Source organism: Wolffia australiana, chromosome 2 (assembly GCF_029677425.1).
Source record: "Wolffia australiana isolate 7733 chromosome 2, ASM2967742v1".
Lineage (NCBI taxonomy): Eukaryota > Viridiplantae > Streptophyta > Magnoliopsida > Alismatales > Araceae > Wolffia > Wolffia australiana.
In genome coordinates, this window is record NC_135836.1 from 21,049,091 (window position 1) to 21,121,179 (window position 72,089).

The following is a 72,089-nucleotide window of genomic DNA, read 5'->3' on the forward strand; positions in this document are numbered from 1 at the left end:
TATCCTCCACATTGTGCCAATATCCGAACCGATATCCGATATCCGACACAGTGGGGGTATCCATACATCTGGAATCCGGCCCGACTTCCTGATATCATTACCAGCTATTCCTGAACCAAAGTTGAAAACCTAAGGTACCTTTTCATGATCAATAAGGAAGATGAATCATTATTGGTCATCCGTCATCCCATGAGGAATTGAATCATCTTTAAGATAGGGGACTCTATAGATGCTCTAGTTGTATCTACTGCCTGGTCTCGGCATCCACTATCCTCCACATTGTGCCAATATCCCAACCGATATCTGATATCCGGCACAGTGGGGGTATCCAGGCCTCTCAAATCTACCCAGACTTTTCCTGATATCATTACCAACTAATCCTGAATCAAAGTTGAAAACCTAAGGTACCATTTCATGATCAATAAGGAAGACGAATCATCATCCGTCATCCGTCATCCGTTTTCCAACGAGGAATCGAATAATCTATAAGATAGGGGAATCTATAGATGCCCTAGTTGCTTCTTCCTTCACTGTATGTCTTCCATAGCAGTAGGCGGCCAAGCTCTCTTTGCCACCCTTCCCAGCGGCGAGATGGCAGCGGTGACTGCCGCCCCCTCTGCTCCGACGAAGCTCTTCAACCCCTCGTGTTCTTGCCCTTGCCTGTCTTCTGGGTCGTCGTCCTTCCTCGTCGTCTACTCTCGCTGCCGCCGCTTCCGATGCCGTTCTTCCATCGACGCTTCTCCTCTCGTGCATGCCGACGCGAAGAACGGATCGCCGATTTTCCAAGAACGGACCGCCATTCGACTTGGGCTTCCGAGTAAGGGACGGATGGCCGAGGAGACTCTCGGTCTCCTGAAGGTGATCCCCTCCGTTGATGGCATTTTTCGACATTTCTGCTATTGTCTCATCTGATTGAAGTTTTTTTCGCGCAGAACTGCCAATTATCAGTCCGGCAACTGAATCCCCGCCAGTACGTGGCAGATATCCCGCAGGTGCTGTTCTGTCGAATGGAATTTTACATTTTTAACTGGTCCCCTGGCTTTTATTCAACGTGGAGTCATCGTCGTTGTAGTCACTTGGGTTGATCAGATCCTTTTTTTGGTGAGAGTAAAGTGGCTAATTTACGACTTTAGGAAGGAAATGATCAATCTATCGTGATAATCCGGAAAATAAGTTGTTCTTCTAACATCATTATCGTGATCCTTTTATCATTTCTGGTTCGTAGCTTGTGTTGTTTTCTTTGTTTAATAAATTGCGCGGGTTAAAGATGTTTAATGTGGTTTAAATTTTATGAGAACCTTTGTTTGAGGCTTTACATACTATTCCAGGTTTTGTGGGAAATACAAAGGGAAGTAGGATACCTTGTAATGAAGTTAAAATTATGACACTGTAGTAAAATCAAATTTTGATTTGATAGCCAATGTGTGATTTCTTGTTTTTATGCCCTTGCGATGATTCTTTTCCTCCCTTTTAAGCGCTACTGAACTGTGATATTAACGATTTTTCTCTTGTTACACAGCTTTCAAACCTAGAAGTTTGGTTTCAGAGGCCAAAGGATATTGTCCGTAAAATTGTTTCAGGAGATTTGGACCTTGGCATTGTTGGTCTGGATACTGTCAGCGAGTACGGCCAGGTTAGCATGTAAAAACACCATGTTTTCAAACTGATTTTCTGATAATTTTTGTACATGACTTAGATTTGACGGAAAATTCAGTTATTTATAATGTTATGGCGAATAATGAAGTGATCATATTGTAAAATTCAGTTACTTTTTCTTATCATTTATTTGATTAACGTATGATAAATAATTGCACATTATTAAATATACGATCTAATTCTGGCAGGGAAATGAAGACTTGGTACTAGTGCATGATGAACTACAGTATGGAGATTGCCGTTTATCTATTGCTGTAAGGTTTCTGCGTCCTGATCAGCGGGTCATGGATCACGTTTTATTCCTTCAAAATTACAAGTGTTTCCTTGAAGCTGGTTTTTGAAAGAGAAAATATTTCTTACAGATTCCAAAATACGGAATATTTGAAAACATAAACTCGCTGGAGGAGCTTGGAAAAATGCCACAGTGGACAAAAGATAGGCCTCTACGGATCGCCACTGGGTTTACCTACGTAACATCCTAAGAAAACCTACACGTACTTATTTTTTATTTGCTCTAACGCCCTCTTTTTACTTCTAGCTTGGCCCAAAATTTGTAAAAGAGAATGGTCTGGAGCACGTTAGCTTCTCAACTGCTGACGGTGCTCTTGAGGCAGCTCCTGCCGTAAGAATCCCAGCATCAACAAGTTTTTATTCAAGTTATTAATTTTCTTTACCGTTTTCTTTTTATTTCCTTCATCATTCCTTAGATGGGCATTTCCGATGCCATTCTCGACCTCGTAAGCAGCGGGGTTACCCTTCGTGAGAACAACCTGAAAGAAATTGAAGGGGGCACCGTCTTGCAGAGTCAGGCAAATATTGTCGCCTCATTCTTGTTGGAAACTCTTATTTCAAAGGTCATCTTTGAAGTCTATCATATCTGATTCTCTCCCTTATTGTTCTTAGGCTGTTCTTGTTGCCAGTAAGAAGGCACTGATCCAGCGCAGTGGCGTTCTAGAGGCGACCCATGAAATTCTTGAACGGTTTGAGGCTCATCTTAGGGCCACCTCCCAGTTCACGGTATCAAGCTGAGCAGTACTCTCTCTCTCTCTCATGACGCCAATCATTCTCTTTCTCTCTCTCTTTAAGATGCAATTCTCTATTCTTTCATTCGATTAAGCGCAGGTAACCGCGAACATGAGAGGAAACAGTGCGCAGGAAGTGGCAGAAAGAATTCACAGTCAGTCATCCTTATCTGGATTGCAGGTGAACTCCAATTTTTGAGTCGATGGAGAAATGACCATCTGAGAAAAGCAAAGGCCTGATCTATGGGAATAACTTTAGTGCAATAATACTCGATTTTTTTTCACTTTTATCTAGGGCCCGACAGTGAGCCCCGTCTATTGCAAGAGAGATGGAAAAGTGACGGTGGATTACTACGCCATTGTCATTTGCGTCAAACGGAAGGATCTCTACAAATCCGTTCAACAGATTAGAGCTGTAAATCTCTCTCTTTCTCGGGACCTCTTTTTCTCTGACCCTATCTGACTATACCTTCTCTCTCTCATCTGACTCTTCGTCTTTTCTCTCTCTGTGTTTCTCTTAGACTCTCTCGATCTGTGTTTCTCTCTAACTCTCTCTCTCTCTCTCTCTCTCTCTTTGTTTCTCTCCAACTCTCTCTCTCTCTCTCTCTCTTTGTTTCTCTCCAACTCTTTCTCTCTCTCTCTGTTTCTCTCCGATAGACGTGGTCGTTCTGTTCTTTTTATGCAAATTTTGTCCGAATTGTTTGTTCTGTTTGGTTTTCCGAACAGAAAAAAAACAAATTCGAACAGAACATCACACAGATCTATGTGCAGTTCTTTTGTTCGCTTTGTGCGAATTTTGGTCTAATTTTGTGCGAATGTGCAAATTTGTGCGAATGTGCGAATTTTGTTCGTTTTTGAAAAAAAAAGAACCGAACAAAGAACAAGGCCCTGTGCGGTTCTTTTGTGTGAATTTTTTGTACCTTTCAAACGAACAGAACAGACCAACCATGTCTACTCTCCAACTCTCTCTCTCTGTGTTTCTCTTTGACTCGCTCTCTGTGTTTCTCTCTAACTCTCTCTCTCTGTGTTTCTCTCCAACTCTCTCTCTCTCTCTCGCTGTGTTTCTCTCCAACTCACTCTCTCTTTCTTTGTTTCTCTCCAACTCTCTCTCTCTCTTTGTTTCTCTCCATCTCTCTCTCTCTCTCTCTGTTTCTCTCCAACTCTCTCTCTCTCTCTCTGTTTCTCTCCAATTCCATCTCTCTCTCTTTCTGTTTCTCTCCAATTCTATCTCTCTCTCTCTCTCTCTGTGTTTCTCTCCAACTCTCTCTCTCTCTCTCTCTGTGTTTCTCTCCAACTCTCTCTCTCTCTCTTTGTTTCTGTCCAGCTCTCTCTCTCTCTCTCTCTGTGTTTCTCTCCAGCTCTCTCTCTCTCTCTCTGTGTTTCTCTCCTCTCTCTCTCTGTGTTTTTCTCGTACTCTCTCTCTCTCTCCCTGTCTTTCTCTCTAACTCTCTCTCTCGCTGTGTTTCTCTCCAACTCTCTCTTTCTCTCTTTTCCTCTCCAACTCTTTCTCTCTCTCTGTGTTTCTCTCTAACTCTCTCTCGCTCTGTTCCTCTCCAATTGTGGTTTTGTTGACACAGGTGGGTGGCAGTGGTGTACTGGTCTCGAACCTCACATACATCTTCGAGGAGGAGACGCCCAGATGGTGCGCTCTCCTCTCCAAGCTCGGCCTCTGATCAGGTCATTTTCACCTAGTCTCCACCCTGCAACCTGTGGGTTTTCCGCATTCTCTGATTGGCTTTTGATTAGCCTGAATAGCCCACCGGATTATTTTCCAGTCCAGTGTTATTGTCCGCACTTTTTAGGGGTTTTTAACCCTCTAGTGAGGTTTTTGTCATCGGGTTTTTAACCCCCAACTTCTTATTGTTCGTAGTTTTTGTTATACCGTGATTTGTGGTTAGGGAAGTTTGGTCAGTCCAGACCGAACCAAGACCATTGCCCTGCCATTTTACAGCAGTCTGAACGCCTGGTCTGGCCAAGGCTAGAGAGTCAGACCAGGCCAAAGACTGAACATATGAACAATATTGTTTATACCGTTTATACCGAAAAATAATGAAATGCTGTTTTTACCAAAAAACAAATGGACACTTTCATAAGGAAGTCATCGAAGGCTACCCTTCTTGCTGCCCAGAACCCAAAGGCATCAGACTAGGGATCGTGGTTCAGTTCAAATTGAATTGATTGATTTTTGATTGAATGTATTGATCGATCAGAATTAGATTTAATCTTAACAGATCAAATCTTTCTATTTAATGAGGTTTTTGGTTCAATCTAGGTTTTTTATCCATTTGATTTGAAAAATAGAAATTTATTTGAACTGCTGTCACGAAATTGAACAGTTAAAAAAATACAAGTTCCTCTCTCATACTCCCTCTTTCTCTCCCACTCTGGCTCTCTCGCGTGTAATCTCTCTCTCTCTTGCTCTATCTCATTCTGTCACACACACACACACGCTCTCTCTTTCTCTATCTCTTGTTCTCCCTCTATCTCTCATGTGCTCTCTCTCTCTCTCTGTCGTTTTCTCTCATTCCAATTTATTATAACTATTTATTTTGTTTATTTGTGATTTATTCTAACAATTTGATCCCATCTGATCCAAACTAATGATTTGAAATGAAATCGGATCATGTCACTCAATCCCACCAATGGGTCAGATAAAAAAATAAGATTTGAAATACTGTTTGTACCAAAAAACAAATGGATACTTTTATAAGGAAGTCATCGACGGCTACCCTTCTTGCTTCCCAGAACCCAAAAGCATCAGACTAGAGATCGGGGGGTTCAGTTCGAATTGAATCGATTGATTTTTGATTGAATGTTCTGATCGATCAGAATAAGATTTGATCTGAACAGATCAAATCTTTCTATTTAATGAGGTTTTTGGTTCAATCTAGATTTTCAATCAATTTCATTTGAAAAATTGAAATTTATTGGAAGTGCTGTCACGAAATTGAACAGTTAAAAAAATACAAGTTCCTCTCTCATACTCTCTCTCTCTCCCCCCCTCTGGCTCTCTCTCTCTCTCTCTCATGTGCAATCTCTCTCTCTCCCCCTCTCCCTCTGGCTCTCTCTATCTTGTAATCTTTCTCTCCCTCTCCCTCTGGCTCTCTCTCTCGCGCGTAACCTTTCTCTCCCTCTCCCTCTGGCTCTCTCTCACGCGTAATCTTTCTCTCTCCCTCTATCTCTGGCTCTATCTCTCATGCGTAATCTCTCTCTCTCTCTCTCTCTCTCTCTCTCTCTCTCTCTCTCTCCCTCTAGCTCTCTTTCTCTCTCTTGCGTGTAATCCCTCTCTTCGTCTCAGGCTCTCTCATCCTCTATCTCTCTCTTTCTCTGGCTCTCTCTCTCTCTTGTGTAATCTCTCTCTCCCTCCCTGGCTCTCTTGTCCTCTATCTCTCTTCCTCTGGCTCTCTCTCTCTCTCTCTCTCTCTCTCTTTCTCTCCCCTCTGTCTCTCTCCCGTATTCTCTTTCGTACCCTCTCTCTCACGGTCTCTGATGTGCTCTCTCTATCTCTCTTTCTCTCTTTGTCTCTCCCCCTCTCACTCTCTTGAATAAATAAAGACCCAGATGGAATAAATCCAAACCCCAAGATGCTACGGTAGAAATGCGGAATCAACCCGAACAAGATAAATGTGTTGATGTATAGAAACAGATCACAAGAAACTCGTTATGTTACCGGCGTGACGTCAACGTGCAAGACTCTCCTTAAAGGGCACTGGCTTCTCGTGTGGTGCAGTAGAGCAACTCCTTCAACTCCCAAGCCAAGGGAGTAACCACCAAGGAGTGATGAAGGCAAACCAAGGGAGAGAGGAGAAGAGAGGAAGAGACAGGAAGAATAAACACAAGAAGCACTTGACTGCTGCAAATTCAGATTAGGGTTCAAGGGGGATGAACACCCCTTTAAATAAGAGAAAGATGGGCCCCAAATGGGCCATTTTCTCACAAAGGACAAGAGGGGAGGGGGCACACCTCGATTCCCATGAACCCCTCCCTTATTGGGGCTTTGACCAGTCAAGGCCCCCCTCTCCTGCATTTCCCCGGCGAGGGGGCTGACAAACCCCAACATGCTCTCTCTCTCTCTCTCTCTCGTGTGCTCTCTCTTTCTTTTGTCCTCTCCTCTCCCTCTCTATCTCTCTTTCGCTCTCCCCCCCCTCTTGTGGATCTCATTCTCTTGTTCTGTCTCCCCTTCTGGCTCTCTCATTCTCTCTCTCTCCCCTTTTCTCTTTCCCCTTCGTGCTCTCTCCCTCCCTCTTTCTCTCTCTCATTCTTGCACATAGACACGCACACATACACTCTCTCTTTCTCTATCTCTTGTTCTCCCTCTATCTCTCGTATGCTCTCTCTCTCTCTGTCGTTTTCTCTCATTCCAATTTATTATAACTATTTATTTTGTTTATTTGTGATTTAATTCTAAGAATTTGATCCCATCCGATCCAAACTGATGGTTTGAAATGAAATCGGATCATGTTACTCAATCCCACCAATGGGTCAGATAAAAAAATAAGATCTGAACCTGATGTGAAAATCAAGTACGAATCAAATATATCCTGGGTTTGTTGAAGGTTAGGATTCGATCTTTCAAATGCTCGATCCAATCGAGCATTAGAATGATCAGATCAAATCCCCAATCCCTACGTCAGAACTTGCACCGACACCATACCAGACAGACCAGATGGATATTTAGGTATAAGTTTAGGTCTTTGCTAAAAACCGAGACCTAGACTTTCCATCCTGACTTGTGGTTTAGTGGAATATAATTGTAGTCAACTCTTCAAAGAAAAGATCCTTCTATAACGGAGGTCGATCGCGATCCGATCCGAGCATGGACGGCCCAGATGATAACGATCTTGGCTGCCCGATCGGTCGGAATTTCCGATCATATCCGATCCCCGAACTGGGAACTTAACGTGATCCGACGGAGCATCAGAAGCGTACTGGGATTCAAATAACATAACCTCCCACGACACGGCCCATAACGGATCAGTTCACCGGGCGGTGAGCTTACCTTCTGCGATAAGCTTCTCTACGCCTTCCACGTCTCACCGCCCCTTACCAGTCACCGCCCCTTTCCAAGAGGAAAGAACAGTATATAAGGAAAGACGATTCCCAATTTTAAGGAGTTTCAGTTCGTCTTGTTGCGGAGAGGAGTTTCGCGATGGGAATTCCCTCAATCTACGGCTTGTTCTTCCTCTTCTCGTGCATGATCCTTCAATCCTACGCGATTCCTCTTCGTCTTCCTCTTGATTCCAGGCTCCCTAGAACTCAGGCGGAGCGGCTTATTCGTGATCTCAATCTCTTCCCCCGGGATGCTTCCGTGCAATCATCGGATGGATTTCTGGAGGACGGGGGGAAGAGGATTGTAGAACGGCGGTTTCGGTTTCCCGGGATTGAGGGAGTGCGAAATGAGGGTGTCAGGGATGCTCTCGTTGACGACCTTGGTCATCATGCTGGCTACTATCGGCTTGCTCACTCTTATGATGCTAGGTGAAATTTGCATTTTTTTTTATTTAGTTTGAGGCGTTTTCTTCTCCGCTTTCCTGATGATTTCTTCGATTTAAAAGTACGCAGTCCTTTACCCGTCGTTTTCGTAATGGCTCTTCCATGGACGGTCTTGTTTTGAAGCCGCGTGTCGTTGTATTGTGATTGTGTCTTTTCATTGCCAAACTCGACATAATTGTGAGATCATATATATTTTGGTCTTCTATCTTGTTTGATCTTCGCGAGAACGACGCACTCTATATTCCAATAATACGGTTATCCGGAGTAACTTGCATAAAGAGCAATTATACTTTTTTTATATTTCGGTTTTAGTTATTTATTTTCAGAAAGATGGTGGATCCAGTCACGATGTCTGTTCTTAATGGTATGTCGTCACTTTTTACGTGTACGACGAACGTTTACTTTTGCCATGTTTATCGGAATTTCTTTTTACCTTCTGATTATTTAAAAGAACTGGGATTATTTAGTTGTGGAATTTAATTAAGAACCAGATTGGTTAAGTTGAAGTTACGTCTGATTAGATTCATATTTGTCCTCCTCATAATTATTTTACATTCCGTCAGGCTGTTCTACTTCTTTTTTGAGTCGAGGACATCCAAGGACGATCCTGTTGTTATCTGGTTAACTGGAGGACCGGGTTGCAGCAGTGAGCTGGCTATTTTTTATGAGAATGGGCCGTTCTCTATAGCGAATAACTTGTCCCTACAATGGAATGAATATGGTTGGGATAAGGTATGATTAATGGCGTAATTCTCCAATTCCTGTTTTTTTTTCTGTCTGTCTGGCTCTATACGTTTTGCCTTCCCGACGACTAAGCCGAGGAAAATATAAAAGCCAAAAAATTCCTCTTGGCTATGCATTGTTCTCTCATGTTTCCTTCATCGATAGCTATTTTGTATATTTTAGTCTATATCCCAAGTATATCATATTCATCCATAATATGAGAAGTCTATATCCCAAGTATATCATCTCTCATGTTTGACCTGTTTTTGGTCTTTCAGATATCGAATCTTCTGTACGTTGATCAGCCAACGGGAACAGGCTTCAGTTTTAGTAAGGATAAGCGAGATATTCGTCATGATGAGAATGGCATCAGTGATGATCTCTATGATTTTCTACAGGTTTTTTTCCCTACTTTTCCCATTCCGTAAGCTTTAACGACACTGCCTGTTTTTGGCTGCGTTTGTGAAGCTGTTGAAGGGAGTCTTAAGTCTTTCGAATGGAGTATTTTCTCTCTTACTTTTAATAAACGTAGTGCTAAATAAGCAGAATAATGACCGCATTCTGTATTATAATTGCAGGCATTCTTTTCCGAGCATCCTGAATATGCAAATAATGACTTTTACATAACGGGAGAATCTTATGCTGGCCATTATATCCCTGCGTTTGCAAGCAGGATTCACCGAGGAAACAAATTGAATGAAGGGATTCACATTAACTTGAAGGTACACTTTTTTGTTTCTTTCTCCGAGCACACCTTTCAGTAGGGGTCCTTGATCGATCGTTTTCTTGTTCAGATCGATCAGGTGATAATATAGCGGTATATGAAGGGTCAAAAATCTAGATCAGATCACGATCAATGTCCTTGTATGAACTAATTTTTTTTATCAGAACTGATCCCTACTCATCTAACTGACACATAAGTACCTAGTAATCTGTTGAGGGATGATCGTGCAGGGTTTTGCTATTGGCAATGGACTTACTGACCCAGCTATCCAATATCAAGCATACACGGACTACGCGCTAGAAATGGGAATAATTAAGCAAGCGGACTACAAGCGCATCAACAAGGTCTTGCCTGTCTGTGAACTCGCCATTAAACTTTGCGGTAATCGTCCTATTTTCCTTTTTCTTAGACTCAAAACGGGTTTTTTTTTTTTTTGTGAAAAAGCCAGAGCCTCTATTGACCCTCTTATGTTTGTGGGTGTTTTTTATTTCAGGAACTTCTGGGTCTGTTGCTTGCTACACTTCATATGTTGTCTGTAACTCGATATTCAACTCAATTTTAAGGATTGCTGGAAAGATAAATGTAAGTTATCTCCAATAATTCCTTCATGTCAAATTTTGTTCTGTGATTTCTCTATTAGATATCTATAAGTCTTTCATCGTTTTCTTATTCGAAATTTGACGCAGTACTACGATATAAGGAAGCGGTGCGTGGGAAGCCTCTGCTACGACTTCTCAAACATGGAGAAATTTCTGAATCAGAATTCAGTCAGGGCCGCCCTCGGAGTCGGAAACTTGGACTTCGTCTCCTGTAGTCCAACGGTTTATGAAGCCATGATCACCGATTGGATGAGAAACTTGGAAGTTGGTATCCCGGCCCTTCTTGAAGACGGAATCAAGCTGCTTATTTATGCTGGAGAATATGACCTCATTTGCAATTGGCTAGGTGAACTTCCCATACAAAACTTCTTCAAACTGTTCTAGAGTAGATCAGACTCCCGTTCTTCAATAGTGTTTATCTAATCCAGGATGGCGATGACGAAACTGTCATCATCATCATCATCATCCTATCAGCAACCCCTCTCTCTTGATTTTCTTTCCACTCGTGACCCAAACTTGTCTTCTCGTCATCGATATCCAGTTTCGCTAGTAAATCATCTTCATCATTATAGACAAGGAAGAGGATTTTAGACAGCAAAGACGTCTTCGTCATAGGATCCGTGCCTTAATCAGCGTTTGCTTTATTTGATAGGGAACTCGAGGTGGGTCCACTCGATGGAGTGGTCAGGCCAAGAGGCCTTCGCCTCGTCTGCTGAGGTGCCGTTTACGGTGGACGGCGCCAAAGCCGGCGTGCTGAAGAGCCATGGCCCTCTCGCCTTCTTGAAGGTTCTCCTCCCCCTTCATCTCCCTTATTTCTCTCTCTTCTTTTTCCTAAACTCATCTATCATGGATCATACAGGTGCATGATGCTGGCCATATGGTCCCCATGGATCAGCCTTCGGCTTCCTTGGAAATGTTGAGGAGGTGGATCCAGGAGGGTCAGCTTGCTGGGGCCCGCACTTCTAAAGAGCTATCTGCTTCCATTTAAGGTTATTCCTTCTACTACCATACATAACATGACTTGTATGTATGTATTTATGCTAATTTCCATGGCCCGTTAGCTCTGCTTTCCGGTAGCTATTGTTGACCATGTTAGTATTAAAGCTTTGAAGTTCTAATGTAATTTTATGACTGGAAAGACCACTATATTCCAAAAGCTTTGTCTCGTCTCTTTCTTTTAGTACAATTCTTGTTTTTATTTGGATCCATTCGTAGAAATTCATGTCTATTATGTATAAAACTAAATGTTGTCATTCGTTTCGTACAATGATTAAGTTTTAATCATATTTTATATTCATTTAAACTGGCCCCAATATTTCTAAAAATGTGATAGTTAGTCGTTTATAATTCATTATTAGTAGGGCTTAAACATTTAATTTGCAGTTAATCGTAAAACATGAACGATGTAATGATGAAAATAATGCGCAACATATTTATGTATTTTTATAAACGGTGTGATGAGCTTTGCGGAGGAAAAGGAGAAAATGAAGTTAAGATCTTTCTACACCGAACCCACTTTATTGGCGTTAGACTTGGGCTTTTGAAGAAAATAAAGCCAAAACCTGAATATCTGCAACACTTTGGAATTAGATTGACCTGGAGTTAAATTCAAGGATAAAATCTATTTATTAATTTCAAGACATCCTTATTCGCTTGTAAAATTTTCAGAATACTGAATAACGATTGAACTTCATAAGTAAAGACCCTTCATGAAGATGTTTGCATTCCTGGAGAACTTAAGCAAGTTTTACGATCCCACACCATCCATCTTGTCTCAGAACCGTCCCATTGAAAAAGTTTTTTTAATATAGTAAAATCCAATTTTACTATATTAAAAAGTACCAATAAATTTTTTGAATAAATTAGTTAAATTAGTAATGTAAGGAACTAATATGTAATCAAAATCCATAAGAATGAAATACTTAAATTTATAATTAAATAGAACTATACAAAATTATAAAAATGTATTCAACATTAATTGATGAGTTCAATAAAAACTTTTTTTAATCCAACACTAAGAAAAAAATGAAATTAAATTAGAACAATTATAGTTATACTAGGGTCTTATTATATATAGTCCTTTCGGGACCGTCCGATTGGGAAACTAATGCACCCTTGGAAAACAATATATCCTCTGATTGTTAAAAGTTATAAAATTCTAGGAACAAATAATACAATGGAAATTTAGTACATTTTGTTCCAGAACGAAAAACCCGTCCCGTCCCGTCCGCGTCCATGGACTGTAGCTAATTAATCCGTTTCAAAAAGACTGTACTCCCTGAAACTTGACATCAGGCGAGCGAAGAAAGCAGAAGAAAAATGTGCAGCGGCAATGGCGGAACAAGACCGAATCCCGGCGCCCTCCGCGGCGCTCATCTCGCTCTTGAAGCGCTGCAGAACGGCAAGCCAAGCGCTCCAGATCCAAGCTCAGATCCTCGTCAAAGGGCTTCAAACTAACCAGTTCCTCCTCTCCAAACTCGCTTCCTTCTTCGCCCGATCCGATTCCCCCTCTTCCCTCCGCCACTCCCGCCGTCTCCTCCCCCTTCTCCACAAACCAGACACCTTCTTCCTCAATACCATGATCCGCCGGCACAGCAGATCCGGCTCTCCCGAAGAAGCCCTCGCCGTCTTCAAATCCATGGCTTCCCCCAACAACTTCACCTTCCCCTTTCTCCTCGCCTCCTGCGCCAGAATCCCGAGCCCCCACGCCGGTCTCAGCGTACACGCCAAGGTATTGAAGTCCGGGTTCGATTCCGATCTCTTCGTCTTCAATTCTCTACTTCACTTCTACTGCGCCTTCGACGATCTCCGCAGAGCCCGCGCACTGTTCGATCAAATGCCTGAACGAGACGCCGTCTCCTACAACACCATCATCAGCGGCTTCGTCCGGGCCGGGCGAGCCGCTGAAGCCCTGTCTCTGTTCAAGGAAATGGGCAACCCGGATGCCTGCACCTTCGTCGTACTTCTTTCTCTGTGCTCCTCCATGGCCGACCTCCCAACAGGCCGGCTCCTTCACCAACGGACATACAGGCGACTCGGCGGCGCCGCCTCCAACCTCAGACTGAAGAACGCCGTCGTCAATTTGTACGCCAGATGCGAGGAAATGGCGGCGGCGCGGCGGGCTTTCGGGCTGCTCGGCGACGGAGAGGTTTCTATACAGGCGGTGAGCTGCATGGTGTATGGATACGCCAGCTGCGGCGAAGCAGAGACTGCCCGGAAGATGTTTGATGGAATGCCTGTTAAGGATCCGATAGCCTGGACCGCGCTTATCGGCGGGTACTTGCGCGGCGGCAGGCAGGGAGAGGCCATGGAGCTGTTCCTGGAGATGGAGGCTTCTGGGTCTGAACCGGATGATATCACCATTGCTGTTGCGCTGTCGGCTTGTGCGCAGACGGGCTCGGCGGAGATGGCCGAGCTGCTCCGCCGACGAGCCGACAGGAAGACGTGGCGGCGCAACCCTTTCCTTGCCACTGCGCTTGTTGATGCCTATGCCAAGTGCGGGCTCCTCGCTGAAGCCGCAGACGTCTTCGGAGAAGTTGAAGTGCAGTTGAGGACTGTGCCACTGTTCAATGCCATGGTCTCTGGGTTTGCACAGCATGGGCTGGGGATAGAGGCTTTGGCCACTTTCAGGCAGATGGCTGAATTGGGTCTGCGCCCCGATGAGACTTCGTTCACGGCCCTGCTCTCTGCATGCAGCCACAGCGGGTTGGTCAAGGAAGGGAAGCAGATCTTCAACTCCATGCCCTTCAGGCCCCAGATTGAACACTACGGCTGCTTGGTGGATCTCCTCTGCAGAGGAGGGTTTGTGAAAGAAGCTCTTGAGTTCATCAAGGAGATGCCCCTGGAGCAAAATTCTGTGATCTGGCATTCTCTCCTTGCTGCATGTAAGATCCACGGCGAGACCGGAGTCGGGGACGAAGCGGCGAGGCGGCTTCTTCAACTGGGCATGGACGGTGGGTCATGTGTTCTGTTATCAGGAATGTTAGCTGATGCCAAGAGGTGGGAGGACTCAGCCCAGGTGAGGAGACAGCTCCAGAAGAAGACCAGGAAGGCGCCTGGCTGGAGTTGCCTCTAGTGGAACGGAAAACAAAAGAAGACAAGAAAGATGGACGCTTTGAGGGAAAACAAGGTTTACCCGCCAATCTTGAACGACAGAGACGAAGACCCAGATCGGCTATTGCCCCTCTCAGCCTTGACTGAGGCGATTACGGAGTCGGCGAGGGAGCCGAGTCCCTTTCTGGCCACCAGCTTCACCCCAAGCTTCTCGCAGAGATAATGCAGCCGCGTGTCGTCGCCGCCTCTGACCTCCCTCAGGTCAAGCGCCTGCTGGCGGGTCAATAGAGTGTAAACATGAATCTGCTGTTGCTGGTCGTAGTGAGACTGGAGCTGCTGAAACAGTGGCTTGCTCGCGTGTTGCTGGTCAACCTTCCTTGACCCACCAAGAGTCACTCTCACGATTGCCGTTGACTTTGGATCCGAAGACCTCGGGTCCAGAATGACCGAGAAGCCGCCGAATTCCAGGTCCGGCTCCCTGAACAAGTCGGCCAGCTGAGAGGCACAGACCTGGGTGTTCTTTGATGGGCTCCTCTCAACCTTCAGTTTCATGGCGCGGTAGGACATGTTGGCAGCCTCTCTCAGACCCGACATGAAGGCTCCATGCATGGTCGCAGGGTACCGCCTCGTCGTCGCCTCGCCGGCGAAGAACAGCCGCCCGTCCCCCACCGGCTCCGCCATTATATCATAGTCATCTCCAGAAGCCCCCACGGCCACATGCGAGTACGAGCCCAGGCTAAACGGATCGGAGCCCCATCGGGTACACACCGTCTGGATTGGGTCCGGTACGTCGATTCCTTGAGGCTCGAAAATCCCTGCCACCATCATCCATTTCAAAGATTGAAAAGAATACTCAAAACCCAGATTTTCGGTGTTAGTTTCAGATGGTGTGCAACGTACCAGATGAAGATGACGATGAAAGAATCGACATCATCAACAACAATTTTTTTCCCACTAAATTGTCATCGTCCCTCATTGTCATGTCTCTTGTTCTACCCAGGATGATGATGACGATGTAGAATTGTCATCGTCCCTCATTGTCATGTCTCTTGTTCTACCCAGGATGATGATGACGATGTAGAATTGTCATCGTCCCTCATTGTTATGTCTCTTGTTCTACCCCGGATGATGATGACGATGTAGAATTGTCATAGTCCCTCATTGTCATGTCTCTTGTTCTACCCAGGATGATGATGACGATGTAGAATTGTCATCGTCACTCATCGTCATGTCTCTTGGTTCTACCCAGGATGATGATGACGATGTAGAAATCATCATCGTCCCTCTGTTGACCTCTCCCAGAAGACGATAATGAAATCATCAACGTCACTCAAGCAGCGGTAAACAATGACTGGATTTGGATGACGATGATACCTTACATCGTTCCTTTGATATCCTCGCTCTGATGAGGAGAAACACAGATGAATCATCATGGCCATTGTTTGTAGGAGTGAGTGACGATAACGATTATCGTCATCGTCTGAAAAAACACAAAAAAACAATCAGAGCTCACCACGGAGAATTTGAAGAACATGGGTGACAGCGTCGGTGGGGGGCATGGATTCAAAGCCAAGAGCAGCCTCCCCGGCAACAAGAGCAATCAGAAGCGGCCCCCCGGCGACAGCGGCATAGCTATAGAACAGAAAGAACTCGCCCCGCCTGCTCGGATCCTCCGCCAAATGCCCAAAAGTATCCAACTCCAGACTCCAGAACACCCGTGGAAACAGCATGGCAACCTTGTTCAACAGCCCAAATCCCAGCCTCTTAATCCCATCCAGCTTCCTCTGCGGCAATTCAGGCACAAACTTGATCAACCCGGCCTTTAAAACCCCCAAAGGCACAGTACAAAGAGCCATATCCCCCTGATAAACCTGCCCACCAGCCACCACCTGCACCCCATCTTCCCCATAGCGAATTGTCTGCACAGTCTTCTCATAAATGATGGGCAGCCCCTCAGCCAAGGCCTGCACCAAGCGCCCGTTTCCCCCAGGAAGAAAGCAGTGATCGCCGCCCATGTCATAAGGGTCGTCTTGGTCCCAGTAAGCCAGAGAAAGCCTGGAGAGCAACCCGGCATTGGCGTACTCCAAATTGGCCAAGTGCCAGTTGAAGAGGCTCATCTCCTCCTCGCCGACGGCGTCGCCATAGACTTCTCTGAAGGTCTCGAGGGCGGCGCCGAGGGAGACGTCGACGGAGACGTCCCCCATGAGCTGCCTTAGCCGGCTGGCCTTGTCCAGAAGGCGATTGAAGGCGTTCTCCACCTTGGAGTCCATGGCAGGATCAACAGGCTGCCCATCTGGAAGGTACAGTGGGCACTTGTCCCTCACCTTGTGCATGGAAGAGCAGCCAATTTGCCTTGCAATGATCCCCAGAGGATTGCCCAGAGTGCCGGTGAGGACGCTGCCGCCGAGGTCGGCGGCGGCGGCGGCACGGCTCGAGCCAGCCATCGTCTTCGTGTACACTCGGCCTCCGCAGCGCTTCCTCCCCTCCAAGAGCAGGACCCGGAAGCCGGCGCGGAGGAGCTGGCGAGCCGCGGCGAGGCCGGCGAGGCCGGCGCCGACGACGATGGCGGTGCCGGGCTGGCTGGGCTCCGGCGGGATCCTCTCCTTCACCGCCGCCGCCACGCCGAAGTTGATGTGGCCGTGGGCGAGGAGGAAGGCGTAGGCGGAGCTGAGCAGGCCGTGGCAATGGCGGGGGATGACGGTCTGGAAGGTCTCCTTGGCGAGCCACTGATGGACGTTGGTCCGCCACCGCGATAGGATGTGGTTGCGGATCAGGATGTAGTTAACCTGCTCTATCCCGCCGATGCTGGAGACGACGCCGGCGTCGATCTCCTCCTCGGTGAGGGAGTCGGCAGGGAAGCCGGCGGAGAGCGCGATTAGGGCTTCGGCGGTGGCGTCCTTGTTGATGACGACGATCTCTTCCGAGGCGGCGGCGGCGGGGTCGCGCTTGGGGAGGGGGGGGGGCGGCGGCGGGGCGGCGGCGGGGCGGCGGCGGACGCCGGCGCGCTTGCGCTTGTGGGGAAAGGGAATGTGGAGGGGGAAGGTAGGGTTTTGGTCGGGGATTGGCTGGTCGAGGAGGAAGCTCGGGATTTGGGGGAAGTCGTCGAACGGCGGGGTCGGGAACGGGAACGGAGAGGCTGGCGGCGCCGCCGTAATCGGCGGCGGCGGAAGGTTTGGCTCCGCCATCGCGGCGGCGATCGCCGGCTCTTCCTCTGCAGCTGCACCGACTGTACAACATTCTTCCATCTATAGTGCAGGGATGCGGACGGGACGTGGACGGTTGTGGACGAAATTCATCGCGTCCTACGCCCCATGTTAGCGTAGGGACGAAGGACGGGACGGTTTTTCGTCCGCGGTAAAAAAACCGTCCCGTCCAATAATCCCGGGACGATTTTTCGTCCCGTCTGGTCCTCAGATGAATTTTCGTCCCGAAATTCGTCCTGGACCAAAAAATACATTATATATATTTATATTTAATATATTATAATATATTATAAAATGTCTCTGCGAGGCTCCACGGCAACATCTCAACCATCAGATGTGAATCCGGCGGTTTTCGGGGTCCAGATTCGTCCGTCCATCATCCGGAGACCTCTGGACGGACGATTTTTTCATCCCACAGGACGAAAACAGTCCCGTCCGGTGGTCCCCAGGACAAATTTTCGTCCCAGAATTCGTCTTCGCCCCCGGACGGGATGATTTTTTCGTCCGGGGACGAAAAAACCGTCCCCTCCACGTCCCGGATCTATACTTCCATCATTCTCTCTATTTTAGACTAAATCTATTTCAAATATGCTTATCAGTATTAGTCCTATAGTACCGGATTTTTCAACTTCATCTGAACCGTCCCGTTCAGGGATTCGTCAATTGCAGAAAAAAATCGTCCACGTCTGGACTTTGCCAGTTTCGTCCCGTCCCGAGAAAAACTGTCCTGTCCCTCCTCCCGGACGAAAAAGAATCACGTTTTAAAATTTTAATATACTTTTTAAATTTTGTTTACAGAAATATGGAGGAGAGAGAAAGAGGAGGACATGTGTACAACTACTTTTGGGTCTTCATGAATCCACCCTCAATAATTGATGTGAAATAGAAATATCAGACCAGAGGGGATAGCATTTGGATTGCCAAGGAAGTATTTGTATATATTTTTAGGTCAAATTTCATTCGAATTTAACGTATCGATTAGTAATACATTTAAATTTGATTAATCTACAAGTATTTTCATAATTCCTGTTCTTCTAACTACATATCATGATGATTCTCATTTTCTTAAATTCACAATCCTATTTTTGTAATTTTCATGTATTAGTTATATAAGTTTGAGGGCCTTTTAATTTGCATGTGAATCATATAACTTTGGGGTTCCCTAATCCTCTTATCTGCTCTAGTAGTATTTTTATTATTGGCGAGTATCTATCTATCTATCTCTATGCCGGAAATATTGTTGCCTACAAGTCAATTACGCATTTCAAATATTGTTCAATATTTATTAGCATAATATATTCGTTATAAAAACATGTATGATGCTTACAAATGAAGTCAGTAAATACATCCAATGACCTAGTGTTTATGATGACATCATAATACAGAGACTACTTTTTCTCTAAATGTGTATTCAAAATATTCCTAGTACAGAATATTCAATAAAGACATTAAAATGCTAAGGATAAAAAATGGGGGCTCCTTGGAGAAAGACCTCACTAAGTTGATCCGTAAAATTTTAGATTCATATGATATCGAACTATTAATCAAGTCGATTCATATCACAATTGTGAAAGTGATTCTTAGACTTGAGGCACCGAAGACACCTTTGTGGATAGATAGATGTGTTTTGACTTGATATATGAATATCTAAGCCCTACCTTAGATGAAAAAAAATCACAAAGGTGCTTGTGTTATGAAGGTATGATAGTGCACCTGCGGTATAAGATGAGAATGACTTTTAAGGAAGAAGATGTTATTAAATCCCCTACCACTGTGGTAACAAAGACAAAAAAGGTGTTTTAAAATGATTTCTGCCACACATCAATAATAGTTAGAGTGACCAATTTGGGTTTGATTGTTAACCATAACTCAAGACATTTAGGAGTTTCGTACAGATGAGGGATTATATGTTTACTAGAATTGATGACAATAGAGGTTCCATGAGAGATTTAGTACCCCATGGGTGGTAAACTAAAATTTTCAAATGGGTTAAATTTATTCTTGATTGATTAATCTCTATGATGATATAGTTCATTAATACAGTTGATCGAGAAATATCATTGGGACATTAGAGTTTTTAACACACAAGGTTCTCCCTTTTCACCAAACTTTGGAAAAAACCAAACCAAACCAATATTGTGGGTTTGCGATTCCCAAGGTTACCAATATTTGGTGCCAATATCCATACAAAAAAGGGAACCAAACTGAAAAACTGAACCGATGCATGAGTAACAAAAATATAAAATTTTTCATCGCACAATTTTGAACATAAATATCATAAACTGAACATATGACAAACTGAAAGTTACTAAGATGCATAGTTGACATAAATTTTTTTCCCCGTGCCCTATTTTGTAAGTCAAAATCCTACATCCATGATTGCTTGTTGTCATTGTCTACTAGTAGGGCTGCTACCACCTGGTAAGTGCCACTTGCAATAATGATACCACCACTTGGTAGTGTCACTTGCAATAATGATACCACCGCTTCGTAGTGCCACTTGCAATAATGATACCACCACTTGGTAGTGCCATTTGCAATAATGATACCACCACAAACACCATTGCCTGCCACCACCATGTGTTTCCTCTATTGCCATAGAATCTCCAAGTACTACCTACTTGTTGTCCATGGATTTGAGTGGCGACATGTCATGTCGCATATTTTTCTCTTTAGTCAATTTATTTACATTGAATGACATGTTATTCTTCCTTCCATGGGTCCCACCAAATCGTCCATAAATTGAATGCATTTTTGCATGAATGAAGATGAACATTCATATGTTAAGATAATTTCTCCTGAAGTGAAATAACATAAAAAAACAAATAGCACTAGAAATTATCAATGAGAGGTTTGCAAGGCAAAATAATTGATAGTAAAGAAAGGTTAGATAGGTGGCACAATGAGGTCATAGACACACTTGAAAAATCATCATGTCATTCTTCTAGGGATCGTCAGTCGTCATCCGTCACGTCACCGGTCACCGTGACGGTCCCGTGACAGTGACGGTGACGGATCTGAGGGCTCGTGACAGTGACGGTGATGGTGACGCAGAGCCCATGATGGTGACGATGACGGTGACGGGTATCCCATGATGGTGACGTGACGATGATTCCGTCACCGTGACGTCCGTGACGGATTTTATTACATTGAAAATCTTGTGTCAGAATAAGGTATCAATAATTTAGGGACATATCATTCTAGTTGCATGAAACATATGTGACTGAAAAGTGATATAAAATAAAATAATTAGGTGGCTATAACTATATTAATCCTTATAATGAGATGAGAATGTTGGCTAAGGACAAACACTTTTAGTATTAGGATAACATATCAATTCACTCTTAACTTTGATTTCAGAATAATAGATAATTATGAAATCCTTGAGGATAAAAGTTTAAATCATTGTACTTGTAAAATGGTTGACTACATTACGGAGCTGTATAAAAATGAAATCAAGTGTCAATGCTTCTCTCCACTTCATATTGTTCTTATCCAATATCATATAAAATATATAGAATATATTAAAACCCCACGAAATCTATAGGTATTAGCTATCATCTATATCAACGATCCTGATATATTTCTATTTACCTGATATGGATTATATTAAAAAATTCTTTTTAAAAAGTACTGGACCCCTGCGAGTGCTACAATATTTCTTGACTTTGAAAAGTGACAGGTAATAACAAACGTAGAGCAGATGGTCTTGAATCTAGAGAGAAAATATTGATTCAGGATAGTTGGCATTATTAAGATCCTAGTTCAGATAATAAAAAAACTTGCTAAAAGCTCATATTTTCTGAATAGATCATATATAAGTTCGTTTGTTAAAGTAACATAAATATGAGAGTTATGCACTTGAAAAACAATTGAGGATATATCATTAGTTTATCCATAAGTATCGGCTACATTATGGAGACATTCGAATACAAATAAATGCAATATTTATTGAATTCAATGCACGTAGCTTAGTGATAACTGAACCGGGGAAAAAAAGGCAATCTTTGAGGGCCACAAGCACGATTGTATTATCCAATTGAGAAATTAAATTTGCCTAAGATAACATTCATCCAAACAAATTCAAACTTTTTATATGAAGAAAGATGACACTTCAGGGTTTTCCAAGTCAATAAAGGTATAACATTAAAGCTATCTTAGTTTTAAAAATAAGTAGAGGAATGAACTAAGAGATACCTTCAATCCTAGTGAACTATCGGCATATTGGGTGATATCATAGGCTTGTAGTTGGTATCGGTTACAAAAGGTAGAAAGATTCAGATTCAAGTATGAAGCCACAAAGGTTTGATGTTTCAACATAAAATTTTGTGACGTCAAAAGTTCTGCACAAACACGTTCTGACAGAGATAGAAAAACTATGGCCATTGTCGTCTGATCATTCATACAATTTTTTCCATACCTTTCCCCTCTTTCTCCTCCTATCCTTCTCTTGACCAGTACAAGGGCAAGAGACATAATGCCATTGTACAGATACGAGCCAAAAACGCGCACCCATCCTGGAGAGCCGCTCGATTATGCTAACCAGAGGCCACCTGTGCACGAGGGGCAACATAGCTCTTTAGTAGTATTTAGTGGAAGCTCTTCCGTCTTCTTGTCTCTAGGTTTCTGTGCCACATCATAGAGAGCCTGCCCTACAAAGGCCTGTTCACATCAAATATAAGATATTAAGAAAAAAATAAAGCATATCAATGAAAATCACGCCTTCAAGCTTTAAAATTGATCCGGTATTCTGCCTTGGTTAAGAAGGAAAATTAATTCTAGAAATAATGAGTGAGATAGATACTTCACTGTAATATCATAATCGATTTCTTTCATGAAGCATTGTATTCTGCCGTGGTCATAATCGATTGAAAAATAAAATCTTCATCTAATAAAGAAATTTCTAAGATTATGATCGATTTATTTAGCGAAGCAGTTTATTTCTAAGATCATCTAATAAAAAGGTTTCACGTCTTCAGGCTTTAAAATTGATCCAGTATTCTGCCTTGGTTTAAAATATCATAATCGATTTATTTCATGAAACATCGTATTTTGCCTTGGTCACTATCGGTTCAAAAAAAAACTTCATCTAAAAAAAAGTTTTTAAGATCTTTATTATGTGGACTACATAAAGGTCTCTAAGATCGTCCATAAGTAATCGGCTAGAAGTAACTTACAGGTTAAATTTTGAAATGACCGTTGTTGGAGAATTGCCACTGCTACAAAAAAATGACCACCAAGACCGCCAATCCTGCAAAAAAACTGACCATTGGTTAGTGGTTACGTTGGAAAAAATTGACCACTGCTGGAAGGAAATAAGACCCAAGACTCACACTAGGCGTCATCGTCAGGGGAATCTTTCGCTCTATCTCCATCGCTCAGCAGACTGTCTCGGCAGGTAACTAGCATTTCACTGTAACTAGGAGCTCGATGCTTTCAGCACTAAGACGGGCGCGCTTGAAAGTGACAACTGCACGTCCGGCCGAGAATAAATGTTCCGCTGGCGCACTGGTCGCGCAGACTGAGAGGAACTCTTGCGCTAGCGTAGCAAGTCATGGGTAGGATCGTGCACCAATACGTGCCCACCACCCCAAAGCTGTCTCGTTGTCCTTTCTCTCTGTTGATTGCAGATACGCCTCCAATTCCTCGGCTGGCGCGGGCACTCCTCGTTCCTTCACTCTAGCTGGTGGTATGCCATCAATAAGTTCGGCGAGCCAATCTTCATCCTCGGGGTCGTTGTACATAAGTTCGTGCTAACTGTGTTGAGGCATAAGTTGGCAGACAAATGCAAGTGATTCTTGAAGGTCGTTGGATTCAAGCGACACTCCCTTGTTGAAAGGGTCCAGAATTGCAGCTGTCGTCGTCGCACGGTTCGTCGAAATCATCATCTCATACTTTATCATCTTTGATTCATGCTCTCACAAGCTCTGCGTATGGACGCAATCTGCCGGGTGGTCATCCTCCTTGCCGATGAAAAAATCGTGGCCATATCAAACTTGGACAGGATCGTGTCGACATGGTGCAACAACGCCTTCATGATGCGGATCACTTCCACAACTCTAACTGTCTTTGAGCCATTCACATACTTTGTCGTTCGATAAAAGGGCCCTAAAATGTCGCGGAAGTCTGCCAACATGTCCCACTCCTCCCTTGCGATTCTGATGTCCTTGTTAGTCATTGACATGATCTGTAACGCCATCAAATCAACTTCTCTGTTCTCCAATGCAGCATGCAATATGTCATGTGTATTGTTCCACCGCGTAGGGCAATCTAACGACAGTTGGTTGGAATTCTTCCCCATATCGTTGCAGGTCTTCACGTACTGTTGCCGTCGTTGTGTCGATGCTCGGATACTCGTCACCACTTGCCGAACACCGGCAATCGCATCCCCTAGGAGGAGGCCACCATCATGGCTGACCATTTCCGCATGACTTTCCATGGCCTCCAGCGTCCAAGTCGTCTATATCGGCGTCATAATCCGGTTCATACGCTGCATCCCATGTGCTGCTGTCGGCAGTCTTTGGAGGATTTGTGGTCACCGATACACGTAATGACTGTAGTGCGGCATGGATGATGATGTTCAACACGTGGGCAGCACACGGGACATGTCGGTCCCGAGTGAACCGGTTGTTTATCGGCTTCAGTTCTTTTGCGAGCATCCCTACCATCCTCCCGTTGCTTGACGCATTGTCGGTGGTGATTGCACTAACCTGCATGGCAAAATTGTTAGTTTTCAATGCGGACGTACGCGCCAAAATTGAAGCCAGTTTACGAGCTCTCGACCTTCGTCTTCAAGCCGACGTCGTCCAATGCTTGGAGGACTATAGCGCCCATATTCTCGCCGCTGTGTTTGCCGACTAGCTCACGAATAACGAGTACACGTTTGCATAGTTCCCACTGATCGTTCACCCAGTGAACCGTGATGCCGAGAAGACCACAAGAATTCTCGGCGGTCCATGCGTCAACCGTTAGGGACACACTAGGGACATCTGCTAATGCCGACATGAGTTTCGCCTTCATGTTCACATATAGCTTATGCATCGCATCTTTGATTGCCTTTGACCCTGGCGGGTCAACTGTTATCTCAACGGCGTACTTCCACATAATCTTGAACCCCACGTTGTCCACTATAGCCCACGGGGAGTCCGTGAGACGGGCAAAATGCGCTATGATCTCCTTTGTTTTCTCCAACGTCTTCTTGACGGTACCTCCTTGCCTGTATGCCTGTGACATTGTATGCTGATCTGGCTTGATGCCCTTCATCTCGTTGTACAATTTGCTATGGGTGCACTCCATATGCCTCCAAAAGATGTTTCTAGAACCGTCTTTTCGCCGCTTGAGCCGATTGCGCAACGGATCTTCTCTTTGGTCGCGGCATAGTAGGCACGCCCACACGCCTGCGCTGATCTCGGTGAAGTAGCGCAGGATTTCGGCCTTCCCTTTACGTTTAGGACGTGACGGCCCTACCACCGGTAGGGTCGTCTCCTGTACGTCCTCCTCCGAGGACTCTATGGCCACGTCAACGCACGCATCGCCAATTTGAGTGCCCATTGGCGACTACGTCCTAGGGAAACGGGCGAAAAATGTTGCAAGAAATTGATGTTTAAAAATGGAAACTAACTGCAAGAAAACAAATATGGAACATTTAAATCATTCATTAAAATGTCTTCTGTTTATCATCCAAACTCATAATATCTCTCTCAACATCCCTTTGTCATCCAAACTTAACATCTCTCTCTCACCATCCCTTTGTCATCCAAACTTAACATCTCTCTCTCACCATCACTTTGTCATCCAAACTCATAATATCTCTCTCACCATCCCTTTGTCATCCAAACTTAACATCTCTCTCTCACCATCCCTTTTTCATCCAAACTCATAATATCTCTCTCACCATCCCTTTGTCATCCAAACTTAACATCTCTCTCTCACCATCAATTTGTCATCCAAACTCATAATATCTCTCTCACCATCCCTTTGTCATCCAAACTCATAATATCTCTCTCACCATCCCTTTGTCATCCAAACTCATAATATCTCTCTCACCATCCCTTTGTCATCCAAACTTAACATCTCTCTCACCATCCCTTTGTCATCCAAACTTAACATCTCTCTCTCACCATCAATTTGTCATCCAAACTCATAATATCTCTCTCACCATCCCTTTGTCATCCAAACTCATAATATCTCTCTCACCATCCCTTTGTCATCCAAACTTAACATCTCTCTCAACATCCCTTTGTCATCCAAACTTAACATCTCTCTCAACATCCCTTTGTCATCCAAACTTAACATCTCTCTCTCACCATCCCTGCATCAAGCAAACTCAACATCTCTATCTCATCCCTTTGCCATCCAAACTCACCATCACTCTTTCTCTCACCATCTCTATATCATCTATGGAGATAATGATTTTTCTTCGTCCACCAAACCCAAGTGTCATTTCCAAGAGGGGTAAATATGTTGTCTCCAGACATGTCATTTAATATTCAATACTTTCCCAGATAAGTTGGCGGACAGTCAACAATAAAAAGAGTAAAAAAGATAAAATGCACATTTCTTGCAAGTGGGTTATCCGCAGCTGGTCATATTCAACAGAGGCACGTAATCCAATTAAGCCAAACTCATTTTAAAGAAGAAAAAAAAAAAAATAAAAATAAAAAAAGAAAAAAAACCAGGGGCTCAGGATGACTTATCGTAATCTTTCCCCCCTCGGCCCAGTAGGCTGGCTGACCTTCCTCTTCAAAGATCTCTAGTTGGGTCCTTTGAAGAATCTCTACTCTCTGGTCGACTTTCTTCAAGCAATGTCTCTCAGGTTGATTCTATCTTTATTTTCAAGGGTTGACTTCCTTTTTTTCATTTTATTATCTGGTGGGAGGACAATGATATCATTCTCATTGTCATCTTCATTGCCCACGGCTAGGAGGTGATGACGATATCGTCATCGCCATCCTAGCTCTGTACCCTTGACGATGATGCGGATAAAAGCGTCATCATCCTCTCATCTTCTGAAAAGGTGAGATAGAGAGAGTTGTCATAGTGCTCCTCGTCATTCATCCTCCTCCAGGATATTGATGACATATTCATCATCATCACGATCATTATTATCTTCATACTCACCTGCCACCGATGCTGTCGCCAACATCTAAAACTAGGATATGAATGATGTCCTCATCATCATCATTATAATCATACATCTGTTCGAATCATGATGACAAGGACTCATCCTCTTCATCTAACATCAGAGGAATATAGTTTCGTGATCATCCTCTGGTCATCAGAAAGAGGAGAGATAGATACTCTCATCATAGTCCATGTTGACATTGATGCTGGTGATTGATTTTTCAGTGCCATCCACACCTGAGTGTGAATGATGTTGAAGACAATTACTTAGTCATCGTTGTCATCGTCATAGTCATTTTATCATCAAGAGTATGAGACTATTTTCTAATCATTCATTCTTGCCAGAAACCAGGAGTAAGAAACTCCACAGGTTGGGGAAATTTGGGGTGGGCGTCCTCTCTTGTAGGTGAAATTTTAAGAGGAAAAAAATAAACTATTTTTCTAATCTTTTTCCAAGAAATGTTTATGTACTAAGATCGTCTCCAGAATTAATCAAACAACAATATTATTTTCTCACGATCCACAAGCTTGCCAGACTCTTGAAACCAGGAGTAAGAAACTCCACAGGTTGGGGAAATTTGGGGTGGGCGTCCTCTCTTGTAGGTGAAATTTTAAGAGGAAAAAAATAAACTATTTTTCTAATCTTTTTCCAAGAAATGTTTATGTACTAAGATCGTCTCCAGAATTAATCAAACAACAGTATTATTTTCTCACGATCCACAAGCTTGCCAGACTCTGGAAACCAGGAGTAAGAAACTCCACAGGTAGGGGAAATATGGGGCGGGCGTCCTCTCTTGTAGGTGAAATTTTAATAGGAAAAAAATAAACTATTTTTCTAATCTTTTTCCAAGAAATGTTTATGTACTAAGATCGTCTACAGAATTAATCAAACAACAATATTATTTTCTCACGATCCACAAGCTTGCCAGACTCTTGAAACCAGGAGTAAGAAACTCCACAGGTAGGGGAAATATGGGGTGGGCGTCCTCTCTTGTAGGTGAAATTTTAAGAGGAAAAAAATAAACAAGATGGTCTATCAATTCCAATTTACATGAACACTATCCCATAGAAATAAGACGGAGCATGCTCCCCGACGGTGAATAGCAGACTCACCTCAACCTCGACAGCTCTCGTGCGGTGCCAAGAAAACCCACGCAACCTCGGCAGCTCAAGAAAACCCACGCAGCTCAAGAAAACCCACACAGCAGGCTTCGGAGAGGCAGCAGTTGAGGGCAGCAAGCCAGCATTGCTTTGGATCGGCCGACGGGCCGATTTATACCATTCTAAAAATGGAAAAAATTACCGTCACGGTGACGTGACGGTGACGAGGGTCTACGGACGCGTGACAGTTTGGTGATGGATTTTCTGAAAATCCATGGACGAGTGACATGACGGTGACGTGATGACCAGTTCGTCATGTCACCGTCCATCACGGTGCGTCACCATCCCGTCACGTCTGGGGCGTCACGTCCCGGACGTGCCGATCCCTACATTCTTCATAGAAATTTTTTGCCATCACCTTGTAAGAGAGTTGTCTCAGAGTATTTTTCCTTGGCAACATTAGTTATAATCAAAGCACCACAAAAAAAGCATAACTATTGAAAATCCAAAATTTAAAAGAGTGTGTGAGTACTTTGTAAATTTTAAGTTGAAGATTCAAAGTGCCAAGAGCATATGCATACAAAATTCAGTTGAAAGGGAAACTCAGTGTAATTGAAAAAATGTAAATAACACTGGACACTTGGACTACCACCAATTGTGTGGCCATTTTTAGGTTATTTTCATCATGATTTCTCATAATATTAATTAGGATCATATATTTTAATCATGTGAGGACTCATATTTTAATCCATATTTGATACTTTATTATGCTCTTTTTCAAATCACTAAGAAACATTATTTCCTCTGATAGGTATTCAATATCATAACTGAAAATGACAGTAACCATAGCAAAATGGTTGCAACCTTTTGAAAGATACTGGCTCTAAGTTCAACGAGCAACATCATGCAAACTGTATGATCTATGTTTTAGACTTTTTATATAGAAAGGATTAAATGAACTTGATATTTATGTATAATGTGGATGATCTATGTTTTAGCCTTATATTTAGGTATAATGAAACATTTATTGAATTTTTGCAAGTTGCCCTGTAAACATTCATAATATTCAATTTATTGACATGTATGGGTCAACATGAAAGTGTAGTTGAACACAACAGGGGAATATCATTTAAGGATATTATCTGTAGAGTTTGAAATTGTAGTTGGAGATTGACCACAAAGCCTTCATCTCCATCAGAATATATGCAAGAAATTGGGCATGGAGAACATAAATTTACTCCAGAAGGCATCCTCATGAGATGGAACTTGACATATGTGATGATTCAAGAAGCTTAAGAGAAAATATGTGTAATAGAGAATATGACAGGTGACTATCTCGGCACAAATAAGGTGTTATTTTACATAGATGATGAATTTGGGGAACTTATAAGGCTATTTTCAGGTGAACATGTAGCTTTTGATGACATAACTAAGCTAACTTCAAAGTCCAAATCCGTTAGATCAGGAACTAATTTGGGGGATTATGAATTCTATCAATAAAATCTAAAGCATCATTAATGGTCTGTACTGCCCTTTTTAAGCGCAGTGAGGGTATCCATGTGATTTTAAAAATCAAAGCCATTTAAAAGTACACATATTGACATGAAGGAAAAACTTCTAGAGTTTGAGGTTCTCTCAAAGATAAAGTTTATGCTCAATATTGGGACAATGTTTGACCCAACAATGAACTTTTTCATTCTTATATATGAATATTACTCTATCATTCAATTTTTACTTTTATTTTTTGAGCACACACATAGTTTGTTGACCTCAAACCCTCTTTCAGTTATAAAATGATCAAAATCAATTATTGTGTTGATGTAGTGGGATCAGAGAAACACAAGAATGGTACCAATATCTAACAGATATGAAGTATACTTTATCTAATTTATACTTGCATTAGTACTGTAGGAGACTAACTTAAATTCTGGGATTGTATTCAATCTAATAGATGTCCACATCTTGCAATACACACACAAATATTATTTTAAGTTTTTTCCTCATATGTTCCATTAGACCATCTTTTTTTTTGCATTATGAGGAGTTATGAAATTTAAAAGAGTAAGTTTAATTTATGAAATATCAATTGTAATAAATCGGAAGTGTTGGGCTTGTGAGGAGCGTAAATGTCAGTATCATAAAGTAAAGGACGCTGAAGTAAATCATAATGTAGAGAAAATCGAATGAGTTCTAATTTTTTTTTGTTTCACGTGGTGTTTTCATTATGATGCATGCTAACCAAGAATCATGATGCAGTTGTTTGCTTATTTCATTCAACTTCTTCCAGAACCGCCACTTTGCTAATGTTTTTTGGCATGAGTGAGCAAAAGCGACGCACGACGTGTGACTTTGGGAGCTTCGAACCTTTTGGTATGTATTGCCCCCTAACTATAGATCAGATCCACCGGATGAGAAACTAAATTCGGCATTTCTGCAGAGTTGTCAGACTTATCCACCAAGGGGATTCGTCAAATTTCAGTTTGTGGATTGCGTTGAGGGAAATATACCAAAGCTAGGCAGATAGATAGACTCCTTTCCGCTGCTAAGGTTCAGCATCTTAACTAAAGAAAATGATTGTTTTTTCCCCCGCGCCCCCTTTTTTTGGGTACTAAGAGTCCTCTCACTTCTAACCAGCAGATATCATCTGGCTGGATCTTGTCGGTATCAACAAGAATAAAAAAAAACAACCAAAATAGCAACTAACTATGGCTCTTGGCCCAGACAATGTCCTAGGCGTAGGGGAGATCTGAGCAACAATGAATGGCTAGAAGATGATGCCCGTAGCAGTAAGTAGATTGAGAGGTAGTTTCACCCCTTGTCCAAAATATGGATAATATGTTCTCATACAATGTGTTGCAACAAGTTAATTGTATAGGGCCTAGCTGGCGAGCAATCCCAGCCCGCGACAGAGAACAAGACAGCAAGCGAGCATACCTTTGTTCGCTTCTCTACCAAACACTTAAGTTTAAGGATAACTGTAGGTCGGTGGCTACCTAAGTAAACTTCAATTCGATCCGCCCTCCGGCTGGGAGACATCTACCTCATCCCGATCACAAGGAGAGGTTCACATTGTATGATAACTGCACTAGGTGGACGTACTATCCACCCTTAAGTGGTATTACTAGCCATTCTGGAGGAGAAGTTGATTCAGATATTTCTAGTCTTCATCTATCAGGTGTTTCATCAATTTTAGGTTCTATCAATTTTATAACTACTATATCCAACATGCGTGGACTCGGAATGACTATGCATAGATCACACCTTTTTTGTGTGGTCCATTCTAGTAACATCATTCCCAATTTTATTATCAATTTCGATACTGGCAGGGGCAATTACAATGTTATTGCAACGTTTTCTGATATTTATGGAGGGGGGAGACCCCATAATATACCAGAATCTCTTTTGGTTCTTTAGTCATCCAGAGATGTATATTCCAATTCTTTTGAACCGTACTTTGTACATAATAATATAACGGGTTCCTAGTTTGAAGTAATGGAATGTCTGGCTGGAGTCAAGGCAGGAACAAGTAGAGGCAAGGGACCATGTGTAATGGAATCCCTTGTAATTAAAAATTAATATGTTTAAGGGTACTAGAATTTATTTTGACTTTGTAAAATTTTCCTCATGAAGATTTGATATAGATAAGTTGTGCCAATTTGTTTGATTTTTTTGTTAATCCATGATAAAATGGTATATTTACCTAAATTCTGACTTTGAATTTGACCTTTTCTGATACTTATGACTGCACTTAGCTTTTAACAAACTGAAACAACTATTTTGCCAAACTGAGAATCCACCAAAGCTTATGTTTAAGTTTTTTCCAAGACCAAACTCATTATTCCCTATCACATACATATGCTTTTTTAAGACTAGTGGATATGCTCTACGTTTGTGGATTTTTGTGAAATTTTCCCAGATAATTTTATGAAGTTATCATTGAGAAGATAGATAGATGAGAGCGCCCACTTTCGATACCCATGCTAGGCATTCTTGAGCACCCTCTTTCTCCTCTCTTGTTCTTTCTAAGCATTGCTTTTCATGAGATTAGATGGTGAGGAAGCCCACTTATGTTTCTGGTGGTACAATTTGATTTCACAAGGAGGAGATTAAAAAATTCAAAAGATCATGTAAATACATCTAGAGGCCTACCAAATGAATGGGCTTAAGAGATTTATCTGAGGAATGAAGTGATTTTTGAAGTTGTTCTATCCCAAATGATGTCCATTCATGTTTTAAATTTGATATCTATTTTTTTTCATTTTCCACAAGACAGTAAGTTTTGGATTGAATCGATCAAGGCCATTAATCCCAACACTAAATACATGTCTATCCTTTTCACTAGTTGTTGACCAATACATAATTATAAATTTCTAAAAATCTGTATATCTTTATATATATATGCTGGACCATTATTAAATATTATCATTGGGAATTCTCATAGTTAAATAATATAGAACTAACCTAGTGACGTAGAAAAAATCTAGGAACAGTTTCAAAGCTTGGAATTGAATCCAAAAGTTTGTCTCTAGGAGAGGTCATGTTTGAATCTATATAATCTTCAAATTCAACACTTGATTCCGTACAGAGAGTGTTGGAATTCAAAAGTCAAAAATAACTCTCTCATAAAGAAGGATAGCCCAAAGAGAAGAAATATCTCAAAAAAGAATTCAGATATTGAAAGTATCTCGTAAAAGGGGACACTATTTGAATTTGTATAAGATTGATAAAAAATATACTTAAAGAAATTAGTGTGTGACAAAAAGTTTTGCCCATTAAGACACCAAACAAAAGAACAATCCAATTAACCCTAAACTACATATTTTATTAGTTTAAGTGGCTAAGGAATAACCTAAGAAAGGGGGTGAGTTAGGTTATTTAGCTAAATTATTACTTTTTATTTTTTGATCAACCTAGGAATTTATACGTATAAAATGAGGTAGAAGAAATGGGAGACTCTATTATTTTTTTAGATAGCTTAGGCTAATCCTTAATGGCGTTCAGATGTATCCATCTCGTGGTGATGATGTGTCCTAACCATGTTTGCCTTAATGCCACCCAAGAAAAGCACTTGGAAATAGGGCTGAACAAGGAGACCAAAAAGGAAAAATTTCAAAGCTTTGTCATCCTTAACCCCCAAAGTCTTCCAAAGCCTCGATCTGACTAACCACAAACATCTAGCAAGAACAATATACTTCGCAACAATATTTTCTCCTTAACAACACTTAGTATAACAACTCCTTGAGTATTCAAGACAACCTAATTTCACGTATTTCAAAAGGAAGAATTTTAGCTAAAAAAATTATTGCTTCAGATATAAATATTTTCAAATGTAATTATGACTTCCCTATAGCAATACCTCGATGTTTGTGGTTGTTCTTTCCTTAAGTCCTCTTCTCCTCCACTTTTCTCTTTGGATGAAATTCCTTTGATTCGTGTTTGGCCTTTGGTGCTTAAAACAAAAATATCATTTTCATTCTGGCACCAAATGAGACGATTGTACTTGGGACCGTTTTGTAAAAAAATTATGCACCATAGTCAACTAAATGTTTAAAATTGAATCAAATAAATCTCCAGAGGTCAATATGTCGACATTCTTAATCGACCACCTGATTCCTCTATGTCTAAACCCAAGTAAATATTTCAAAACTCAACCAAAAGATGCGACTCTTAAGTTTTATGGATTCATATGGATGTGAAAAACTATTCATAAGTTGAAAAAAATCTCAAAATCAATGTAAACATTATGTTAAAGATGTCAAACTTATCACAAGGTTGAGGATATGCAAGTTTTGATAGAAATATATGTGGTTGGCACACCAAATCATCTTATTCCATGTTCATTAGTAGAACATGTTCATTATAGCGCATGTGTGATGCTTATAATCAAGTCCATGAATACATGATATGATTTAATGAATTACAATGAGATCATAATACGAAGATCACTAGTGTTTAAGCATGTATTCTAAATATTGATATTGGAAGGATACTTGAGAAGGACATCAAAGTATCCAGATAGAATAACACTATGTAGCCTTAGTCATATGATGAGTATGGCCATTTCTGTAGCCATTACTACTAAGACACTAATGATAGATAGTGGGTGCTCTTTGGTAGAAAGAGTTCAATGAATTGATCCGCATGAATCCCTTAATGATATTCTACCAAACTGTCAATCAGGTTGATTCATGTCACTGTTGTGTAAGTGGTCCTTAGACGTGAGACACGAAAGACGTCTTGTGGATGGACAACTATACTTTGACTATGATCTACATGTCCCTAATCATGGGATTCCAAATATTCTAAGTTCGTGTGCATTAAGAAGTTTGTGAAAATGATTAAGTGGTCAAGATGGGATTATCCACCCTTGGTATAAGAGGTTGTAGCTCAAGGAAAACGATGCAATGAAGTCCTAGACCAGGGCATTCAAATATCAAAGATGAGTTCTCCGATGATTTTTGAATGCATCAGAACTTACTCGGATGACCGATTAGGGTTTGATAGTGGAGCATACCCCAAGTCATCCTAAGAGCGTCAAATGGATGACAGGATATACATACACGGTAACCCACGAGGGACAAGTTCTATGAATGAGTCTATACACACTCCTTTGTATCTTCTAGAGAACGTGGTGTAGGTTGGCACCCAGGTGTTGGAGACTCAACCTATCAGTTGGGTGAAATCTATTTGACTTTAATTAATCTATACGATGATATAGTTAATTAATTTGGAAGGCCAATAAAGGTTACTAGGCTGCTCGAGTTGTTAACTAGACTGATACATGGGCTTTGCGGGTCACACGCAAATGGTCTTTGGATGTTGAAAGATATATTTAAGTTTGGGGGGTTTTATGAAAAATACCCACTTAGTATAAATAGGAGAAGGCCCTAAAAAAAATTCACACATGCTAGAATGTTTCAGGTTCCTTCCCCTTCTTCTCCCTTCTCCCCATGACTCCTTTGCACACCTGATGTGATTGGGACGGCGTAACAACAACGACAGAGATTGAACCGGGCTCATCATTGAAAAGGAGGAGATTTGACATACCAAGGATTTCATGGATATGTCAAGAAACTGCACTCTTGAAAAGCTTCACTCGTCACACTCCGAGATCCAAGAAATCAAAGATGCGATTTGTGCATAGGTTTCTTAGTTCATGTTTTGTCGGTGCCATTTAAATTTGTTTAAGTCTTTTGCTACGATCGTTATGAATTCTTCATCCATATTGAGGCCTCTAGAACCAAACAAGTTTCAGAGGCCATCCTTCTTTCCTTTGAATCTTGAATTACCCTGCACAAAAAGTAACGGTTCAAAGTTCTATGGACTTAGATTTCAACAAATATCCTCTTGAATAAATGGTAAAAAAGTGTTTTAAAATTTATTCAGGGATTGAAAGATCTCTTTAGCTTTTAGACTGCAATTTTGAAAGGGCAAGGAGAAGGGAAGTTTGAAATGAGGGCTAAAAATATACATATAGACTTAGAAATTTGAATGGGCATAGTGGAAAATTTTCAAAATCCCAATTGTCTTATGTGTTGATTATGATTAAACAATATGAAATTGTCATCTGTCTAAGTTTGAGTATTTATATTCACTATTTTCCCATATGTTCAAAATGCCTCTGAAATGTTAAGAGTAAGAACTAACTTTATGCCAATAATTTCAGCTTTAAAATAATCAGAAATTAATTGCCCAAAGGTAGTAATTAGGAATTTGAAGAAATTATTAAAAATCAAAAGAATGAAAATTCATAAAATATTTGAAAAGTGTTATAAAATATGTTTATCTTCAGATCATAGAAAATAAATTTCCGAAATCCATGACTTGATTTGGTCAAACAAAGTAGCCTTTTAATATAAGGAAGGCTGCTATTTTATCTTGACTTACAATCATTGAGCTAGTTAACTGATGACCTACTGTGCTTTATCACAACCCCTATTAAGGCATGCATTGCTTTGAAAATTTATTTTAAAAGCATATTACTAAAATGCCCTTAGTGCTTAATCTTCAGATTTGATAGGTCTAAGAGCAGGTGGTTTTTACCAAAGATATTGAAAGGTGATATGAGATCTCCATCAGGCCTAAAATATTGATAAAATATGTTTAGGCTTGATTTGACACCTATGGAATCTGGAAATCTGTCAGATAGTGACCAAATCAAGGATAATTAGCCGTATCAAAATAACATATGACATCCAAATTACATTACTTGATAAGGGTTCAACATGAGCCTATAGCTTTTAGGATCATGATTTGTAGATGTGCTAACTAAATAATCAAGATGCACCTAATAACAGATGATGCTTGTAAGGGTTATCCACTTGATCATTGGAGTGGCTCTCAATGCCTTTATTAGTATTCTCGTTGTCATGACCATTAGATGTTGGGTTTATTCGATTAGATAAAATGGATCTCCATTGTGAAAAAATCTCATTTTGTTATCCTTGGACATTGTGATTTTAAACTTTCATCTCCAATAGGAGAGTAGGGGAGCAATGTCCACAATGGAATACCTTGGGGGTGGGAACTTTTCTCCATTCTAAGTTAGGATGACCTTGGCAATGGATATTGTGTGGTGTGGAAACTAATTACACTACCATGTCTTATTACTTATTATTATTCTTATGTGATGTTTATAATGATGTCAGTGAATACATAGATTGAATGAATTATGATGCAATCATGATATATAGATCGGTGGTCTTTAAACATGTGCCATTATTATTCATATTTAAAGGTTACTCAAGATGTACATCAAAGCATCAATATATAATATAAATATTTAATTAAAATCATGGCGAGTATGATTCATCTCACAGTCTTTAATGTGGAGAACTAAGGTTAAATAATGGGTGCTCTTTAGGAAAAGAGCTCATTCAATTGATTTGAACGAATCCCCGAATTGTATAGACTTAATTATCAAATATATTGATTTATGTCACGGCAGTGTATGTAATCCATTGGCATGAGACACGAAGACATATTGTGGATAGATGATTATGTTTTGACTATGACGTGCATTAATAAGTCCACAAAGGTTATCATGTGGTCAAGATGGGAGACACCTCAACGAAGATGATGCAATGAAATCCTTCTCTATGGTAGTGGAATATCACAATAATATCTCTTTGGTGATCTCTCAAAATATATCAGTACTATATGAGATGTCAAATTAGGGTTATATAGGTTACCATTCCCTAAGTTGTCTTTGGAGCATCATATAGCCTAGGGGTTATACATACAAAGTAACTGATGCCACTAGGGGTTCATTTTCAATGACATGAAGAGTAGCTTGGCATCTTATGGGCTGATGACTTATCCAATTAATTGGGTATAATTTATCACTCAATAATTAATCTATACGTTGATACAGTTAATTCATAAGGCTGGCCAATAAAAGGTTGTTGATACCATAAAGTTATTTTCAAATATTTAATCTATTAACTGGACATATGTATGGGCCTAGAGTGTCACACACACAAGCTTTTTGGACGTTGGTGGATATACTCTATGTTCGACATTTTTAAAAAAAAATGTGTCCAGGGATAGGGAATTATTGAAATTTATATAAAATGTTCCCAAAGAGTAAAAATAGAGGGAAGGGGTACCCTCATTCTGATACTTGTGGGAGTCATTTTTAAGTGCCCCCTATTTCTTCTCTTACTCTTACTTTTAGTGAGACTAGATGTTGAGAAAAACTTCTCAAATTTCCTACAGCTCAGTTTTTGGTAACAAATAGAAGATCCCACAGTATGAAGATTTTGTGGATACATCTCGAGGTTACAGCTGAAAGGCTTGGAGAAACTCATTGGAACAACCGATTAATTGTAGAAGCTTTTTTTATCCAAATGATATGATTTGATCATTGTTTTATTTATTTTTATTATTCATTTTTATTTTCAGTATTTTTATGCATAACTGATTTTTTAGCTTTGATTGAAGCCACAAAACCCAACTCTTAATATCCTCTTTGCTGCTGCACTTTTTAATAGAGAATGAGGCCACTTCCTTTTGAGATATAATTGGACAAAATACTCCCATATTAATTACATTCTTGAAGAGGTCTTCTTGAGTTGTCACCCAACCCACAATTTCCCCCCCCCCCCCAAGCATGGCTGAAATTTGAGCCTCTTCTCAGGTTCTAGAGTCTTGATTGAATGATAGAAAAATCTTTTCTATGGAATGAAAGCATTGACTGATTCGAACTCGATCTCTAAAATATCATACATCACATGTACCTTGAGAATAACTTGTTCCGCCTTTGACTTGCTCAGTTTAATATTGCTCTATAGCCATTAATGTGCCCAGCAGCTAGAAGTATCCATGCAATCAAGTTGCCATTGGATCTTCACTTCTTTTCCAACTCTTCTTGAAAACCTTGTAGACGTTATCAGCATGAAAAATCTCATTTTGGATGAGTGGATAAAAGCTCAAAAGGAAGAGGGGGGGGGGGGATCCCAGCTCTGGCTGGCCTGGGTGCTTAAATTGGGTGCCCCTTCTCTAATTATATTTTACTTAAGATTTTTCATAAAAAACCCATTAAGTAAAATATATTCTCAAATTCCCCTATGATCTTATGTGTGTGACACTATACCCCATATATCATTCAAGTTAATAACTTTAGTGACTCAATAATAATTATTAACCAACCTTATTAATTAACTATATCATCATATAGATTAATAAACAAATGATCAATTGAGCCCAATCGATAGGTTAAGTTTCTAGCCCGTGGGGTGCCAAGCTACAGCCCATGCTCTAGAAGATACTGAGTAGTGTTAGAACTCTCTCATGGAATACTTATCAACATCAATTACCGTATATGTATAATCCTTCATTCATGAGAGACTCCCGAACGACTTAGGCTATGGTTGATAGTCAAACCCTGATCAATATTTGATTAGTACTGATGTGTAATGATGATCATTAGAGAATGCCTTCTCCATTATCCTCATTATTCTGGCCAGTGATTAAGTTGCATCAAATTTCTTCAGTCAACTTTCTCTTATATCGAGGCCGAATGATCCCTTCTTGATACTCAATCATCTCCGTCAACTTCTTCATATATATGAGCTATGACTTGTTTGAATCTCATTGATAGAGAATCATAAGTCATATTCAAAACATAGGTATCCATCCATGAGATTCCTTGGCATCTCAGATCAATGAATCACTTATACAACTGTGATATGAAGGTTCACATGACATCCCTATAACAGAGATATAAGATTATCTCGATGTGAAATATCTATTATTGACTACCATTAGAGTGAATACCCGTGGTTTTTTCTAATCACAAGATTTTTACATGGTCAAGGGGCTATTCTCTAGATCTAAAACACTGTACATATTTTATTTATATAGGACAATGAATATTGGGGAGATCCTATTTGAATTTCATAAATTAATTCACGGTTGAGTGAACCATAAAATGGATATTAAGTATGTGGGTTTCAACCAGGATTGATGTTTGAAACAAGATTCACACATTAGAACTTAAGATGAATTAAGCCAAAACTTTGAAAAACTTAAAAAAGTTGTTATTGTTTGGTTAGCATGATTATTTATTTTTCCACCATGCATGATAGCACATTAATTATTGAATTAATCTCATGAGTTTTACATGTTTTTTTGCATTAAAATCATCAAATGTGCATGATATTTATCTTAAAATGATTAGAGATGTATTTTTTTAGTTTTATGTGATGTAATTTTAATTTTGAATATATTTTCCCAAATTATTCCAAATTTGATTCATAAAAATATTACTTTTCTAAGTCATAATATTTTTTTCTGGATTTATTAAGGATTTGTATTATTTTTTATGGGTTTAACTCAAGTTTGCCATGCGTCTTAATTTGATCATTTTAGAGTGCTTCAAATGATTGGCAATAGAAAATATATGGTTTTGAGAAATTATTTCCTCCCCAATAATTATGAGTCGTGTCATTATGGCATTATAATTCCATAACCATGCAATCATTTAATGATACATTTTTTCCAATGTTCAGGGACATGTGATGCCATGATATATGGGATTGATACACTATAAATGCAGTGAATATGTGGATACATGTTAAGGATAAGAATTTGTGATTAAATTTTTCCATAAATATTCGCAAGCTATAAAATTGCAAGGGCACATGGTGTTGCATTATTGGTTGAGAAGAGAAAAACACGTTAATGTGGCTATGCTTCCAAATTATTCACTAAATGCTGACTTAAACTGTCACATTTTTTAGTAATTGCAAGACATGTGGCAGAATGAGAGTGTCATATTTTGGAGAACATATCAATCATTGGCTCTTATTTTGAAATTTTGAGATCACATTATAAGAATGGTCAAACACAAAAATTGGCAGCGTAATATTCGGTGAATCAAAGGATTCTGCTTATTCCTAGATATCTGGTGCATGGATCAATGATAAAAGCAAAAAGATGCTTTAGAATTATACAATTTTTAAATCCAACATTTGACAATCCAGATGGAGTTTTAGGAAAAAAATTTGAAGGCAGCTTCATCTCTCTATCCTCTATCCATGCATACCCTATGAATACATCCATGCATATATATAAGAATCATCTTTGAATTTCTCCTACCTTGGTAGGCCTAGTGAAAGAAAATGATTTCATGCTCGATAAGGATTGTTGGATGAAAATCATTGATTGACGTTTCAAGACAAAAGAGAAGTGAAAGAGCTCTCTAGTAGAATAACATTTTCTTGAACCTAGTGAATCATAATGGATCATAAATATCTAAGGTCATTTCCTTGCACTTTCATTTTAGTCTTATTCTAAAAATTGATATCCACTCTCCAAATCCATCAATATACATCCATCCATCCACTTGCATCTGCCGAAATCTCTTCATCGTCATCCACTTCAACCCTTCATAATATGCTAATTATTACATTCGTCTTATGAGTTGTATATTTTTATTTGAAAAATGATTGCATATTCATGTTACTTAGACACAAATTATTAAATCTAGTTTTCAAATGTTTTCTAATTTTATGAATTTTCTAGGTATTTTTATGGAATTTTGCTATCAATTCAAATAGACCTTAATTTTTAAGTCAGAATAATTTTTTCAAAAATTTCTGATTTCAAGAATACACTTTAAGAATTATTTAAGAGTTTCAATAACTTTTTTGGGTTTATTTTGGGTTAATCATGTGTCACAATGTATTTTTATTGGAAAAAATATGGTGTCTGGTATGAATGATTCAATCCATAGACTGATCTAGCCATGGCCATGACGCCACCCATGGGGTTATGTAAATGTGAAATTTGGTTTTTGAAAGTGTTTTGGTTTTCCAACATAAATATCTCATTTACCCACAGAACCCACTCGCCCATGCTCAATAAACAAAGTAAAGAATAGCGCGAGAGGTAATTGAGGAGTCCTTGGGTGGCAGGAGCAGGTGCTTGTGCACTTGGAGGTGTTATCATCAAAATCAGAGATAGGGATACCAATGATTTATGAATAATGAGATGAGTATTACATGGATGGTGTATTTTGATCATAATGAGTGAAAATTTGAGAGTAGGGTGAAGGAATTTGTGATGAAGTGACAATAGGATGAGATGAGAAATAATGGGTGATGGGTAATAAGAAATATATGTTTTATGGTATAATATTGAAATTGGGGCTCAATATTGTATGTAGGTTTTAACATAAGATAGGACAGTTTCAAGGCGAGACGTGATAGAGATGATGGTCCGAGATGCGGCGATGAAAGTGATGGAAGTAAGAGTAGAGTGATGAATGAAATAGAAGAAGATAGTGGTTTAGGTTTTCTTAGACAAATGGAAAGGATAACACGTGACAAGATTGTGAAGGCATAGGTGATACATGATGTGGATGGAAGATGATGACAGATGGGGATGGCTGATGAATGATGGTGGATGTTGATGGATATGGATGATGGATGATCTACCTATATGAATTTGTTGAAGAACGATCAAAGACAAGAAACTATCCTTAGATCCATAGAGATCTAAGGATACAGATCATGGCATATTTTTGATACATATCAGCCTCCCCACTTCTTTGTTGACCTTCTCAAACTGCTTAAGACACCACAACACTATTGATATACCTTCAAAACTTCACTTGCTTTCAATTTGCCTCTCTAGGAAGAAGTGAGCTTAAAGATCTTTTTAACAAATATCAGGGGCTCAATTTATAAATCCAAGCATATGGATGGATAGAGGACATAAAGATCAATCTACGTTAAAAAATTTAAGCTCAATAAAAGTTCTGGATTGTTGGATATCAAGCCCTGAAGTTGGACAATTTCTAGTCATTGATTTAATCCAAAGATTTATTTTCCTCAACCTTGTTAGTTCCATCATATCCATTTTTAGGGTTTTGTCTCATCATTTCATTGAATGCAATCATTGTCTTGGATTGCCCTGCACTATCACCGATGAATGGCTCTCGTTATGCCACATATTGCTTCCTAAAAAAGAGAAGAATGTAGGAATGGGAATATAGTTTATAATAATGATATTTAAAATCAGAATTTTCAGTGCACCAAGATATGTGGCATCACATTAGACATGTCACATCAACACATGCTTGCCAAATGCCCAGAAAAAGGGGATGTGTGTGCACCGTGGGTATCATGAACGTTTGACAGCATCATCATTGTTGGCCAGTGAAAGTATTTTAAAATCATTATATTTGGATTTTTGAGCCTCAATCTTTGCTTTGCATTTATTTCAAAACAGATTTGTTTTGATTGGGCCATGTCACCCCTGAAATTAAAAAATCAAGAAAGATAGTTCGTTAGTAATAAAAAATCGAGAAAGATAGTAATAAATGACATTATGGTATCGCTAATTGTGATGCCATTTTCATTTAAAGATTGGCTGAAACTAAATAATTAACAATGTTTAATGATTGGCTGTAGACAATAACTAACCAAAATCACTTATTGGTCACTGTTTAATGAATCGAATGACGACACGTGGCATGCCAGAAATAAAAGCCCAAGAATGTCTTAAAATTCATATAAGTTAAATATAAACCCAAAATATAAATAAATTTGTACTACGACGTAGAAAAATATAGCTTTATGAATATAATGTCAAAAAATTCTGGAAATTCATATTGTGACTCAAAAAATGAATTTTCTTTTGATTAAATTCTTAGAAAATCCCTAAAAGTACTTTAAAATTCAGAAATTTCAAAATATGAATACAAAAACTAATATAAACATTTAAGGCTTGATTCCATGCATATAAAAGCAGTTAAATGCAAATAAATATGTAAATATCATCACATTAACCTACTAATACTGGAAGTTATAAATAGGTTCTGACATATTGAAGAAATCATACAAAATTTAGTGATGAATTTTTCAGCCATTCTACTTAGCAACATCAGAAATTATAGTATACTCAGCTTCTGTCATATGTTTGTAGTAGTACTATGCTTGGGACTCTTCAAAGACATTGCATGTAAATTAAATGTGAACATGAATCTGGATTTGATTTATCATCATCTAGATATAAGTTAAAATTCATCTAGAGTAAAGTTGAAACTTTACATCATCTCCTCTAGAAATTAGGAAAACTGATCGTCATTCTCAAGTAATTAGGTATGCATTCAGAGTTTTCTAGAATTCCTTTAATGTGTCTTCATTTAAATTTCTCATCGAAATTAGAATAAATTTCTAGATCAGGTATTATACATTGCCTAACATACATGATGAGTATAATTTCTGAGGAATATGGGAATTTTTCCATTATCACCCAATGTTAAAGAGTATTAGGTGAATGTCCTTAGATATTTGAATACCATGTCTCATTGGTATGAGATCCCTCTTGGATTACTCCATGTCAAACCTTTTAAAAATGACATCCATGCACACTCCATGTACATGGAGTGTGATAATCCTAGGAACCTCCTTGATTTTTATACATAGATATCCATTCCAAATACATATTTTACCTCTACCAAAATCCATTTATTGCCATGCCTTTATTGATGATAACAGTAATAAATTATGCCTAATTAATAGCATGCCATCCACATATAAAACCATGAAAGTGATTGCGCTCCCAGTTGTCTTCTTGTGCACACATAGTTCTTCTTCATGTTTAATTAAGCAATAATATCTGATAGCATCATGAAATCTTAGATTTAACTTCTTTATATCTGCAGTAGCCCATAAATATGTCTTTTCAATTTGCATACCTTTTTATAGATTCTATTTGGACCAAAATCCTATGATGTATCACATGTATAACCACCTTGATGCCGGACGTCGTCGAGACGTCGTCCGGTCGTCACCGAGGTTAGTGGCTCGGTATCAAATGAGGGTCTTAATCGGACAACGGCGTGACGTGTTGCCGATAATGATGATAAACAGATATGGAATGTGACGAAATGACGAAAGTTCTAGATGTGGTATGTGCAAGTGTCGACTCGCGGGGCATGCCATTCCCAGGATCCAACGGGGTCACCTAGAGACGACTATTTGGCCAAACGGGAATATCCCACCAAGATGCTCACACACGACGGGCGAATCCGACTCGTACCGAACGGGTAAGACTCTTGAGTTATACTTCGGCGTTCTCTCAATCTGTCTTTCTCACCTATGTCTAGCCCGAGCGCGGAGGAGGCAAATCGAAAGTATACTGAAGCAGATAAGAGACGTAAATAGCAGAAAGGAGAGGGTACCTTCGTCGCGTCTTGCGACGGTAAAATCTCGTAACACTAGGGGCTGGAGGTAGCAGCAACGTTGACGGCGCGGGCATCGGAGTGGCACAGTGTGGGCGTAGCGGTCGCGCAGCCAAAGCAGTTGGGTGTGCAGGCGCGCCGGGCGCAGGGCAATGGTCGGGCGCGGCGCAAGGCGTATCGCGGGGCGTAGGCGCGGTGCAGCCCGTAGGGCGCGGCGCAGCGCAGCAAGACTCGGCAGCACGGCTGTAGCGACGCGAGGTGCGGCAACGCAAGGTGCGGCACTAGGCACGGGGCGCGGCGCAGAGCTGGGACCCAGCGCGGGGTGCGGCGCGGGCGCATGGCGGGACGCGGCTTGGAGGCGGGCGGCGCGGTGCGGGCTGCGGACCCGCGCGGACGGTGAGGTGCCTTGCTGGGCCCGGTTCGAAGCAGGCAGCGCGGCGCAGAGCTCGGAGCTGGTGCGGGCGCCGTGAGGGGTGCGGCGCTTGGGCGCGGCTCAGAAGCGGGCGGCGCGGCACAGAGCGCAGACCCGGCACGGGCGCAGTGAGGGCTGTGGTGCTGGGTGCGGCTCGGAGGCAGAGGCGCGGCGCGGGCACGGGACAGTGATGGTCTGCGCGGCGCAGGTGAACCACCGCGTGACGCAGGACGCCGCATGGGCGCGTGGCGCGGTGGCAACGGCGGCCGACAGGGAAGTCGTCGGGCGGCGGCGTGAGGAGCAGCGACGGCAGCAAGAAGATGGCGAGCGGCGGCGCAATAAGCGGCGGCGCCAGCAAAAAAAAAACAGCGACGGTGGCGTGCTGGCGGGGTGACGGGGACAGCGACCCTTTCTTCCTCTCTCTTCTCTCCTTCCCTTCCTCTTCCTTCTTCTTCTTCTTCTTCTTCCTTCTTCTTTTTCTTTCTTCTTCTTCCTCTCCTCACGAAGATGACTCTTTGACTTCTCAAAACATATAACTTTTCAAAGAAAATCAAGGGTGTCTAAGGAGGCCGCCCACCCCTTCCTTTTATAGGGAATAGGTGGATGGGCCCCTTGAAACAAAAACAAAACAAAATAAAAGGGAAAATGGTTTAAAGGGCTAGGGCCCATTAATGGGAGGGGAAGATATCCTCATACGGGAACTTTCCCTCACTACATGCAGGTACGAAGAAAGCTGTGAAAGTGGGAAATAAAAGCAGGAAATGCAAGCAGTCATGGGTCGAAGATGGCGCGCCGTCATGCGGAATATTTGAACCCGGGTGTGCGCATCGTCGCTTTGGCTTGTTGCGCAGGCTGGATGCGCGTCGGCGGCGGCCTCGATGATGATGCGAACTCCTTGAGCGATGGTCCTGCGGTGTCATATGGTGCCGCGCCATCACACCTGAGGTTTCCATTGAGGAAGGCAATCTGATATCGGTTTTTCATATCTCATAGTCATAGTGTGAATATGTGGTGAGAAGGCTTCTGATTAACTTAGTAGATAAAAATTGTGACAATGTTTCATCATCATCAACCTCTTGTCTCTAACAATAACCTTTCTCAACAAACCTTGTATTCTATTTGTCAACTTGTCCATTAACAGTGATCTTTTTTTTAAGATCCAGTTATACTACATTGGTGCTCTGCCTCATGAAGTTCAAACAAGCATCATAATAGATTTTGGTGCATGGGCGGAATTTTAGGATCCACTGCTTCTCGCCGGCTCTTAGAATTGGGGTATTGAAATACTGCATCTTAAGCCAAAGGATCACCATCCTTTACGTAGAGTGTTTCAAATTCAACCGCAATGATATGTCTAAGATATTGATCAATATATCATACTAATCTTCCTCACTTAGCTTGTGTGGATGTACTTGAACATATTCTGGAATTGAGTCCTCGTTCAGTGAGATAGTATTAATGTTCATATTTGGAATTTATTCAAAGAATGCTTCCACTATTTTGAAGCAAAATATATTCATCCTCTAAGAAGATGAAAATTTATGAAATAATAAATATTTATTCTCTCAGGTAGTCAAAATAGTATACACATTTTTCTTTTAAATATATTGCAAAAAGATATTACTTTCTCCTTAGTGCTGATTTGGGTGATAGTGATTGGTTCAAACTAGGGGTTCAAAGTTTTTGATGAGAGTAGCACTCAGTAGGTCATTTGTAAGGTTAGTTAGGAACCAATCAACAAATTTATTACCTTACTAGTAGTATTTAGTCAGGGTCGATCCCACTGGGAGCTAGGTAGCTAGTTAGGATGAATTTTAATATGAATTTTAAGTTAGAGGATTTTATAAGTCTCTTTGATAAGGTTTTTATTCGTTAATAGGGTTTGTTATCAAAGAAAAAACATGCATATTATTTTTACTAGGCATAGAAAATTATCTGTAAAGAGCCTAGTTAGAGAATATTTTTGAGATTTTTTCGGAATTGTTTATCGTCTCCAGAACGAGATAAAAAATTCTGAAGTAATAAGATTCGCAACAATTTGAGTAAAGAGAAGGGTATGTGAACTGTCTTTAGGTGCTCCGCCGCTGACTGGGTGGGCGGGAATGCCCACTTGTGCATTGGGCTTTGGCACTCCGCCGCTGGTTGCACCGGTGAAGGTGCTCTCACGTGCAATGGATCAAAATGACGATATCTGGAATTCCAGAAGTCGTTTTGTCAAGTGTAAGTAGGCATTAGAAAGCTTAGGATGTTGGCTATATATCTAAGTTCAAGCCAAAAAGCTTAGGAAAAGACTGGGGGGAGGTAGAATGAGAAGAAGAGAGGAAACTTTTTGTCACACCCACGAGGTCCAAGGTGATCTCTTGAGCTCCCTACCAACTGGCTTCAATATCCAAGAAGCTCCCAGAAAACTCTTTGCACCTTCAGGATGAAATTGGACTCATGAAAAAGTTTAACAGATGAAGAAAGTGGAACAAAACAATACTCAATTCTTGGATGCCCTCAAGGAGGGTGATGGGGGCCCTTTTATAGGGTTACATGTGTTTTTTTCAGTCATTCTTGGTGGTTGGATCATGGATGAACGTCCAGGGTTGAGTTCTTGAGGCCTCAATCCAGGTGATCAGACTCCAACCAATCAGATTCTTTCCCTCCAGGTTGAATTTGGAGGGGAAAGAACAAGTTGGTTAGAGTTAGTTACAAATCATCCCTAGCCTTTGGATTTGAGCTGGAATGGATAGATGGATGGATTCCACCTCATAAATCCTGGACTGGATCTCAACCCTGGGCTCTCCTCCAAACAATAAATGCCAGCTGGAGTCCTCCTCAGGTGTCTTGATCATCCACAAATCCTCCAAGGACCTTCTAGAAGGTTTTCTTCAAGCTCCTTCACAACAAGCCTATCGGTTGAGTCAGCTCCACTGATTAGCATGCATCTTTTTCTTCATTGCTTCTTTTGATCTGAAAATTTGTCCCAAGTTTCAGGACTTATTTCTTGACTTCCTCATAAAATTTTGTATTTTTATGACCACCAAAAGTCAACCTCTGACCTGAAAATCCAACATACTAGGGAAATGGTTAGATTCATATCCATTTGACTCATTGAGTCTAGTGGGGTTTAGAAATATCCCTGAAATCCTCTTAAACCTAAATCCCAAACTATGTAACCTTGGTAAAATACATATCAGAGCATTGATGGGAACCTCGATTGAGTAGAAAATTTAAGCTTTTAAATCATTAGAAAAGTGGAAGGCATGATCTCATTATTATGTATAATAATAGTTTTGGTAGTGTTGAAAGAAATTTCAGGGCAGTTAGGATGAAGAATGCATGCAAATGACTACCCTTATTTGACCATATCAGATACAATTTTACATAGGCCAAATACCCATGTACCCTAGTATCATAAAGTTGGGCTGATTTCTCGACGTGACATGTTCAAGATATATACTGTTGTTTCAAGCGCATATTCCAAAGAAATACTTGTAATTGTGAGATGCTAATCGTGGATCTCACTATGTCCAACATGATGCAAATTTTCCTCTCTAACAGATAATTTATTTGTAGTGTGTAGAGAATAGCTAAGTGATGTGAATTTTCATTCTTGATTTGATTGAAGAGATTTGATACTTTTTTTTTGTTTTTTCTCTGATTCACTCTTCAACTACTTGAATTTCTTAAAAAATATTTAGACTTATACTTCATCAAGTATGTAAAATATGATTTCTTACCATATTAATAATAGCAGCAACTCTTCCACCATGTTCCACCGTTAGCTCCATCTATCCCTTTCTCAGCTTTCTCATACTTTTCAACATTTGTGAATCACAAATATGAGAAGTGCATCTTGTATCCAATACCCATGATGTTGAATCTTGGTCTGCATGAGATATTTCTGATGAGTAATCTCCTAATGAATATTAGAATCTCAACAAACAGATTACAAAATGGATTTTGATCCGCTGATCATTGCACATCCAATCATATTTTGTTCTAAACTTATAACAATATATAATCATACTTTGCCCCCCAACACTCATAAGGCCTGGAGTTTTCTCCACCAACCACTAAGTTTAGTATATCTAGTACTTTTGTTCCTTGAAATGAAGAAATTTGTGTGTAATCTTGGACTTCTCTCTATCAGACCACATGGTTCCTCTATGTTAGCTTTGTGTGATAAAACAGTTCTTCATTTCTCATCCTGAAAAAGTAAACATAAAACTATAATGGAGGGCCGTGAGTGAGTTAGCAACCTTTGGGTTGCAGCTCAGATTTTTTTAAAGTGTCTGTTATCTTCTGTTGTAGTGTGATGAGCACCATATAATATCTCATAATAACATGTGATTTTCATATAGGATGTAAATTATTTATATTTTTAGCATTGAGTGTGAGAAGATATGTGTGGGTTATCTCACATATCTTACTCATGATCAAATATTATAAGTCAATAAACTTAGGCATACCAATGTTAGGTACATATAGTTTTTTAAATTTAACCATTATCCATCATACCACAGAATCATATCATGAATTAAAATTATAGTTAAAACATATTAAAATTTTGCTGAGGTAGAAATGACAATCATATTGAAGTATGAGAAATAATCATTTAAAAATTGAAATGATTAATTTAAATATATTGAAAATTTTAATTAACTCATAAATTTGTATATTTAATAAATAGCAATTCCATAATTATTTAACATCAAAAAATTATTATTTAATTTATTTGAATTAATAATTTTATGTATGTTTATCAAAATGTTCATTTTTTGAAATTTATTTTTTATTTTATAATTATGTAATAAAACAAATCATATATTACAATATCTGAATATATCAAAAATGAATTAGTACCATAGTGGCTTTGAACTTCATTCAGAAGTGAGGGTCTCTGTTTGAAAAACAAAATCCGTGATTGAAATATAAAACTTTATCATCACCAGTCCAATAGGACGGACAGATTGATTGGATGAAATCCAATTCATTCTAACCAGACGTGAAACTCAGGAAACCATGATTATCTTATAAGTAGGATTTGATAGTGTTATTTTTTTAGATAGCTTGATGTATCTTGAGTATACTTTGAATCGGAATATTTAGAATACTATGAATCATTTATGATCTCATCATAATTTTCTTAGTCATTATAAATATTCAATAATTTAGAATAAATATCACATGAGAATAATAACAAATAAATTTTCATTTTGATAAACTCAAATGAGCCATAGAAGTCTCATTTTCTTGAAGGCCATACAATGTACATCACATAGTCCATTGGTGTAGAATGATCATTTTAATACCTTTATCTCAAGCTTATTATCTAAATTTGAGCTATAGGTGGTGGCTCAAGACTTAGTTTAGAAATTGTGGCAAACGATGGATGTCATGGTAGTGAGTGTGGAGCTCATGATGTCTTATCCTTTACTAGTTATATCACTTTGTCTACATGTGGACACACGAGTTAATATAATTAATTATCTCGTTAGGTCAGTGAGTGGATACTTTTGTGGATATTTTACAACTCATAAAAGACCTATTTTCCCAATGTTAAAATTCTCGAGTCATGGGAGGGATCTCCACTATGTAGGAACAATCTAATCAGTTTCCACATGGGGTATTCTGATAGTTTCACTAGAACTCAGTTAAATTACCAAATGTTTTAAATAAATAAATAAATCTCAAATGACTTTAATGTTTGTTATAATAATAAGATATTATAATATAAGTAATTTATAATATCTTGATAACGTTAAATTTTACCTTATAATTACTAACACTCAGCACATTAATATCTGATAATTTCAAATTTATGGGTTTTAATTCGTCGTTGTAATTCAGATTATTTAATAAAAATATATTTAACCGTACTTAGGAATATTTAGCTTATGATGAGTACGGATCATCTCCATAGGGAATGATTATTAAGGATTTAATTTTCTTAATCTAGTGATTAACGATACGAGAAAAGATAAAAACAAGAATAGACTAGTCGATATTGTGATGTCAGAGTAGTGTTTTGTATATAGCTCTAATTCAACTTAAATTAGCAAGAAAAGAGTAAGTAACTTAAAATTATGCGATGCAACATGTGGATGAGGTAGAGAATGTGAAGGATACGATAGTTATTGAATGTAGGGACAGTGTGATGGAAAAGATAGAGACGAGATAAGGGGAAAGTTATAGTAAATTCTAATTAAGCTAACTAAGATGTTGGGAAAAGAAACAAGCTATGGCAAAGACGCTTACCTCAGATCCTTACATTCCGCCAGGATCATGGCAATTTATGAGTGCCGGTAAGCTCTCCCTCTTCTCCCCACACACCCAGGGCACCAAGAACACAATTGATGGATCTCAAAACACACTATCTTTTAATCAGCCCACACAAGTAGGAAGCAAATTCATGATGATTTTCACAGTGATCCAGGCCTCTATTCAAAGGGTATGGATGGAAAGAGGAGGGGGAGACAATGGAGTTCTAAAAGTTCCAGCTTAATAGGAGTTGTAGATCGTCAGGTATCGCTGCTTGAAGTTGGAGCAACCCTAGCCCTTAATTTGTTTCTCTCTCCTCGTTAGTGTCGCTGACGATTCCTCTTTTTCAGTTTTCATTAAACCTTCAATACGTTAGGAGGGTCTGCCGCATCGTCCTCCGTGCTTGCGCTTTTAGGAGGTGCCATGCGTACCTGTAGGGGAAAAAGACAAAAGAGAATCCTAGTATGTTTATTTTCTTTAAATATTCTTATTTATTCTCGCAGTTGACAAGGCGGCGCGTTAGCGTGCGCCACGTCGACTTTTTTTCCTTTTTTAATCCAGTCAGCGGCTGACACACATGTGATAACTTGCAAATTATAATGTTAAATTGATGAATATTACATACATATATGTGTTTTACTAGCCATATTTTCATGTTATCATAATTAAATGGACATAAATGGCTTCCACTGTAGTTTTATGATTATTTTTTATTTCTAGTATTTTTTACATGACATTTAACCTCAGTGCATTAAGAATTATTTTATATAGGGCATAAAATACTTGGCTAGAGGTCGTTAATGCTTTTATTAATTTTATGGATTTTTAAATATTTTTTATATATTTTTGACGATTATATAGCCAAGAAATAATTTTTAGAATTAAAAGAATATATTTTAGAATTTTTTTATTATTTTAAAAATCTTTTATTAGTAAAAATGACCAGGCATCAGCGTCATTCACTTGAAATTCAGGCGAATGATTGGATGCGTTAAATGAGTACTCTATTGGCTCATTATGGCATCGCAATATGCGATGCCATAATTAGCAAATCATTGTTTCAATAATCTGGCGCGGGCGGCGAGGAGAAAAGGCAAATAAAATTGCGTTTGGTACTTTTGGAATATTTTGCGTAATAGACACGGAACCGATTAGCCACGTGCATTAATTGCATGCAGCAATCGATTCCGTGTGCATCTATTTTAAGAAAATGAAGGGGAAAAAAACGTGTTTTTAATTAACTTATTTATAGGGAAGTGGAATAGGTGAGTGGCGCCATCCTAGCCACTCAAGAAGAATCGTGATCAACAAATCATAGCGCCTTTTGGAAGCGCACAAAAATGTGGCAGCACGCCATCCAAGGGCAGAGAAAACAAGACAACAAATCAGAGAAGGGCATTTTCTAGTTGCGTGGAGGAGAGATAAAAATCCAACAGCTAGGGTTAATCATCAGTAAAATGACGATACCTTGAGATTTTGCCGTCCGATTGCGCTCAAATTTTGAGGGTAGGTTTGTCTTTTCACCCTCTATAATCCATGTGGTTGGATTATAAATCAGAGGTTGGGAAGAAGGGGAAAAGGACTGAGGATGCTCAGCCCAAGAATTTGGCTAGGAAGGACACAGGTGTTGCTTCTGAAGTCGACAGATCTTGGTTCAAACATCAAAGTTTTAAGTTGCTTCTTCACTATTTGAACTTCTTCTTGAACGATTTCAGAACACCAAGGTATGAGCAAAATATACATTTTCCTCTCCAGGTTAATTCGAATGGTGATTAGCAATACAATTTGAATTTGATTCAGGATCTTATCTTTAATTCTTAGTTCTGCATTGAGTTCCATCACAAATTGCATCTTAGATCCCTAGATTAGGGTCGAATTTCATCTTTAATTCATTTTCCTCAATTTTGTCTACTTTCTCTCTCTATGTTAATTTTTCCAATTTCTCTCTCCAGATCTAGACACTGATTGTTTGAAAATTCTATTCAACATCTAAAATACCTAAATCCAAAATTTCATTGAAAAATTGGTCCATCTTCAAGCCCAACACCAAATTTAGGCTTATCAGCGTGCGTCACGTGTACACGCACAGGCCACGTGTACACTAGCCCGTGCACCTGTTGATATTTCAAAGAAAAATAAGAAAAAAGAAAAAGTTAGATTTTGTTATTTTATGCCTCGGCCCACATGCACATCTGTTCCAAAAAAAAGTCTCTTTTTTTTTATTGGTCCACGTCGCCCTACTTAGTAAATCCGAAAGTCGATATGTTAGTCATAAATGCAATCATAGCTTACCTAATCACGAAGCCATGATTGATTTGCTAAATGATTGGCTATCGCCAATCATCACAGATAGCTGTGATTTGTCACCGTTTGACCAATCAAAGAGCAACATGGCGTCGCAAGATAAAATAAAAGCTAAAAAATCTTCTAAAATTCATATTAAATAACATAAAAATACAATTAAATATATATTTCAACTTAGAAAAATCATATCTTTTTAAATTTAATGTCTTAAAAATCCAAAAAAGAACATATTCTATCTCAAAAAAATCATATTATTTTAGAATTTATTACCACAAAAATCCCCAAAATACATTAAAATGCAGAAAATTCAGAACATCATTCTAAAATTAGATTTTATCATATTAAGCTTGATAACATGCAAGTATAAGTAATTTAATGCAAATAAAAATGTAAATATGATTCAGATTAAGGTACTAAAAATTCATGTTATCAATATCCATATGAATGCTATGTCTACTTAATGATTTGTAAATATAGGATAGAGATGTGTATCTTAACTTAGATTTGTAAAAGGAAATCCAGGGTAGTTCAGCAACTAGCATCTCAGTGAAAAGTTGATGCTTTATGGAATAGAAAATGTTACACACCATTAACCCTTGGGTCCTCATCACTATTTTCATGCATTTGATTAGTATTATGTTAGCATCCTCCTCTACTTTTCAACATATCAAGGCCATTAGAAGGCAAATTGTTTCTATCCCCAACGTGCATCGCTTATGGTTGATGAAGGCACACATAATGGAGAAGAATCCCTCTGAGGTTCTAATTTTCCACAACATCAGCATGATTTGCTTCGTAATCCTTGAGAAGACTGGATATGAGTATTTACTACCCCAATGGCTATGTCCCCTTGATAGAAGTGGACCTTGATGTAAATTTCTAATTCATGCCACATTTCAATGTTTCACATCTGATCAGAATCATCTAACAATTCAAGTGCCTCTTTGAAATTGGCCTTAAGGTGTCCAAACAAGAAGGAAACTATGATAAGAAACTATCCCAACCATGCTTTGACCAATGATGACCCTGAGAAAATGGAATTAACTCTACATGTAAGATATGACCTCATTCTGGTAGTTGTAGACAATTATTTGGAGTTTCATGGAGGGATAAGTGTGTTCGCCTCTTCCAAATGATTCCAAGTGAGGATTGTTCTGTATGTGTTTATATGTTCTCCTTCTCGCATTAGCCTACTGAATTTACTAACCCAAAACAGGGTCAAGATGACAGTACTGAGCTGGCCACCAGCATAACAACAGTAGAATTCCACCTGTTTTGGGAGGTCTAAGGAAACCTTCATATGGTTAAGTAGGCCAAGTTCCTTGCGTAATGTTACAAGGATTGTTCCTTGCAAAGGCATGGTTCCAAGTAAGGATTGTTCTATATGTGTTCATCAGTTTTCTTTATCACATTACAATACTGAATTTACTAACCCAAAGCAGGTTCAAGATGACATTACTGAGCTGGCTACCAGCGTAACAAAAGTAGAATTCCACCTTTTTTGGGAGGTCTAAGGAAACCTACATATGGTTTAGTAGGCCAAGTTCCTTACATAATGTTACTTAGAACTCTCCTCTCTGCGTTAAATGACATATTGCAGTGATTATCTTCTTGAGCTGAACCAAAGCATTAACCAAGGAGGAGAAACTATAATCATCAATTGTATTGTGTTATTCAGTGATTGGAACCAACATTATAAATGTCATCAAAAATAATTTGTGCCAATGGTGCCTCAACGACACGTAGACCACCCAACTTGGCTTTGACTAAAAGGTTGATGTGTGTGATAGTAATTACTTTTTTCTTAAAATTAATGAGGATTACACTGATTTTCATTGTTCTTTAAGAAGAGTCATTATTTTCCTATTATTTTATGAAATGTGAGTAGCTCCCACAGACAGAAAAATAGATGCCCTAGATACGCAAGGGATTGACACAAAATTAATGAGCCATGTCACACATGCCATACACCTTGGCCTTAAACTGAAACTCATCTATAGTTTGAAGGACACTCTTGCTGAGGTTGTCCCCAATGTCCCCACCTTTCAATTAAATATGTTTAGCACACGCTGACATAGTTTCCACAATGTGTCTAACCAATAAAATGTTTACTCTGCATAAGGCAATCACATTTTACAAATTACAGGATCAAACATTAATGGCACTCAATCAATGTTGGATAGTTATCTCTATAAGGTTTTTATGATGTTTGACGATTATGTTGCAAATGTTATCTCTCAACTTTTGTACTTCCACGGGTTGAAAGTACCATAACTTCCCTTTGTATTTAAGGATCATTTTTTTGTGTTGTTCGTTCAATTGTGATTCAGTTAATCTTCCACAGAGTGTACAGAAAATAGTATGGGGACAAAGAAACCTTATTCCATCATAGAAAACTCAAAACACTCCCATTGCATTATTATTTCCACTTTAATATTGCATAAATATATAACATAAAGGAACATAGAATCCTCTATTTATATATAGCTTAAGGAAAAATCTGAGAAATCTATAAAGGAAGACAAATAAGATACACACACATAAGGGGGAACGAACAAGAAAAAAAAGGAAAATAAAGATGAAGGAGATGAATGAGAGCAAAAAATATAGAAAAAGAAATAACAATACAATAGGTGAGTGAAATCAAAAGAAATTATAAGTATAGTAAATTGAAAAAAAAAATTGTCAAATTATAGACAAAAATAGAAAGAGAAGAAGAAGAGAGCATGAAAATAGAAGAGGAGCAAAAGGCATGACTTTAGGAGCAATAAAGGAAAGAAATAAATCACGGGTGATGAGAGTCAGAAAATTAATGAAATACGAAAAAAGAGAAATAAATAAAAAAATAAAAAACACAAAATTGTATGTTAAAAAAGATAGACTTTGAGCAAATAGGAACATAAGGACAACATAAATAAAACTAAAGAGAATGGAAGAGGGATGATATGGAACGAATAGCCAAAGAACCAAAAAAATGGAAAATCAGAATATAAGCATATATTTGTAGAGAAAAATTAGGAGAGAAAAATAAGATGCCTCTAATTATGAAGAATTGAACTTGCTCGGTTGGTGTTCATTTACACGTGCATTAACCAACGGGGAAGTTAAAAAGGAAAGGATGCCTCTCAGGGAATTTGAGAATGATTTGAGCCAGGGAGAGACAGGGAAGCCACTAAATCAAGAACTGAATAAGTGAAGAAACTTAGAGATCAACAAATGAAAAAGGATCAGAAAACAAGAAATGGGTAATGAGAGATACAAAATTAATGAAATAAGGAGGAAGAAAAATGAAATGAATAAGAACAGATGCGAGGGATAAATATTCATAATATGATCAATGCACACATCCTTATGTGTGCGTATCGTATTTGTCTTCCTTTATAACTTTCTCAGATTTTTATTTAAGCTATATATAAATATGATCAATGCATTCATAATATTAAATACTGATTATTTAATATTACTTGGGTTTAAATTATTGGTTTTGTTCTTAATTTGTCTTCTTCCCCCTTCTATCCTCATTTATTATTTAACATCTTCTTCATATTTTCTCTTTCTACTATCACATGAGATTCTGGATGTACTTTCTTCCTTCATATTTTTCTCACATTTTCCTCCAATAAATTAGTAGTTCATTTATTTATCTCTTTTCTTCCTCCTCTCCCTCTTGTCTATCCCTCTTCTCCTCTATCTTCTTCTTCCCTTTATATTTTTATTGTCATGTTCCTAGTTTTTTATGCAATTCTGCATTAATGTTTCTTGCTTGCATCAGATCTGTTCTTGTTTGCGATTTATTTTTCATTTCTTCAACTCTTAATTGATTCATTACTTTTATTCTTAATTTAATGTGTTACCCTTAAATCACTCTTATATTATTCTCTTATCTTCTGCTTCTCTTCCTATTTTTCAATATAAGTTGGCATTTTTTTCTTTGTTACTTTACTTTTGATTTGCTCTTACTTCCTTCTCCTCTTTTCAGTCTACTTTTTCCCTCTTACTGATCCCCTCCATTTCTATTCTGATTTTGATTTCTTTTTCTTTTTCTCCCCCTCTCATCTTCTTTCCTATTTCTATTCCAGTAAATATTTATTATTTTATGCTCAAATTCTGCATGAATATAGAGTTCTATGACATTGATGTTTTTTTTCCCACATTTGAAGTGTGAATAATAAGGCAATAGAGAGTACTTTCAGCTTTATAGGATGAAACGAGGTGTGTTATTCCAAGACTTCTTTCTACACAATTTTATGTGGAAGACAAACTGGATCACAACAGCATGAACAACACAAATAAAATCATCTTAAAGCTTGAGGGGAGTTAAGGTATTTTTCACCTGAGAGTGATAAAATTTCAGATGCAACATTTAGAATGTCATCGTAAAAACATAGTAAATGTCAAATTAACTTTACACAATTAGGCATCCTTAAAGGCTATATGATGAATCGTATGTCAAATTAACTTTACACAATTAGACATCCTTAAAGGCTATATTATGAATCGTATGTTAATGTGAAAACCAAGGGAACTTGAGTGTTGACCAACAAGTGAGTAGCAAATTGACATGAAACGGCATAAGTATGAGTCAATATTATGCTGCAATGCAAAGGAGACAAAATAATAACTCTTGTGTTTCCTTTGTATGTCTGAGTTGCTGTGGACTTGTTATGAAGAATTACTTTACATGAATTTTTTCGATATATTGTGCAGTTAGATATTAATATACCATTTGTCATGGATATTTAGGCAAAGGGACAATTTTTATAAAAGGACATGAAGAAGATCAGATAATGCACGGACTTTGAGAAACAGAATTACCTTCATATGTGTGAGAATGCATTAAGTAGACTGATAAATGTATTATCATTTACCGATAACTTAATATGTATTGGTAAATTAACATGTAAAATAACACATAAATCAATAGGTGTGGTTTTTTGTTATGTTTCATTCCCTTGTTTGGATTAAACAAGATCAATGTATTGTAAATCATGAAGGTGAAAAATATAAGATAAAAGTGTTTAGGAGCAAAGTTATACTCTGATGTTACAAAATTGTGAACAAGATTATGTATGTAAGGAAGATGGCTTTTTCCTTACAACGCAATAATAAAAATTGGCGTAGCACATGATTATAGCTTTCTTTAATAATTATAGATGATGAAATCCAAATTAAAGATAAACTTGACAGGAAACAGCAATGAAAAAAGATTGAAGGCGTATATGAAACCTGGATGTTGCGGAAAAGCTCAAGTATTATTCTTTTTTTAAGGGTGTCTTATATAACCATGTAATTGAGAGCCCAAAAAAACCCAATTAGAACCTCCCTAAAGAATAGCCACAAATTCTTTCTTTTTAGAGTGAATCATCACTTTCAACATAAAGAACAAGACTTTAAGTGTTACATCAAGTTTGAATTGGCTTGTCCAAGTGGATATATAGGGGTTTAACTATTGATAGTTATATTAATATTATATTTAAAAATAATAAGAATATTTTAAATAAATATTTTTATTTACCATTATCAAATAGTACATCATAAAAGCATCACGACTAAGCCAGTTCCATGAATATGATTGTTTGAAAAATAATTTTAAGTGTGTGGCTGAGCTAGACGATTCATGTTAATTGGTTGATAACACTAGTCATATTTCATTTTATTTGAATTCAGTTTTTGAGATCATTAATTGGCTATTAATAAAACTCATTTTATCGTAATGATCTGATATAGGGAAAATTACTATTTAGAATTACAACTTGTTTGAAAACATGTCCATGGACTAACACATGCAGGGCCCTGACCATGAAACTCAGATAGAGTTGCCTCTAGACCTGAAATGGGTCATATATGCAAGAAGGTTGATCTCCCAGGTACATGTTTCCTACTCGTGGGAAAACGATAAATATTCATCCGTACTCTCCCCGTTAACCTTTGCAATATGATCCATTCAGTTCCTCTAACATCACACATTCAAAACATTGCAAAATTATGCGTTCATACATTTTTCTTGATTATGCAAAAACCAGAACGCAATGGAGGCAAAAGAAAGAAGAACTAACTGCATATCATCATGATAAACTAAGTTCACCGTAGTAGATATCAAACCTGATCATCGTGATGGATATCCAGTTATATTCCTTGTAATAGACACAAAGTGTTTGCCATAAGATGTTAATAGGCTTTGATTTTCCTCAAGGACACGGAGTAATGAAAAATACCTTTTATGGATATAAACAGTGCACGGATTGATCAAATGGTGCATGGATGGATGGATGAATTGAGTACGAGATACATTCTGTCGTGGAAGGATAGAAATGAAAAAATGTAAAGTGGAGAGATTCTGTCGTGGAGGGATAGATATGAAAAAATGTAAAGTAGAGAGATTCTGTCGTGGAGTGATAGGAAGACAGACAGAGAAAAGGGAGGAGGGAACGAGATTGGGAGGTAAAACGGTAGAATAGATACGAGAGAGGGAGAGAGAGAGAGAGAGAGAGAGAGAGAGAGAACGTTAGGATAGATGCTGATAGAGAGAAGGCGAGAAAGTAGTAGGACAGAGATGTATTTCAAAAAAAAAAAAGTAGGACAGAGATGTAGAGAGATATTGACAATGCAGTATAAGAACGAGAGAGAGATAGAGAGACCAGCAGTATAGAGACGCATGAATAGATAAAGATAAAGAGAAAGGTAGTATAGAGAATTAGAGATGTGTAGAGAGATAAAAATTGAGTGAGCTGCAGTAAAGATGTGTTGCGAGATAAAGATAGAGTGAGCGGTAGTATAGGGATGTATAGCAAGACAAAGATAGAGTGAGCGGTAGTATAGGGATGTGTAGCAAGATAAAGATAGAGTGAGTGAGAGTATAGGGATGTGTGGCGAGATAATGATAAAGTGAGTCGTAGAATAGACATGTGTACCGAGATAAAGATATAGAGAAAGGTAGTAAAGAGATGGAGAGATAAAGAAAGCTACTGAAAGACGAGAGAATTGCAGAGAAAAAACAAGTAAAGGGAAAGAAAGAGGATGAGAAAGTGTTAAAAAGAGAGACGAATAGAATGCGAGGCGAGTAAAATTTTAATGTTTGGGAAAGAACGAGAGACAAGAAGAGAGAATAAGAGAAGAGGTTAAGCGAGGGAGAGGTAGAGAGAAAAAGCTAGAAACAAGTAGAGAAAAGTTTGAGAGAGAGGTGGAGGGAGATAAAGCCAGAAAAAAAGTAGAGGAAAGTTAAGAGAGAGAGAGGTAGATGGAGATAATGCTAGAAAAAGTAGAGAAATTGGTTAAAGTGAGATAGGTAGAGAGAAGTCTAAGAGAAGGAGAGAGAGGTGGAGATAGAGAAAGAGACATGTCGAGGGAAAGATAGAGATAGAGAGATATGTGGAACAACTTTTTGTGAAAGGGACATATAAATGGGAAGCTGTCCTGAAAGGTCCTTGAAAGGTCATTATTTTTTCACTGTCTTAAAAACAAAACGGTTGCTCTTCGCCAAGTTCAACGAGCAGCAATTGTTGTTGTTGCTCTTCAGTCTTCAGCATATCTCGCTCGGTAAAAGCATAACAACGTCATAATTATATCCCAAGGAATTAAGGACTGCATCCACTCACAGTCGGCGTGTTGGAAAAGGACGGAACTTAAAAATATCACAGAAAATAAAGGCCTACGCGGCGCAGAGCTCGGAAAATCTTATCGCACTTAATAGCAATGAATTCTAAGTGATGCGTACAATAAAAGGAAATCCATGTCATTATTGAAAATTAAGAATTATCCCTTTCATCACCCCCATTTCAGAGACATTGCAATGAAATCTGTTAAATTCTGCAGCCTGCTCAATCTGGAAGATGAGGTTTATGATGATATATCAAATGTGGAACACTATAGACGATAAGTATTTCATGCAGGTCAGTTGAAAAGCTTGGATTAAACTGACCTTTCAGAGAGGACGTCAATCCCGCGCCACCGTTCTCCAATACTTAGTCGCCGATTGCCGATGCAGCATCATCAAGATTCTCATGTACGTGAAAGACTCATGATCGTATCTCTCTGCCCATGTGAATCTTGATGATGCCACACCCGCAAGCATCGACTGTTCCAAATCTTGATTCCATGCAGTGTAGAACTTGTCTTGATAGATGGGCAGATAGACACATAAATAGAGAGAGAGAGAGAGAGAAAGAGCGGATCTAATAGATGGCGAGTCCTTCTAACCTCTCGCACTCACAAAAACAAAGAGAGGATAGCCAAGAGACTGATGGAAGATGATTAGATAGGACGGAAGAAGTGGAAAATTTTTTCCAATACAGAGTCCTGACTCAGTCCCGACACTTGAAAATGAAAGACACCAAATGAAAACTCACGGCAATCTTTGACGGAGGACGGATTCGGCAAACTCTATGAAGACAGAATATCAGACGAGACGAGAGAGAAAGAATGAAAAGCACGCGCCTTTAGATCCGGCAAACCCATCTTCAGGGACCTGACCTTCAGATCTCTTTACCTCGTCTTCATTGGGAAGGGGGAGGAGACGACGAGGATATTTCCGGAGGAGAAGATGGAAAGGCTAGGAGAGAGTGCGAGGTATTTATAGGGGCAGAGTTGCGGATTTCCGGGGTGTTATCTGCTTGAGATTGGCAGAGGGAGAAATCCCCGCCGACCCATATTAGATTATCTAAAGAGAATCAACGAGGCGGTAAGAATAACGCAACCCAAGGAAGAACGAACGGTTCCCTGAAAGCGGAACCTGTCCGGCAACTTCCTATTCATAGAGAAGACAACAGTATTCCAACCAGCCTCGCTCTTCTAATGTGGAGATTTACCCCGGTTCCTTCCTTTCTAGGTTTCCGTAACGAGGTTTATCAATCTCCGCGCCGCACGAAGGTCAGGCAGCCCTTTCACATGGGGCCGCATGCCTGACGAACCCAGAGATCTATCCCTGAGTCGTTCATTCCATTAATTGCCCGTCGGTCCCTCTTCCTCTGCCAATCTACCAGAAGTTTCGACTCTCTTGTCTCTTTGTTCCCCAGGCATTTTCTCCTTCCGCCTGCATAAATAAACTAAGATCGGACATTGTTCTTCCATCCCAGAAGTTTTTTTCTTCCTTCACCTTTTACGATCAAAACCCCCCAATTCGATGGATCATTTCAGTAGAAAAGTACACAAGATAATTGAAGAGAGATGCGAAGTACCTGCTCGATCGAGCTGGCTCAATCCTGTCCGATTGCCTGAGAATTTCTATCGTAAACTTGTTTTAAAAAAGAGGAAAATAACCCGTTTCTCTTTCTAAATCTATAAAATACAAGACGTTTCTCACTTTAACTCTCCTTTTTTTTCCTTTGGCCTGGCCGTCAGGATATCGAAAGTGGGGGCCAGTTGACATGTGAAGGAAAGCATGACGACATTTGTCTGACGTAATCATCATTAATGCATGATATTAATAAATTAGATAAATTGATTAACATTATTGCTCTGGAGCAGATACACGCATCTACTTTAGATGTTTGAACGCATTGAAGGCTGTTCGTCGCGTGTATTTCTGAGTTGATGGCAAGTTAATGTTCGAATTATTTCTGAAGCCAAATAAAACACTTTAATATCCAATTATTCGATCCCACGAATACAGAGTATTTATTAATACACGTTCACTTACCAGATTTCTTATCAATAAGATCAAATCTTATCCTCTGGTTCCTATTTTTCTACCTTTCTCTCTCTTCTTAAGTTCTCATCATGGTATCAGAGCCATTGAGACCTTGATAGCCGAGTCTATACCACTGCAAATCTCCAAAATTCATGAGATCATGTCCACAACAAATCAGTTTCTGATCATTCCTCTGTCCAGCCGACATCTATGGTTGAAGCTCATTGACAGAAACTACCAATCATGAGAAAGTTCAATCCTACCAATCTTGAAAAAGTTTATTTTAAGCGTATAGATTGAAAATTATCCTCCATCGTAATTTGTTACTAAAATATAAAATTCATGAACACAGGTCGTTTATCTAGAAAGTGGGCCCACTTTCTAGATCAATAATCCTGAAAACAATGACTGATAGAAGACTGATCTGCAGTACTCAGATTTTTGTATCCCGTTTTATCTGAACATGTCATTCCCTCATAAAGAATGTCAAATTCATCTCAAGGATGCTAGGAAGAGTTTGAACAAACCAAAGATGATGGTTCAGGGTATTTTAGTGTTAACACGGTAGTATGTTTTATGAATATTCAAAGATTCTTATGCCATGTCATCCCCCAGTGAACGTGTATGGTATACGACCACACATGGTCAGTCATTTCAGCAAGCATTGTTTACTTCGCTTACATTAACATATTCAATTTTGCACAAAGTGATTCAATCATGGTGTTTTTAATTTAGGTTTAATGGCATTTATGATTTTTTTAAAAATTCTTCTATGCAGATTGAGATCATGTGGAGATTCACAATTAATATTTTTAATAAGCCAAATTCATTCCTCCTATTCGGCAAACATTATCCACATAAACAAGAAAAAAATTATGAGGCAAAATCGTTACCTGAAATGTTTATTTCACAACATGAATAAAGGCTCTATAAATAGAATACTGGTAAAAAATTCAGATTTAGTTTTTAAACAATTAGCTCCAGTTATATAGCTGATAAATGAGTTAATCCTTACCGTCATTTTCTAAACGGATTGAGGACTGAATCCTTGATTGTTTTAATATCATCACTCATGCCAATAGATAATAAGAAATACCATGTTAATTTTAATATTAATTATCTGTATTTTATGTATTATTTTCATTGAAATAATCATGACCTCATGTTATTAAGACCCTGAATGATTTGCATCACCTTATAGATGAAATTATGATTTTTCTTATTTTTTTACCTCATATTTTGATGTCAAATTCATAAAGAAAATAGTTTTATGAGTTAGAAAATGCAACTTTGAATTTTTAAAAATATTTTAAGTGTTTTGTTTTACTTTTTCTGGTCTTACTAAACTCTTGTGTCATGTGGAAATTTGTAGATGAATCAAGGAGAGAAAAAAATCAGACTTTTGAGAATGATTTAACTTCGCACTGAGATATCCATTAATCTTGAAGAATTTTTGGGCTCAAGTTTTGAGGTCAACTTTGTCTTTAACCCCTCTATCCATCATTAATAGATCTCCATGTCCTTGTAAAATGGGTACCCTTGGACTTTATTCCTAATTATGATTAGCGGAGTTATTTGGTCATTCAAAATCTCATTTGGGTCCATTCTTTCATTCCAAGAGCGAACGATTGGAGTGATACCTTGATTAAGACTCATGAAGAGAAAGCACCAGTAGGCCTGTTGGGCACATGACTTCTAGTTTAGTGTGATCTTTGTCCTTTACAATCTCACATCTTGCTAATTTTCCTAGGTTCTCACTGTTGATTGCCCAAGCTATCCCCATCATGCATCCCACCAAAAAATCTTCCTCTTGCCAGTGTGTATTATCCTCCATCTTCATCACCATCCATGATAGTACAATCTGCATCACTTGCACCGTTCCCCCACTCGCCAACACCTATATGTATCTATCTTCACCGCAATATGCAATAGTCATACTCATCTGCTCACTCCATCCACACCACCAATGTCGATCATCACACTATGCTACTGAAGCACTAGCTAAGGTATTTAATTGAATTAATTAATATTTTTCATTAAATGTTCCTGAAATTATTTTATAAAAGTTGGATAAATTAGGTTAATCAGGATTAACATTTCCCCTACTTCCTAGGATAAGTTTTAATTAATCTTCATTATTAAATTATTTAAATATATTTAAATCCAATGGTAAATTTTTAAATCCCAAGAAATATAAATCAAACTTAAATTCACGTATTAAATACTTGCTCGACGTGGATTCAATCGTCGCTCACTTTGTGAATGTAAGGGAAAATAAATATTTTTGTATAAGTAAGAAGCCTTAAATAAAACAATTAACCTTAATTTTTGGTTTATCACAAATCTTATTCATCTTTGATTTGAATATATCATGATGAATCCTAAGTCTTGTGATGCGTATTTAGGTTAAAAACAAGGACAGACTCCCTGACACCATTTCATCTCACCGATGGAAAAAACAAACAATTTCTAAACATCCTTGATTTGAATAAAAAATACTATTTCTTAAGATATTCTGAACAACTTTGGGAAACCAATGGCCATTTCTTGGTATTTTAATAATGGTTTCATGCAAGACATTACACCTGATTGAAGTGTGATAATATATCTTACAAAATATCATGGAAAATATCGACTTTAGTTAACAAATGGTGTTTTTCAACATTATATTTCACAAATCCTATCAAATTTTGATCAATGGAGGTTATCGCATTTGAAAATTACTTCACATGTACTTGAAAATATCAATAGTACATTATAGATCTACTTTTATAAAGGAACATTTTTTAATTTCATCTATTCCATTGTATTTTGAAAGATAATAGAACCAACAAATCTGACACTAACTTGTATTTCATCTGCCATTAGCATGGGCTTGAGTTCTTTTATTTTTCATCCACTACTAAAATGGAGTTTAAATGAGAGAAATTTTATAACATTAATTGAAAAGTAAATGACATTAATGGATAATATGGAATCTAGATTTAAGTTTTTTGTAACAAATATACCAGTCTACAATTCCTATCATTATTGTTTCTCATGTAGGCAAAAATCAAAGCATGGAAAAAAGAGGTCAAAATTATGTATCATTTCTCCAATTTGTTGTCAGTTCAGTTCATGGTAATTAGTGTATCAACGTCTTAATCACTCATATTTAGTACTGGATAGTTAATTATATATGTAGAAATATATTAGAAATATTGGGATACCTAGGATCTCAGGTTGACTGAAAGAAGACAACAAAATGGATAGGAGTTAAATAACAAGATGGGTATGATTTAATTAAGCCAAGGGGTATCATAAAAAATTGATGGATATGATTTTTGCATTTGTAGCTTTTAAGAAGTTTGAGGTAAGTTTGAAGGCTCTTATTCATGGAAGTAGGGAGAGGGAGTGTATCTTTTTCAAGATAATGCCCTGCTCTCTAACGATTCACTTTAGACAGCTGGCCTGATTTAGCATATCAAATCAACGAAGAACCATGTCAAGATATACTAAACACAAGATATGATCCATTCCATAGAAATTTCAATTTCCATAGAAATAATTGTAATCTAAAATTATTCAGAGAGTCTTTTTTATTATAATTAATTTTTTTCTATTTCTATTTCTATTTTTTTCTATTTTTCTATTTTTTCTATTTTGTCTATTTTTTTATATTTTTTTCTATTTTTTTCTATTTTTATCATATTATATTATGTGATCTTCAAGCCAGTGGCACTAACATATCTTTTTGTGTTCATTGAATTAAAGTTTATTTATTATTATTCTCATGTGATTTTTATCATATTATGGAGGCCGCTAGTCTTTAAACTTGTGTTATTAATATTCCTATTCAAAGGGCACTCTTGATGGACATCAAAACATCTAGATAGAATAGCAATGTCTAATCTGAGTCATACAATGAGTATGGCTAATCCCATAGCCATTAGTGAGAACAGACTAAGGATATATCATGGTTGCTCTTTAGGAAAATAATTCACTGAAATGACCTGTATGAATCCCTGAATGGTATTATACCCAACTTTGAATCAGGTAGATTCATGCCATGGTAGTGTGAGTAGTCCATATACCTAAGACAATAAAGACATCTTGTGGATAACCAGTTGTGTTTTGACTATGACCTGAAAGTTCCTACTATTGGGATTCCGTACAATCTTAGCGCAAATATAGCAAAAGCCTAGAAAGGTGATTGTGTTGTCATGATGGAATCATATGGCCTCAGTATAAGAATGGAAAACTCTTGAAAAATGATTCTATAAAGTCCTCATGCAAGTAGTAGAATATTGGAGAAGTAGTAGAAATTCTTTGATGATTTTCCATGAGATGAAAAATTAGGGTTTCACAGTCACCTAAGACGTGTCAATCAGTTGAAGGGATATACATACTTTGCAATTGATGGCACCAAGGTTCCACAAGAGAGTTATCATACTCCTTTGTATATTCTAGGGCATGAGGTGTAGATTGGCACCCCATAGTCTGATGACTTAAATAATCGATTGGGTTATTCTTGATTCATTAATATATATGTTGATGTAAGTAATTAATAAGGTTTACAAATAAAGCTTATAGGGACATTGAAGTTATTAGTAGGTTGATACGGGTTTAGACGGTCACATGTATAAGATTTTTGGCTGTTGGGAGATATATTATATGTTGGAGGCTTTTGTTAAATATTCATGTAGGCTAGGACATTTGTGAAAATTTCCCATGTAATTTTATTAAGATTTCCAGAAAAGGAAAAATAAAAGCGATCAGCCTCATTTGATACCCATGTGAGTAATTTTTGAGTGACAACCATTTCTTTTCTCGCTCTAGGTCTGAGTGTCTCTTCCATTGAGACAAGATAAAGCTTGTGTGACTAATCATTCTGATCAGGTAGAACTGATATTGATTTAATATATTCTTAAGAATTCTCTATTCAGTACTCAATTTGAGCTTTAACTTGTGGTTTGTAAGTTGTGGTTATTCTATGAGGGGCATTGTACCTTTTAAGGACTTATGAAAATAAGAACTTTCAAATTGAGTACTACCATCACAATATTTTCCAATGACCTCAAAATCATCACTGGCGAAAAGTTTTTTAGGTGAATTTTACCACTTAATTTTTTCCATTTGTTATAGTGGGAATTGCTTCTACTTATCTAACAACATAGTCCACATGTGTCAATATATTATCATGACCTTTATTATTTCAAATTTTTCCTTGGAAATAAATCTCCCAATTATCAGTTATTTCCCAAATATACTAGTGTCATGATAACATGTGAAATTTATTCTCAAATTAGTTTCACCTTGGAACTTAAAATAACTTGTTCGCATTATTGGATTGCATAGGTAAAAAATTAGGCCAGTAGAAACTTCATTGTAATATTTTTAAAGCAATTATTTCAAGGAAGAATGGGCACCATTGAAGTGAATAATGAAATTTTTTTCATAAAATACTGCACCTCTCATTTGTATGTCATCTAAATATGAAGGATCTTAATGAAAATATTTCAGGTTATTCATAAAAATAAAATAAAATTTACTTAAATAACCTTTTATTATTGAAATTGTAATCATTTGGTGCTTGACCTGAAACCACATTTCAATCAATGGTGTTCCTCTAACATGGACCTATAAAACATGATCAGCTGGAAATGAATATATAATTGGAATGTGGTTCAATAGTTATACTAAGGAAAGTTTGCACCACAATATTCTCACATCCATGTCTAAAAATGATATATATATAATTTATGTAATAATAAATTTAACATCATAAACTTAGGTTTTAATTCCTGTTAAATAGAAAAAATGAAAGTAAAATGATATAAATAAATATTATATATGACTAATTAAGTTGGAAAAAATTAAAACAAAATAATTCCTAGGAATTATATTTTTGGTGAATAATTTATGTGACTCTCTGCCAAGGTTTTGGTACCACATCAGATGATAAAAAACTTCTTTTATACCTTTTTTCCCAAGAATACTCCCACTACAGAATCAGACGTATCAGTGATAAGTTAAAATGGAAGGTCCCAATAAGGAGTCTGATGCCTGAATAAGGTCTTTTAAATTTCCTGAAAGGTATATTATCATCACCGTCAAAAATTAATTCAACATATTTCAAAAACATATTGGTAAGGAGTCATCAGAAATTAGCTAATTTTTTCATGTAAATTACATATACAACTACAGTTGAGGAAGCCTCTAAGTTTCATAATGATTATGAGAAGAGGAAGTCCCTTGATCATACCAGCCTTTTCTCCATGCATAAATGAATAAATTTGGACAGTTTAACTAACCATGGTGGATATTATGTGGGCTTCAAGACAATCAAAATTCTATGCTTTTATTTAAGTTTATTGGAAGAAAATTTTATTCATTATTCTTGTTTAACGATTAAAACAAAGTCTTTGAATATATGAAATAACTTATTGAAATATGATGAGATCATAACGTAGTTATCATTATTATTTAAACCTATATTGCAAAGAGTATTATCCAAAGAACACTTGATATGGACATGTAAGTATGACTTATGTTGTGGTCATTAGTGTGGAAACACTCATCCCATCGTAAGTAAGATGGACTAAGCTACTTAGGATGAGCTTTGATACGAAAAAGAGAAAAAGGATGAAGGATGGTAATATACATAACTATGAATCAATTTTTTCATGTCATGGTTGTTTTGGTGGTCTAAAGACCTGGGATGCCAAAGACACCTTCTAGATGGATGGTTGAATTTGACTATGACATAAGAGGCTCAAATCATGGGATTAAAAGTGAGGCTTGGATGAAATTGAAATTATTTAGCCGTGGTATGAGAGAAGATTGACTCAAGCAAGAAAATTCATTTAACTTCCTGGCCAAATTAGTGGAAATATTGGAGAACAAGTTCTCCGATGATTATGTTACATGTCAATACTAACCATAGTGACATGTTATCATTTGATGGTTAACTATATCCAAGTCATTTGGGAGTCTCATGTGTATAAAGGATTATATGCAAAGTAACTGTTGAGAAGAAATGTTCCATGAGAGAGTTGGTATACTCCTATTTATATTCAAGGACATGAGGTAAAGATTGACACTCCTTGGGCTGGCGAGTCAACCAATTGATTGGGTTAAATTGATCATTAATCCATATTAATTTATACTTTTATATATTTAATTTATTTAACCAATAAAATTATTAACTTAATTGATACATAGTGTATAGGGTCACAATCATAAAATCTATGAAATTTGATAGATGTACTCAAATTATAAGGGGTCTGATGAAAAAAGTGCCCAAAATATTATAAATGGGGGAAAGCATAATCTGGTGCCCATGCAAAACAGGCTTACCCCACAGTGTTGTCTCATTCTCCAAACATCTCTATTTTTTGTGGATGGATGGTAATAAGAACTAAAATAGTTTCAAGATATGGTCAATATAGTCCAGAGGAGATTCGGTAATTTAGAGATCCCAGAGATACATCTAGAGCCAGACAGGTTAATAGCTTGAAGAAAATCATACAACCCGAGTTGTGGTGTGCTCTTTTTCACATAATATGTGTGATCCTCCATGGTTTGATAATTTCAATATGATTTGCTTTTACCCATTTTCCCATTCCTAAAATAATTTTAGTCGTAAATCAAGATCAAACAAAAGATGGATAATTTTTTTCTCAGATACTGAAAATATACATTAATATCTCAAAATAGTTATCATCTAACAAAGAAAAAAATTGCATGTATGCACCTTTGACGACTAGAAGTTTAATTACATATCCCAAAAGTAGGTGTCACTATTCACACATAAAATCCCAAAAGAATCTTAAATTTCAATAGGAATAAATGTTTGTATCTAATATCTGTAGATAAATATGCTATCTGTCATTAGATATTGAATACAAATAAGGGAGAATTTTGAAGAAGACTTGCTATCGTAATTATTTTCCATTACCATTATTGCTTTAATCAGATTTAATATTTTGATATATGATGACATAAAACAAATGTGAGATGTTAAATCCTTTACCATAATTAATAATTAATCATGCCAGACGTCACCATTTGATTTATTCAGAATGTGGCCAATCATTAGGCACGACCAATATACAGTATGATAAATGGTTGAACACCTCATTCATTGCATAGAGAATCATTAGGGCATTGTGATTGAGCATGTCATTATGTTTCAACCATTTAATTAATATTTTCATTTTAATGTGTAGAGACACTTACTAAAAAATAGTGTTATTCAACTTGTGTATTTGCATGGAGGACTTTCGGAGCCCTTGGTGGAGGAGGCCAATATGTCTTTAATATTCATTGCCAATATTGGTGGTAGAGTTTGAAGAGAATAGAAAATAAGTCAGAAGGACTTATGTATTGGTTAAGGTGAGACGAAGCTTTTTATTCAGGGAACAACCACCTTATTTTGTAACTAACCCACTAAGGGTGCATTGTGGTTCACAATTGGACTGCTCAGTCCATTCATTGACAAAAATGCACGACCTCCTGCACTACCTGGTAGTATTGAAGGCTTCATAGTCATCCAGTATAGGATCGGTCCACATGTCCCACAGACTCAGAAATTCAGCCGAACATATGAAGATTGAATGGTATTGACCTTAAGTCAATGTATAGATTTTGATGAATTCACCTTATGATGTCTACATTTAATTTGGTCAAGCCATGCTACTCATTCAACCAGTGACCATTCCATGGCCAGATTATTTATAAGCCATGAAAAACACAATTTAAATAATTCATAGAGAGTTTTTAGGATGAGTTTGAAACTCGTAGCCTGAATATTGGATTCAAATCAATGTATGACTTTTATGAATTTTACATACAAAGTCTTCATGGAATTTAGTCAGCCCATACAACTCAGTCAACCAATTATTATTCCTTTGTCAAAAACAGTATAAATCATTTATAGAGAGTTTTTGAATGAGTTGGAAATTGAAAACTATCTCATACATGCACATATCACCTATGATCATGGAATACCCTCAAATAGTGAACTTAATGGGGAAGGTCAATGGGTCAAACCAAAAAATATTGACTTCAAATTTGTGTGGTGAACTCTATATTTTATGTGTGACTAAATCTTCAGTTTCTAGATCAA

The 72,089-nt window shown here is 38.4% G+C and overlaps 4 protein-coding genes, 1 long non-coding RNA gene and 2 pseudogenes across 5 annotated transcripts; 4 read left to right on the top strand and 3 right to left on the bottom strand.

Annotated features, from left to right (window-relative positions):
- The first annotated feature begins 514 nt into the window (after positions 1–514).
- Positions 515–4,557, top strand: LOC144700054 (ATP phosphoribosyltransferase 1, chloroplastic-like). The gene is made up of 11 exons (XM_078571436.1): positions 515–858; positions 933–992; positions 1,520–1,633; positions 1,845–1,910; positions 2,019–2,126; positions 2,195–2,278; positions 2,364–2,465; positions 2,560–2,673; positions 2,779–2,859; positions 2,974–3,093; positions 4,256–4,557. Exons 1-11 carry the CDS (start codon positions 535–537, stop codon positions 4,349–4,351), a joined length of 1,269 nt encoding a protein of 422 aa, XP_078427562.1. The 5' UTR covers positions 515–534; the 3' UTR covers positions 4,352–4,557.
- A 3,220-nt stretch (positions 4,558–7,777) lies between these two features.
- On the top strand, positions 7,778–11,397 carry LOC144700053 (serine carboxypeptidase-like). The gene is made up of 9 exons (XM_078571434.1): positions 7,778–8,156; positions 8,735–8,903; positions 9,173–9,292; positions 9,473–9,616; positions 9,849–9,999; positions 10,112–10,200; positions 10,305–10,563; positions 10,870–11,003; positions 11,077–11,397. Exons 1-9 carry the CDS (start codon positions 7,828–7,830, stop codon positions 11,203–11,205), a joined length of 1,524 nt encoding a protein of 507 aa, XP_078427560.1. The 5' UTR covers positions 7,778–7,827; the 3' UTR covers positions 11,206–11,397.
- An 889-nt stretch (positions 11,398–12,286) lies between these two features.
- On the top strand, positions 12,287–14,292 carry LOC144700056 (pentatricopeptide repeat-containing protein At2g22410, mitochondrial pseudogene; annotated as a pseudogene).
- Positions 14,293–14,312: 20 nt separating this feature from the next.
- LOC144700055 (lysine-specific histone demethylase 1 homolog 3-like) lies at positions 14,313–17,476 on the bottom strand. The gene is made up of 2 exons (XM_078571437.1): positions 15,784–17,476; positions 14,313–15,085 (listed from the first exon to the last, which is right to left on the bottom strand). Exons 1-2 carry the CDS (start codon positions 17,453–17,455, stop codon positions 14,349–14,351), a joined length of 2,409 nt encoding a protein of 802 aa, XP_078427563.1. The 5' UTR covers positions 17,456–17,476; the 3' UTR covers positions 14,313–14,348.
- A 5,896-nt stretch (positions 17,477–23,372) lies between these two features.
- Positions 23,373–25,024, bottom strand: LOC144716413 (putative transcriptional regulator tpeD). The gene is made up of 3 exons (XM_078591522.1): positions 24,257–25,024; positions 24,013–24,183; positions 23,373–23,933 (listed from the first exon to the last, which is right to left on the bottom strand). The coding sequence occupies exons 1-3, from the start codon at positions 25,022–25,024 to the stop codon at positions 23,373–23,375; spliced, it is 1,500 nt and encodes a 499-aa protein (XP_078447648.1).
- A 4,275-nt stretch (positions 25,025–29,299) lies between these two features.
- Positions 29,300–30,809, top strand: LOC144716414 (uncharacterized; annotated as a pseudogene).
- A 28,494-nt stretch (positions 30,810–59,303) lies between these two features.
- On the bottom strand, positions 59,304–62,627 carry LOC144700057 (uncharacterized). Its single transcript, XR_013580664.1, has 2 exons — positions 62,529–62,627; positions 59,304–62,383 (listed from the first exon to the last, which is right to left on the bottom strand). It is a non-coding gene; the product is annotated as an uncharacterized LOC144700057 (long non-coding RNA).
- Between the last annotated feature and the right edge of the window lie 9,462 nt (positions 62,628–72,089).

Excerpts from the sequence above, each read along its gene's own strand:
- LOC144700054 (XM_078571436.1), top strand. The coding sequence starts at position 535 with ATGTCTTCCATAGCAGTAGGCGGCCAAGCTCTCTTTGCCACCCTTCCC. Across the intron at positions 2,674-2,778 it reads GGGCCACCTCCCAGTTCACG|GTAACCGCGAACATGAGAGG; the intron begins GTATCAAGCTGA and ends GATTAAGCGCAG. Across the intron at positions 2,860-2,973 it reads CATCCTTATCTGGATTGCAG|GGCCCGACAGTGAGCCCCGT; the intron begins GTGAACTCCAAT and ends ACTTTTATCTAG.
- LOC144700053 (XM_078571434.1), top strand. The coding sequence starts at position 7,828 with ATGGGAATTCCCTCAATCTACGGCTTGTTCTTCCTCTTCTCGTGCATG. Across the intron at positions 8,904-9,172 it reads ATGAATATGGTTGGGATAAG|ATATCGAATCTTCTGTACGT; the intron begins GTATGATTAATG and ends TTGGTCTTTCAG. Across the intron at positions 11,004-11,076 it reads GCCCTCTCGCCTTCTTGAAG|GTGCATGATGCTGGCCATAT; the intron begins GTTCTCCTCCCC and ends TGGATCATACAG.
- LOC144700055 (XM_078571437.1), bottom strand. The coding sequence starts at position 17,455 with ATGGCGGAGCCAAACCTTCCGCCGCCGCCGATTACGGCGGCGCCGCCA. Across the intron at positions 15,086-15,783 it reads TGTTCTTCAAATTCTCCGTG|GGATTTTCGAGCCTCAAGGA; the intron begins GTGAGCTCTGAT and ends TGATGGTGGCAG.
- LOC144716413 (XM_078591522.1), bottom strand. The coding sequence starts at position 25,024 with ATGGGCACTCAAATTGGCGATGCGTGCGTTGACGTGGCCATAGAGTCC. Across the intron at positions 24,184-24,256 it reads ACGTCGGCTTGAAGACGAAG|GTTAGTGCAATCACCACCGA; the intron begins GTCGAGAGCTCG and ends TTTGCCATGCAG. Across the intron at positions 23,934-24,012 it reads TACAGTCATTACGTGTATCG|ACGACTTGGACGCTGGAGGC; the intron begins GTGACCACAAAT and ends ACGCCGATATAG.